Here is a 72,089-nt window from a genome sequence, read left to right on the forward strand (position 1 = left end):
TGAGAGCTCAGCTAGGGAGGAGTGAGTGCGTTGAGACTTACGTATTTCCGTCTAACTCCTCCCCTGCCTTTCTGACTGCTAGGGGTACCTACTTCATCTGTCAGGACAGAGCATATACATGGCTGCCTGCTGACTTTTCAGGTTCATGTTATATTGCTCGATTGTTACCCCCGACATACACTGCTTCTTCAGATTATCACAAGACCAGAGTAGCAAGAGGTGTCTTCAGCAAGGAAGATACCGCTGGTCAAGAAGCTGGAGACTTTTTCAAAGGTTTCCTTCCGTTTTGGGGGCCTATGGCCAATAGTAGAAATCTACGTCAACTAACACGGGTAGTTGAATCTACTATTACAGAAACTGCTGGTGCCCTTAGTAACTTAACAGCTGAGCTTCAGGCGGATCGTCTCATGACGTTGCAGAACCGTATGGTTCTAGACGTAATACTTGCAGATCGAGGTGGGGTATGCAGAATGATCCAATCGAGCTGCTGTGTCTTTATTCCAAATAATGCTCCAACAGTCTATGAAGCGATCTCTAAGCTACACAAGATTTCCGACTCTATACACGTAGATAAGGGAAACTGGTCCTTCATGGAGTGGTTTTGGACTCTGGTATCAGCGTGGGGATGGAAGGTTCTGATGGTCATTGGTGTCATCCTAGTATTTCTGTTCTCGTGCTGTCTTATTATCCAATGTGGTCCCGCTCTGTGTAGTCTCTGTGCTGCAACCTGTTTCAGAAAACCACCTGCATTAGGAGAAAAGGCACGAGACAGGATGATGATACAACAACATGTCACTGACCTAATGAGCATAGAATTAGACTCTGACTCTGATATAGACTGAGTAATTGCCTATGTAAGGGCAAAAGGAGGGTCTGAGGTTCCGTGACGATTTTACTCGTGTTTGTAAACATTGTCGTAAATACATAATTTCGGTATCAGTGAACCGCAAATGATCCATTTAGTATATCCTGGTGTTTTCGCTATGCTACGAGCAAGAGCACTCCAGTTACAAACACATTTCTGTTCTACCCATGGCATCCATCTTAGAACACGGAAGCCATTTTGTATTCCTTGCCCTCACATAGTCAATGGACACGCAATGACCTCTTTTTATTTAAGGACACGTAGGCCCTAACCGGCGATTCACCTTGCGAGTGACACGTGCACCTTAGGCCAGCAACGCTGTAGCAGCATGACTCGGCAAGAGCTGCCTCCCCAGCCTGAGGCCAGTCCTGCTATACTGGTTCTTGTGTTCGTTGGCCTGATCATGATTAGGCGGCCGAAGCTGGTAACCGTGCCCATTTACGACCCACAAACATTTCTTATCCTGTCTTTCTATCTTCTGCACCTGGCTCTGCTCCTTTCCTTCTGGGCCTTTATTAGGGGGAGGTAACGAAATTTACGATGAGGCGGTCCGGGTCTTGAATGAAGAATTGACATGGGATTATGATGGACTAGTGGGAACCCCTCATTCGTAATGTTTTGACATCAGATACTGTTGACGATTCCTGTACAAACGCCAAATATTTATTGTTTAAGACACGAATGTTTAGAACTGTGGTAACATGTAAAGAATTTGCCCCGAGCAGAATATTTGGTATATAAGAAACAACCCTCTTTGTACAAATTGAACAGGCTCCTAGATACTGCCCATGTGTAGTTTCTGTGACTTCTGTGTCCCTGCAGTAATAAACCTTTGGTCTTTGACGCCACCATCGAGAAGCCCGTGTTTCTGTTTGTTTGTGCACCGAGACAGGTTGAACTCCGGGGTCTTCGGGTGTTTTCCCTGACACCTCTGGACGGAACCAAAAAGTCCAGAACTCCAGGGGCACCATTCAAAGCAGATCAGTGTGCATAAACACGAAAATGTTTTCACTTACCACGTACTTGACATTCGACAGCTTATGATATTTGCTATTAAAAAACCATTGAAATTCACTGAAAAAACCATAGGTTATAGATCATATATAGTTAGGAATTAGCATTTACAAAACCTTGAAAATTCACTGATTGTATGGGTGAATGAGTGAATGTGTGTGTAGACGTAGGAATCAGTGAGTACATATATAGTAACTAGTATTGGTGTGTCAATGGTTTCAAAAATTATACTCTGTATTTAACACTGGGTGAAACAGAGGTTATATTAAAATATGAGGAGATGCATTGTATTGTCACATGAATGATATCATCAGTGATGTGGTCATTGATGTCAAATGAGATGTCATCAGTGATGTCATCAGTGATGTCATTTGAGATGTCATCAGTGATGTCATCAGTGATGTCACTGACCATGTCATGAATGATGTAATATGTGACATCATCAGCAGTGGATTGCGGGTGCGCGATATATAGTTAGTGCAACTAACTATATATGGAATTTCAATGGTTTTGTGTGAGTAAAATAAGGTTTTTTAAATGCTAATTCCTAACTATATATGGTCTATAACCTATGGTTTTTTCAGTGAATATATATATATATTATGATGGACTAGTGGGAACCCCTCATTCGTAATGTTTTGACATCAGATACTGTTGACGATTCCTGTACAAACGCCAAATATTTATTGTTTAAGACACGAATGTTTAGAACTGTGGTAACATGTAAAGAATTTGCCCCGAGCAGAATATTTGGTATATAAGAAACAACCCTCTTTGTACAAATTGAACAGGCTCCTAGATACTGCCCATGTGTAGTTTCTGTGACTTCTGTGTCCCTGCAGTAATAAACCTTTGGTCTTTGACGCCACCATCGAGAAGCCCGTGTTTCTGTTTGTTTGTGCACCGAGACAGGTTGAACTCCGGGGTCTTCGGGTGTTTTCCCTGACACCTCTGGGTGTATATATATATAGATAGATAGATAGATAGATAGATAGATAGATAGATAGATAGATAGATAGATAGATAGATAGATAGATAGATAGATAGATAGATAGATAGATAGATAGATAGATAGATAGATAGATAGATAGATAGATAGATAGATAGATAGATAGATAGATAGATAGATAGATAGATAGATAGATAGATAGATAGATAGATAGATAGATAGATAGATAGATAGATAGATAGATAGATATATCCAACATTTTCACAGGAACGGACCTCAACACAGGAAAAGTTATTTTAGTGCTTTTATTATCCCAAATCACAACATAAAGTGTTTGGACCAGGTCACCCTGGTCTTGATCACATGGCATGTTCGAGACCCCACGTGATTTAAATACCTTTGTTACAACACTTCCCTCCCCATTGAATAGCATGGAGGTAGAAGACAGACTTTTCAATGCGAGACATGTGATAAAAGAGGTATCCAGTCACAACAATATTATTTCATCTACATTCAAAAAAACTTTCCCAACAGGTAATCGTTTTAATATATATACATGCATAAATAAAAGCTGATATATGGGATTTCCTCAATTCAACTCTATATATAATATTGCAAAATAGTGCAAATCAGTAATACTGGGCAAGTGCCCAAATTCCAGTGGCTAAAATTTTAGTAAAGTGGAGAAATATATATATATATATAGGCCCATTTCGTAAACAGCTGAAGACATAGCTGTTCGCAAAAGCCGAGGATGGCACGAACTAAGGACCTTGTAAACCACACTTGCGCTCATCGAGATATGTCTCAGCGCGGGGAAATAAATGAAATAAATATATATATATATATATTACCTACTGGCGGTCGCCAGTAGGTATATATAGTTAGGATTTTTTCTCTATGGGTTTTTTGAAAATTCTATGTCTAATAACTTTGGCGTTTGTGGACGGAATTGGCTGAAATTTTCAGGAAAATGGCACATTTTGTTTCTGAGCAGCCCTTGAAAATTTGGGGGGGGTTCGTCCAGTGGGGGCCGAGAAAAAAGGGGGGTCCCAAAACGTGTTTTTAACATTGAGTTTTCCATAGGGCGGTTGGCCTCACTTTTAGCCCGAACGGCTGAATGGATTTGCACGAAACTTGGCAAAATTGTAGGGACTGGTAGCCCGATGTGCCTTTTGTAGGTCTCAATATATGTGCTCCAGTGGATTTTGAGAAATTAACGTTTAAAAAAAGATATATATCTGTAAGCGCGGACCAGGCAGCGCTCTGGTTCGCGGACTTTTCGCGCAACGGAGCTTTGTGAAGCGAAGCTGATTGGTTCTCCGGCGTCTGTCAACATTCCAAACAGTCCGTAGCGGCCGCCATCTTGTCTCTCGGTAGGATCGAGAGACAAGAGGAGGTCAAAACAAAGGGGGAAATAACTATAAGGGGGCATAGTAGATCCTCGCTCACCCCCTAGGTTTGATGTGGAGGTTTTAAAAGGGCCCCGCGGGGCAAAAAAAAATAATAATAATAATAATCGAACGGCTGAATGGATTTGCACGAAACTTGGCAAAATTGTAGGGACTGGTAGCCCGATGTGCCTTTGCTAGGTCTCAATATATGTGCTTCAGTGGATTTTGAGAAATTAACGTTCAAAAAAAGATATATATCTGTAACAGCGCACCGCTTCGCGTACTTTTCGCGTTACGGAGCTTTGCGAAGCGAAGCTGATTGGCTCTCCGGTGTCTGTAAACATTCCAAACAGTACGTAGCGGCCGCCATCTTGTCTCTCGGTAGGATCGAGAGACAAGAGGAGGCCAAAGCGAAGGGGCAAATGACCATAAGGGGGCATAGTAGATCCTCGCTGACCCCCTAGGTTTGATGTGGAGGTTTTAAAAGGGCCCAGCGGGGCAAAAAAAAAAATAATAATAATAATCGAACGGCTGATGACCATAAGGGGGCATAGTAGATCCTCGCTGACCCCCTAGGTTTGATGTGGAGGTTTTAAAAGGGCCCCGCGGGGCAAAAAAAAATAATAATAATAATAATCGAACGGCTGAATGGATTTGCACGAAACTTGGTAAAATATTAGGGACTGGTAGCCCGATGTGCCTTTGCTATGTCTCAATATATGTGCTTCAGTGCATTTTGAGAAATTAACGTTCAAAAACAAGATATATATCTGTAACAGCGCTCCGCTTCGCGGAGATAAAATTATATCTGTATTACCTAGCTGTTGCTAACACCAGTTAGCGACGGCTAGTAGGAGATAGCGACCATCTTGGGTCCCACTTTGCATGTGAGTGATATTTATCACTAATGACATGCAAAGTGGGCATGCCAAGATGTTAGCGACTGGAAACAGTCGCTAACATCGCTATCTCCTATTATCAACTTTTGGAAATATTCGAGATAAGCGCGAATATCTCCAAAAAGTAACAGCTGCCCTGAGCAGTTCTTAGCCATGTTATCCAATGGGAGGTGGATAACATGGCTAAGAGCATTAGCTCGGTAATGCATGAATATCGCGGAGTTTTCAGCGATATTAATGCATTGCGCTCGTTTTTTATCGTATTTGCGATAAACCTTGATAATAGCAAGGTTTATCTGCGATAATTTCTGACGGTAAAAAAATCTTTGCAATGCATCGTTAGGGATAAATATCGCTTAACTTTGGTAATATGCCCCAACGTCTGTTAACGTTCGATTCGAAGGAAATCAGGAATTGTTGAAAAACATTGTGTGCGCCATCTTGTCTTTTTTCAAATGCCACACTTTTGTCGTGCACGGCAGCCATTTTAGATGCCTTGACCAGATCCACTCTGTGCACGCTGTCGATCCTTAGCATGGCTCCCCACCCTCGCAAGCATCTCCCCCAGGCAGTGGTCACCCCCGCTCTCTGTTTTATGCATGGGTAATAAACCTCCCCCCATCTGCGCTGTTCTTCCCTGAGAATCACACCCTGTGCCCGCCCGACACCTCCCTTTCGCCCTATTCACTACCGCACCCTCTGACACTCCTTTTCCTCTGTGTCCGATTGTCCAGGCCGGTCCTAGGCTATCAGCTAGCCCTGCAGATGTAGTTTATGGCCACAGCTGTAAAGAATCACCCGTCTTCAAAGGAGTTATAGTAGATCAAGGCCCACACTCGATGAGATCCGTCACAGCAGAAGCGTTGCTATTATCTGAAAACCATCCTGTATTGTGATTGGGGAGGGGACCGAGCGTGAAGCGGAAGATTCCAGGGATGACTCTTTGTACATCAAAGTTTTTACAATTATGTGTCACATTAAAAATATATAGCACTCCGACAAAGTAGTAAGATTATAAAACTTTAATAATTTATAAATATATACAAGAAAACAAAAATAGTAATAACATATAAACATTTTTAGAGAAAAACAACGAAGTAGCGGTCGGCTGTGCGAATAGTCCCAACGCAGCACAACGTCCAGATTTCCGGCGTGGGGCGTCGCGGGGGGTGGGTCATCAGTAGCAAACTGTTGTGCGAATAGTTCCAAGGCAGCAGAACGCGCCGAAATCTAGATGACACGAAAGTGATGTCTAGTAAGTTGCCACCCAGCAAATAACGGCGTGGGGCGTCGCGGGGGGTGGGTCATCAGTAGCAAACTGTTGTGCGAATAGTTCCAAGGCAGCAGAACGATGGCACCAAGGTGATGTCCAGTAAGTTGCCGCACTGGTTTTGGTATCCTACAATGCTGCTCCGAATAACGGCGTGGAGCGCCCCGGGGGAGGCGGCGTGAACGGGCCTCTCCAGGTGGAGTCTCATCTGTTTTAGTGGGGCGCCCCTTTACCGTTTCAGTTGCCATTCCGTCCGCTTTTGGTCCACTGTGTCAAAATCCGCCATTCAGCTGAGTTGCGCCCACTCTTGCGGTGCAGCGATAGGCGGCTGTCACAGGACTCTCAAAATGGCGGCAGGCTGTTTCCTTTTTGGGCCTGGTCCACTGAAATGGCCCTGGGACACCTTGGAAATCGGACGCTTGTCTGCTAGGTCTTGGACCCCATTCTCGAAAGCGTCCCCTCCGCCTTGAGAATTCATCAAAAGTTTTGGGGGCCCCGAGTCCTGCAGGCTTCTGGTGGGGAGCGGCTGCCATGATTGCTCGCGGAATGACCACGACGGAGCTACGAGATGGTGGTGCTCTCATGGTGACGCCAGTTTAGTCTGAAACATCCAGAAACAAGGTGGGGCTTTCATCGTTTGGGGGAAAAAAAAAGTTTTCATCCAATGAAAAGTGTTGTTTTTAGGTCATATGATCAAGCCTTCCATCATTAGGAAACCAAAAGTAAAATGAACCAATGAAAAGTTTTATAAACAAGTCACATGACCTGTTATGCGGCATAGGGTATAAAATGCGGAGAAAATACGTTGGCACGTGAGGCGGCGTCAGTAGCGGACCGATGTGCGAATAGGCCGAAGGCAATATAACGCGCCAAGATCCGGATGGCACCGAGGTGGTGTCATAGTTGAGAGTTCTGAGCAGCGGTTGTAACACTGTCTGAAGCTTATTTGCAGCTGCTGCAGCTTCACTACGCGCCAAGATCCGGATGGCACCGAGGTGGTGTGTAGGAAGTTGCCGCACTGGTGTGGCCATCCTACAATGCTGAAAGTCGGCGTGGGGCGCCCCGTTGGCCTGTGAGTTTGCGTCAGTAGCGGACCGATGTGCGAATAGGCCGAAGGCAGCACAACGCGCCAAGATCCGGATGGCACCGAGGTGGTGTCTAGTAAGTTGTCGCACTTCTGTGGCCATCCTACAATGTTGAAAGTCGGCGTGGGGCGCCCCGTTGGCCTGTGAGATGGTGTCAGTAGCGGACTGATGTGTGAATGGGGCCAAAGGCAGCGCAACAATATTTTCTACTATATTTCCGGAGTAGAAGACACCACAAGGCGCTGAGATGCCAAGATCCGGATGGCACCGAGGTGGTGTGTAGCAAGTTGCCACACTGGTGTGGCCATCCTACAATGCTGAAAGTCGGCGTGGGGCGCCCCGTTGGCCTGTGAGATCGCGTCAGTAGCGGACCGATGTGCGAATAGGCCGAAGGCAGCACAACAATATTTTCTGACTGACACCACAAGGCGCTGAGATGCCAAGATCCGGATGGCACCGAGGTGATGTCTAAGTTGCGGACTGATGTGCGAATGGGGCCAAAGGCAGCGTAACAATATTTTTTGTATGGAAGATACCACTAGGCGTTGAGATGCCAAGATTCGGATGGCACTGAGGTGATGTCTAGCAAGTTGGTGTGGTCATCCTACAATGCTGAAACTCGGCGTGGGTCGCCCCATTAGCCTGTGAGATGGCGTCAGTAGCGGACCGATGTGCGAATAGGCCGAAGGCAGCACAACGCGCCAAGATCCGGATGTCACCGTGGTGGTTTCATAGTTGAGAGGCACTTCATCTGCAGTGGGGCGCCGAGATCCGGATGGCACCGAGGTGATGTCTAGCAAGTTGCTGTACTGGTGTGGTCATCCTACAATGCTGAAACTCGGCGTGGGTCACCCCATTAGCCTGTGAGATGGCGTCAGTAGCGGACCGATGTGCGAATAGGCCAAAGGCAGCACAACGCGCCAAGATCCGGATGTCACCGGGGTGGTTTCATAGTTGAGAGGCACTTCATCTGCAGTGGGGCGCCGAGATCCGGATGGCACCGAGGTGATGTCTAGCAAGTTGCTGTACTTGTGTGGTCATCCTACAATGCTGAAACTCGGCGTGAGTCGCCCCATTAGCCTGTGAGATAGCTGTTCTTTGGATTTGGGCCTGGTCCACCAAAATGGCCCTGGGACACCTTAGAACTCGGACGCTCGATTTTTTTTTCCTTTCCTGTACATGCAAAAAAAGGTAAATGCCCGGTACGTTACACGCTTCATCTGCCACGATGAACTCTCCAGAGGAACCGAAAAAAAATATAGTTGTGGTAACTATACCATGCATCGTCATATGGAGAGGTGGCACCAATTAATTATAGTGCTGCATAAAAGAGAGATTTGGAGGAGAACCCCTGACCTGCTAGTACATTCATCAAAGAAGTGGCACTGAGAGCTTCAGAGGCAAGGGAAACGGTCCCAAATATTTAGAAGAACTTTGGAAAGATTAAAATGACATGTTTAGATTGTGGCAAATTAATTTCATGTGGACAGATGAGTGTTACTCTAATAAATACAGCATATGAACATCATCATAGTCGATGGTTGGTAGAGACATTTTGACTATATCCTGGACCTGCCCGTCCTCGCCCAAAATGGCGCCAGAATAAATGGGACTCGTAACTCCTTGTTGTGTACTGGTTGCAGAACCTTGAAATCACGAGATACGTATGCAGTTTTGAAGCACATGGCGGGCGGGGACGAGAATTGATTGAATATTTCGACATCCCTATTGATATTAAGTTCTGATGTGTTATTGATTACTGTACTGTTGAAAGTTCGAATTAACGTCACCCATGGTACTTGCCCGCAAATGTATATCTAGATAATTTTATTGTAACTGGCCCTGTCGTATTTTAATTATAAAATGTACGTCCACCGATTCCGTAACTGTTAGACACCTTAGTTCTTGCAACCTAATGGCCCGCCCGTTACGTTCCTCTACAGTGTAAATGTCTATTCATCATATACGATTACAGTTTGCTCCGTGGCCGGCCCACGTGGTTATAGGCTCGTATTTGTATAATGAAATTTTCACAATAAAGGTTTTTAAAAGAAAACATGGTAGTAGTATATACATTGGTAAAGTTTTTAATAATAGTCACTGTTTTAGAATCATTAAAAGGCAAGTGAAATAAAGCAGACCAATTACATGAAGGGTAAAAGGTATAATACGAAGGAACGCAGTAAAGATAAATGGTCAAGGGCTGTTGTGTTTTCTATTCCTGCAACATAAAGTGATCGATAAGAATCTCATATTCAGGCGTATCGGCGACTAAGACAGCAGGTCGACCCTCTTTTGCTCAACGGCTCTGTCATGGGACGAAGAAACGCTCTTTTTCTCGAAAAAAGAATATATTTTACTTGCAGGACAGTTGTAAAATTTCCGGGAAAGTACATTAGCCTGGAACATTATAACATATATTTAAGAAAAAATAATGTTCGGAAGTAATGAAAAGCGTAATTTTTAGGTCATATGACCAAGCCTTTCATCATTACAATAAGAAAAGTAAAATGAACCAATGAAAAGTTTTATTAACAAGTCACATGACTTGTTATGCTTACGTTACGCGCTGCGCGCCCCGGATGACTTCCGGATGCGCTAACGCGGCGCGTCATATGACGCATTACGCGACAACGCAGGTACAGAATATAGTCAAAATGTCTCCACCAACCAGCGGTCGGAACACAACCCCTTTCAGCAGGCTAAATAGTTCTGTTAAATGACAACAGAAGGGACAGGCAACAAGAACCATCAGTCAAAGAGGGGAGGGCTAGTTCTTCTCTACCGGGTTACATTGGGGCGCTACCGGAACTGATCGAATTGGTAGTCTACAGTGTTTCTGGATGTTTCAGACTGAAGCTGGGGTTAGCATGAGAGCAGCACCATTTCGTAGCTCCGTCGTGGTCATTCCGCAACCAATCATGGCAGCCGTTCTTTATCGTTATTTTGGGCGGGGTGGGTGGCGGAGCCGAGCTGTTTTGCAGCCATCATTGTGTGGAGTTCAGTTCATCTCACTAGTTTTGTATTTGTCATGAGGGGTTGTTCCTAATGTTTCTATTTTAGCGAGGTCAAAAAGAGATCCCATTAGTGGCCTACTGATTTTGCTCGATTCCTTTTCTTTTTTTTTACACGATTTTTCGTTATCTGCAAAGACTAAACAGAGTATTGCGACTCTGTGTTTGTTTGTAAATAGAGAATGAACCAAAGAGAACTAATTCTAAAACAGTAAATACTTGGATAACAATGAATCAAATGGAGAGAGAAGCAGGCACGACGGATTACAATGGGGGCAAAGACCTGCGTTAACTACCTTTCACTATCTGCAAAGAGAGAGTACTCCTAATAGAAATGAGGGGGGGGGCACCATTCAAAGCAGATCAGTGTGCATAAACACGAAAATGTTTTCACTTACCACGTACTTGACATTCGACAGCTTATGATATTTGCTATTAAAAAACCATTGAAATTCACTGAAAAAACCATAGGTTATAGACCATATATAGTTAGGAATTAGCATTTACAAAACCTTGAAAATTCACTGAAAAAACCATAGGTTATAGACCATATATAGTTAGGAATTAGCATTTAAAAAACCTTATTTTACTCACACAAAACCATTGAAACTCCATATATAGTTAGTTGCACTAACTATATATCGCGCACCTGCAATCCACTGCTGATTATGTCACATATTACATCATTCATGACATGGTCAGTGACATCACTGATGACATCACTGATGACATCTCAAATGACATCACTGATGACATCACTAATGACATCTCATTTGACATCATTCTTGTGCTAATACGATAAACCTCTTCAGACTCTAATATAATCTTAGATACACTCAGTGTATACAGACACTCACACACTTCCACTCATCCATGGAGTTACTCACACACCCAGTCAGTCATGCAAAGAAACAATCTCATCTCCATTTCTTCAACTATACAGTTAAACACACCTTACTTATTGAAACATATACTAACACATATTTACTCTCTTATACAATCCCTGATACAAGTTCACAATGATCGATACAACCACTCACTCATTCGGTGGCTCTCATGCACAGTTATTTATATATGCCAACTCTCACATGTACTGTGTTTTACATATGTACTTACTATGACATGTAGCATTGAGATATCCATTTACTCATCAGTAAGCTGTTTCCACATGCACTCTTGAACTCATACACCTAGTGAATAAACTGTTCACACATCTATGCATAGAGTCACACACCTTTCAGCCACCCCCACACAAACTCAATCTCCCATACAAATACTTGGGCAACCAATCAATAACACATATAGCCTCTTGTATAGCTAATGATCAACACATGCAGCAGTTTACATCACAACAGACATACTGATGCACACATTCAGACAGTTTAGTCACTAACCCATGCATTTAGTACGACACATTTATTCACTCACTCATACAGTCAGTCACGCACCTACTAAATCCTTCATCCAGACACTTATACATCCACTCATTCTTCAATATATCAAACATATTAAAACTTTACAGAAACACACAGTCACTGTATGATGTCATCAGTGATGTCATCAGTGATGTCATTTGAGATGTCATCAGTGATGTCATCAGTGATGTCACTGACCATGTCATGAATGATGTAATATGTGACATCATCAGCAGTGGATTGCGGGTGCGCGATATATAGTTAGTGCAACTAACTATATATGGAATTTCAATGGTTTTGTGTGAGTAAAATAAGGTTTTTTAAATGCTAATTCCTAACTATATATGGTCTATAACCTATGGTTTTTTCAGTGAATTTTCAAGGTTTTGTAAATGCTAATTCCTAACTATATATGGTCTATAACCTATGGTTTTTTCAGTGAATTTCATTGGTTTTTTAAAAGCTAATATCTGTAGCTGTAAAATGTATTCTTCTTTAAATCCAAAAATATATTTTATATGTTTATTAATAAAAAAAAATATATATTTTTTTTTGTTCGCTCCCGGTTTGCGAACCGGGAAGCTTCCCGTTAGCTCAATTTGATGCCGCGACCCGGTCCGCGAACCGGTAAACGTTCTGTTTGCGCAACTGCCGCGTTAGAAATCAACATCGTGACGCGTCGCGGAAGCGCGACGTATCACGTTGTCGCGTAATGCGTCTTATGACGCGCCGCGTTAGCGCACCCGGAAGTGCTCCGGAGCGCGAACCGAGGCGCGAAGCGCAGCTCCCCGGAAGCGATCCGGGGCGCGTTCCGCACCGCGTAACATAAGCGTAACAGGTCATGTGACTTGTTAATAAAACTTTTCATTGGTTCATTTCACTTTTGGTTTCCTAATGATGTAAGGCTAGGTCATGTGATCTAAAAATAACACTTTTCAGTGGTTTAGACCTATTTTTTTTGCCAAAATGATGAAAACCCCTCCTTCTTTCCTCACTCTGACTTTCATCTTTGTGAGAGGAAGACCCTTTGTGATCACTGAGCAATGGCTTCATTGGTAGCTTCAGCTGGTGCACCACCACCACCACCACCACCACCACCTCCTCATGGGAAGAGAGGACCACCTCCACAGTTCATTAGCAACACAGAGGAGGAAGAGGATGAACAAGAGGAAGAAGAGATACAGGCACCACAGTTTTTACAAGAGGAGCCCCGGGTTTCTCATCGGAAAACTAGTTTCATTTGGCAGTTTTTTCAATCCCTGAAGGGCAGAAAAAAGTTAATGCTCGATATGTGACGTGCCTGATATGTAAAGAGGACTTATCTAGAGGACTTATCTAGAGGCACCTTAAAGAAGTATAGCTTCGGCAACTACACCATGCACCGTCAGATGCAGAGGTGGCATCCACTAAACTACAGCCGGGCAGAGATTCGTGACCTTCAGGACAATCCTCCAACTCCTGTGGCCAGGACATCAACACAGATATCTTTGTCAGGGCCAGAGGCACGGGAAACCGTGCCAAACATTCAGGACAACTTTGTCCATATGAAGTTTACCTGTTTATATTGCGGTGCATTACTCTCATGTGCCAATATGAGCATTAACTTAATCAACAGAGTATTTGAAAACCACAAGTGCTCTAAACGCCCCAGAAAGTAAATTTTTTTTTGGCTCCTGTTGAGCCCTTTCCAATGCCTGTTTTTTGTTGTTTCCCCTCCAAAAAAACCAAAAAAAACATAAAACTGTTCAAAAAATACAAAAAAAACAAAAAATGTTAAAAAAAAAAAAATATATATATAAAACAACAAAAACATTAAAAAAAAGTTCTTTTCAGAACTACCTCCCCTTTCAAAAAAAATTGCTAGAATGTTTAGCACTCTGGCAAGCTGTATTTCTTTTGGTTCGCTTCCTGGTTCGCTCGCCGGTACGCGAACCGGGAGCGAACCCAAAAAATTTTTTGCAAAAAAAAGAAGAGTAAGTATAAGGGAAGTAAACAGAGAGTAATGTTAAAACAAAGACAGCTATAGGGTCTAAACCAGAGATACTGTTTAATAGATTTATTTACCGAAGAAAAGAGGGAAGAGGATATAATTGTGAAAAACAAAATAGATAAGGAAGTGAAAGAAAAAAAGGAGAGTAGAAGAATAACAAAGAAGATTTTCTTGGAGAATGTGAGTGAATGTTCAAAATAAGATTAAAACATGTGGAATAACAGAGAGAAAAAACAGAAAACAGAAAAGAAGAAGTAACACAAAAATAATAATTGAAACAGCAAAGAAATGTAAATAACATAGGGCCATATCATCAACATAGGCAATAAAAGTTTTGCAGCTTTTATCGGCAGAAATGTGTCGCTAAAGCCGCTTTTGCGGCAGAAAACTGCCGCTAAAACCACTTTAGCAGCAGTTTTCTGCCAATAAAAACAGCAATAATTTTATTGGCTGTGTTCATAATATGCCCCTTAGTGTGCTTCAACTACACAGAGAAAGCATAATGAACAAGTAGTGAAAGAGTGATCAGTCAAAGACACTAAGAGTAATAGAGACGGAGTGAGTGAACAAGAGTGAGGAACTATGAGAAGAGAGGGACTGAGAAAAGGAGTGGAAGGAGTAGAGTAAGTAGGTAATAGAGAAAAGAATGAGGGAAGTAGCAAAGGCAGGAAACTGAGGGTTAAAGAAATGAAGCTGTGGAACTAATAGTAGGTGAATGTGATAGAAATGTAACGAAAATAGTACAAAACATTTACCTTATAATTGTCGTTAACTTACTCACTTTTTATTTTTATACTTTCAATCTGTGAAAGAGAGAACAAACATTTGAAAAATATTAAAAAATGTATTTAAAAATTAGAAACGACAACGGAAAAGATTGAAGGACAAACAGTTTTTCAACAACTTTGACACTTACAGAAGCTTCTGCTTCTCCAGGCCCCCTACACAGTCCTAAAGATATACAGTATCTTGATGCAGACGAAGTGAGGCCTATCTTAAAACATGGTGCATCTTTTGCACTGCTGTTGTCTCACAAAAGTGTCGCAAGACACTAACATTTTAAATGATTGTTTCAGGATGCCAATAAGATGTGTCCTATCCAGAGGTTTGTTTGAGGTGAGGCCTACTCAGGGTTCCAAATGAAATTTCGAGTTGTTGAAGAGAACAGAGGACATAATACATGTGAAGGTCTACCAATGAAGTAAGTCATGTCCACTTCACTCTTGAACAAACGCCAGACCTCTTCTGTGTCCGTGGACAGACCTAAACTTCATCTGCACAATGTCATTCGTAAACTTAGGAAACACAGGTGATGTAATTGAAAAATGTGGAGTTTCTTTTCCTCATTTCACAATCACATCACCTGTGTTTCCTTTGCTTAGGTACCTCATAGTGCAGATGGAGTCTAGCATATCAAAGAGTACACATAAGTTGAGCAGTGTATACAACAATTTTGACATTTACAGAAGACTCAGCTTCTTATCTTGTTGGAGATGAAGTGAGGCCTGTCTTGCAACATGGTGCATCTTTCGCATCACTGCTGCATCGGTTTCATGTGGCACGGGTTTTTTACAGCATGACACATCTGCCTAGATGCATCAATTTGTAATTTTGTCGCCTCATAGCAAATCTTTTCCACCGCCACTGCTTCACAAAAGTGACGCACAGTGGCGCAAAAGAGGCATACACCTATCATAAATCTGTCCCTAACATTTTAAATGATTAATTCAGGATGACGATAAGGTGTGGCCTCTCCAGAGGTTTGTTTAAGGTGAGGCCTACTCAGGGTTGCAGATCAAATTTACGCTTGTTGTAGAATACAGAGGAGATAATACATGTGAAAGCCTACCAATGAAGTAAGTCATGTCCACTTCACTCTTGAACAAAGGCCAGACCTCTTCTGTGTCCGTGGACAGACCTAAACTTCATCTGCACAATGTCATTCGTAAACTTAGGAAACACAGGTGATGTAATTGGAAAACGTGCAATTTCTTTTACTCATTTCACAATCACATCACTTGTGTTTCCTTTGCTTAGGTATCTCATTGTGCAGATGTAGTCCAGCATATGAAACAGTACCCAGAAGTGCAGCACTGCATGCAACAACTTTGACACTTACAAAAGCTTCAGCTTCTGCATGCCCCCTACACAGTGCTAATTATATACATTTTAAACTGATGGTATCTTGCTGGAGATGAACTGAAACCTATCTTGCAACATGGTGCATCTTTTACACAAAAGTGACCCACAGCGGCGCAAAAGAGGCGCACGGCCATCATAAATCTGACCCTAACATTTTAAATGATTGTTTCAAGATGCCGATAAGGTGTAACCTATCCACAGATTTGTTTCAGGGAAGTCCTACTCAGGGTTGCAGATGAAATTTAGGTTTGTTGAAGAATACAGAGGAGATAATACATGTGCAGGCCTACCAACGAAGTGAGTCATGTCCACTGCACTCTTGAACAAATGTCAGACCTCCTCTGTCTCCTGGAACAGGCCTAAACCTCATCTACACAATGTGATGTGTAATGTTAGGAAACACAGGTAATATAATTGAAAAACGTGCAATTTGTTTTGCTCATTCCACAATCATATCACCTGTGTTTCCTTTGCTTAGGTATCTCATTGTGGAAATGTAGTCTATCATATGAAAGACTACGTAGAATGTGAGCACTGTATGCAACAACTTTGACACTTACAGAAGCCTCTCCTTCTCCATGCCTCATACACAGTTCTAAATGTACATCATAAATGCAAACAGTACAGAATTAATTATACATGTTAAATGGTTTATTTTTGCTGTTCTCAGAATGTATCAAATTTCACTAAAAACAGTGACTTGAAGGTATTCATCATATAACAGCGGGAAAAAAAAAACACAATCAAAATGATTGTGTTTAAAAAACCCATACAACATAACAAATCACAATTCAGAACTCCTTAAAATTAACTTACTTTCCATGACGTCAAAGGATGTCCTATGAACAGCTTACACTCTGTTGTGCTGCTATTACTTTCAGCCCGCCACTTTCTGAAAGAAAACCTCCATCGTTTTGAAAAATATGTTACATACAATAAATGACTTCTCGCTCTCTACCACACGTTTCCACAAGGCCAAATCATGTAAGAGCCATTTATAACTCTTAGAATTCTTGTAAGCCAATCCCGTCATTTTGTATTTCCGCAACTTTCAGAATTAAAATGTTGAAGATCATTTTCACAATCCTGGACTAGTAATATCTTACCCTTCTTGCTCACTCATGTTCTACATTTCCTATGACACTGATACTGCTTACTATGAAGCAGACTTACACTACCTCTATGACTACTACAATTATTTAATTCTGTACATCACTTTTAATCACAAAGCAATATAAAACAGTAGACAGCATTGCAGACTTACATTCCCTCTACTCCATGTTTTGTTTGGCTGCTTCAATTAGCTTATAAAAAGAAACAGTTTTTCTGAACTCATTCAAAGTGCAGTTATTTTTCCTTGACGTCAAGTGTTATGGTAAGAAGTTATGTCTCTGTACTACACTTATCCTCAAGGCCAAATCATGTAGGAGCCATTAGAACCTCTTGAAATTCCTCAGAGCACATCCCGAGATTCTTTCCCTAAAATTTTGGTTTTAAAATCACCAGGTAAGAATTTTTAAGGTCATACGGCAATTTTTTTTTTAAAGTTAAAACAGAATCGTTGCAGAATGACCAGCCATTTCTAGACTTTAAATAAGCTGTGTAATGTCCTGATGTTATTGAAGGACCGTCATGATATATAATTGCTGCAGTTACAAAAGTCCTTCCTGATATTGACAACTGTGAAGCCACAACATTTTTAATTAAAGTTGTCAATTTTGTTCCATCAGGCCTACATCGTTGGAACATTAAAATTACATACTGGCCATATGTTCGTATAAATAATGTGGACAGCATTGCAGACTTACATTGGCTACACTCCATGTTGTGATCAGCTGCTTTTACTAGCTTATTAAAGGACACTGATTTACTGTCTGGCAAAGTTAAATATATAAATCTTTCTGAGTCTACACTAGTAGTACTTGATACCCTACAGTTCTCGCAGTCATGCTGCCATTGATAAGAAAGCCCAAACAGGTGATCTACATCTACACCTTCAGCATGCAATACATCAAGCATATACATTAAAAACTCCTGACAAACTTGCTGAATATTTTGAGAGAATTGTGTTTGACCTGAACATCTGTCTAACAGATTTCGAATTTCAGACACACTTTCTATTTTAGTTCTATCAGTGCTACATTTCTCTAACACAGAATTCAACAAACTGCAAAATCTTTGATCCGAATTGACCACAATCTCTTCTTTTACATTTTCTAGAGAAAACAAAACATTAACCACTACATTAGCATAGCAGTTGACACCAGAACTGTTTTCAAATTGAAAACCAACAACATCTTCAACAGAATCCTTTTTCTTTCTGCTTATAACTTCAGGTTCATCGACTTTTCGTCTTTTTGCTACAACCTCTCTACTATTGGTCACATTTCTTCGTTTCCGGCCTACCACACGTTTCTCAAACAAAGGATATTGAGGCAAATGTGGCGCATACTCTCTTCTTAACCTATTGTATTCCTTAACACAATCTACATCCGCACAAATGTTTGTGACATCACACTCAATCAAGTACAATCCCGATAAAGTTCTAACTCGTGACAATGCCACATATGCCATACCCTCCTTGAACACAGAACTGCCAATATTCACCAATGCACTGTCTACACTTAAACCTTGCGATTTATGGATTGTCACCGCATATGCCAAGCAAACAGGAAACTGCTTACGGCGAACATATAAGTCTTTTACAAGCAAAAATCTAGCAGAACAACGACCAATTAGCTGTACTTCCTCAATGCCATCAAATTTAATTTTAAAAAATTCAATTCCATCTCTATTTCTGTATTTCACAAAATCAACAACATTACCCATTGATCCATTTACCAGACCTCTTTCAACATGTAAATTCCTTCTTAAAATTATACGGCAGTTTAAGCACACATTCAGAGTCTTTTCAAAACCTGCAGTTTTAGATATAGTCTTCCCTAATGAATCCAATTTTGATTTCAAATTCTCAGACAAAATAATTGTTGATCCCATATGCTCTACTCTGTCAATAGCTTCCAGTTTCACAATCTCTTGGTTTTCTAAATGCAACATTTTGTTGTTGAAGATGGCACATTCTGCAAGAGTTGGCATCAAACATATTCCAGATTTCTTCTCAGTAATTTTCTGAAAAATATTCTCAGGCACAACATCTTGTTCTGGATATAAATTTGACAGTAATCGTGCATGTAAAGCTTCTTTCCCATGCTCGGTCACTTTTCCAATTCTAACATCTTGTAGAATATTCTTGTAAACTTCATCCTTCGCCTTACGCATATTTTCATGCAGTTCAGCATAATTGAAGTTTAACCATATATTGACGTTGCCAATGCTCCCTAGGCACTTCCTGGTATCTTCATGCATGAGCATTTTGAACACAGGTTGTCCTTTCACTGGTGTCAGCTGCAGAAGATCTCCGAAAACAATGATGTGTTTGCCACCAAATAACACATCATACTCTGTTTTGAGAACTTCTTGCATTCTCAAATGCACAAAGGCACAAAGGCAAGCATGACATTGATAAGAAGTTTAATTTTCCTCAAGACTCTTGAAACTTCACAACAAGCATCTCCAGATAGCTTGTGATATTGTAATTTGTTGTCATGCTCCACTGGCAGCATCAGTAAACGATGTAAAGTAATCCCTTTAATGTTATGTGCTGCCAGTCCAGTTGGAGCGGTGACAACACAAGACAGCGATGACTCAGTCCTTTCCTGCAAATAACATGAAATTGCTTTAATGAGGAAACTTTTTCCAGTTCCCGCTTCTCCACTCACGTACAGTCGGACAGGCTTCAACGACGTACATGAGCACTCTTTCTTCTCATGACTTAATCCATGATCAATTTGCTTGGTAACTTTGTCATATATTTTCCTCTGCTCAATGTTGAGTTGTCTTTCCAAGTCTTCTAAGTTAACCGCATCCTCCTGAGCATGTGCCATGGCTCTTTCCACTTCATTCATGGCAGTGGCAGGTTCGTTTTCGATAACAGGTCCTCCTAGTGGATCCTGACTCAATGAAACAGAACTCTGACTGTCCTGAGAACTGTCTCTGGCAATCTCGGCTGCAATCGTTGCTTCCTGCTCGATTTCCGCATTCAACATTTCTACATATTTGGGAAAAGCAGGACATTCTATGGTCTCCTTGGCGGCAGTGAAAGAGTCTTCGTAACAGAGGAAATCTCCAAGCAGTTCCTCTTCTGCACGCCAAGGCTTGAAAAGTTGCAAAAGTGCTAAATAGAAAAACTCCTTTTTTCAGGAGATTCGCCACTCAATTTTCGATGGTTTACCAAGTGGCATTTTCTTTGCTTGACCAGACATCCCTCACTTCCAATTACAGCATACACTCCTTTCTCAGTATCTTCTTTGATGTTCCTCTTGAATATGTAATTTTGTAGAACCTCATACAGACAAACATTCTCGAGGTGACTGCTTCGATTTGGATAATATGTATCCAACATGTTGGTCTTCAAAATGTCGGTACTGTTTGGCTCCTTTTCTGCCAAATACTCAATTTCCCGCACAGGTTTCAGAACTCGATTACGCGTTGCAGCAAGACCAAGACTCGCCCAAACGATACTCCTAGATTTGGCATAGAGACTTGCTTAAGACAACTGGTCAGAACATTCGTAAGCTCCGATTTCTCGATGCGACAACATCTTCAGACTGAAACTGTACAACTTCTTACTGAGGCTCTTTTAATGGGAAATGTCCTCCCACATATCCTTCAATTCTGTCTTTTCTTTTTTGGTGATGTAAGATGTCACATACCGAGCCACAGCCATACAGTTATCAGCCACAAACTGTATATCCATGTTAGCATTCCACATGGACAAAATCACTGGGTTGTAGTCGTTGATGTACTTGGACTCTACGTTCCTCTTCAAATTGTATGTGTTTTTAGGTGATTTCTTCATCACATTATGTCGCAGCGAAGACATCAAACTGTTTACTCTTCCTTTAGAAATCACCGGTCGTGGAAAGCCGAAACGATATTTGGTGTAGAACTTGTCCTTGTTTCGGAATTTATGACGACAGTACTTTCCACAACGATGGCTTTGGAAACGTAGAACTTTTTCTCTTAGGCTTTTCTTCTCCATTGCGTTTGGAACAGCACACGTAGAATACTGTTGTATGAAATTCATCACTGAGTCTTCTGGATCTGTTCCAAATTTAGGTGCATCCTTGATTCACAGCAGCATATGTATATGAGGAGCACCTCTTGCTTGGTACTCCTTTCTCCAGAAGAAATCCAACACCTCTCCAAGAGGTGGATTCTTCTTATTCATGATGAAAGACATCATAGCTTCAAATCTATGATTGAAGTACCTGCATACATTGACTGGATCCAAAGAGCACAGTTCTCCGGGTGTCTTGAATTCAATGTTTTCAATGTTTCCATTTGCCTCTCGTAGAAATTCAAGTAAGTCTTCCCAGCCATACTCGGCACAGCTCAGAGTGAGGAACCATGTGGGACTTCCTAAGTTCCTCAGCATACATTTTAAATCACCATGGCGACGGTACCAGTACTCATTAGTACCACGCTGACACGCCATGAGATTAATCAGGTGACAATCCAAAATACTGTCTTGGACATTGACTTTATCCATAAAGTCACTTGCCGAGATGTTTTGCATGTGTATACCACTTTTCAAGATGTGGTTCACTGCATATGACAGTCCAGACAGATCGCTTTCAAACAGGAGATGAAACAAATAGGGAATACATTGTCGAAACCTAGCATCTCCTGCATACAATCGCAAAGTCCGGTATTCAGAAGCAGGAATTTGATGAGGTCGCTCATCATATCTTCCTCCCTGACCTGTTGGAAAAAGCTGTGGGAAACACCGAGCTTCCAAACTTTCCTCCCAAACACTAATGGGACTCCCTTTGGCTTGTTTCATTTGAAACAACTCAATAGCATTCCCCATGACTTCCTTGGAATGCAAAGGATGAACACTATAATGTTCATATATTTCTTCACTAGTAGAGGGTTCTACTTTCTCAATTTGACCAGCACACAAATCGCTATCCTCTTCCTCACTTACTTCCTCTTCTGCAAACTATACATTCTTATAGTACTTATTATTTTTTTTCAAATACAATGTTGCCTTTTTGACTTTCCTAACATCCACTAAATCTTGCCATATTTTCTTATTCTTTGTCGGAACCCCATTAACTAAGATAACCAGAGGTTCCTCTTCCACTTTTTCTACTCCAATTGTGTTAATGTTTTTCTTCAAATCTAGAGGCAAATAAACAACTCTTCCCTTTAATCCTCTCTGTAAATCTGATGGAGGCAATTTCCCTGTCTTTGGCTCCATTCTTACAATAGCCTGAAAGGGATGGATACTTTGAATCAAAATAGATTCATAAGTATTTAAATCCTTTAATTCAGAAGGAATCTCAACCAATTCCAGATTATTATGAACTGCTCTAGCAGGCATCTGGTTTTGATTTAATTTGTTACAACAATAAGTACACACACGTTGATCCGATCCCAAATCAAAACAATTTTCTACCATCAAGTATGTTGTGAAATCGTTCCATTCACTATTATTTTCCCTTTCACTTTTTGCATATAAATCCACTAACTTAGTCTGATTCTTATAATAAGTGCGTCGACAACACACGCAAGTGAAATTAGGCCTCTCACTTGATTTCACCTGAAACGTCGCAATTTCCCTCTGAAAATTATCTGTACTGGAAACCTGTACACTATCTTCCACATTACCTTCTTCTTCTTGGTCAATTTCAACATTCTCCTCTTTACTTCCAAAGTAACAAAACTCAATTTCTGCACAAATATTCTTCACATCTACTTCTGAACCATGCAAAAGAGCAGCGCATAATTGTTTAAGCATAATTGCTGGACTCTTAGCATAATACAACATTCTAACTAATTTCCTCACTTTATTATGATGCACTGCTAGCATCCTGAAATGATGAAAAACACTCTGGCATACTCTCCTGGAAAGACAAGCCAGTGAATGACCATGCAAACCTGTCACTTCTCTCACTCTGCAAGGATCTAATTCTTGCAACAACTTCATTTTCTGCTTCAAACTTTTCTTATTAAATGTCCGTACAAAATCACAAAGCAAATTGATGGAATCCTGTCGCACACTGCAAATACTACTACACTTCCAGGTGTACACAGGACCCTTAGGACGTCTTCCTAAAACCTCATTACCTAACACCTCTTCTGTCTCTGTTGTCACAAGTTTTTCTTTTTCAACTGGACAACCATCTTTCACCTCATAAGCTCGACCGCTGGTGTCAACTGCATGCACCAAATCATTATCCTGGAAATAACTCTCCTCATTGAAAAATGCCTCACAACTTGAACTATGCATCCATTCTCCGGAAAAAACTTCACAAAAATTACTACGATTAACTATTCTTTTCCATCTACTATTTCTTTTGAAATCATAAATTGCCTTGTTTAGCTTCCTAATTCTATTGATTATCAAAATAAATAACTTACGTTTAATTTCAAATGCCTGATCAATAACTTTCTCAACTTTTTTTTTTCTCTTATAAAAAACCACTTTCTGTTGACCTTTCTTAATATTTTTTAACAAATTGCCAATTATCCTGTTGCAGAACATTCGTTTACGAATGTCCCTAAACTGTTGTTGCTCTAGCAGTAACATTTTTCATTGGCCTTTCCTTTCCGTTTAAATTGCTTCTCTTTTTCTGGACTGAAACATTTTCTGTAGTAATACTTTTTTTACTACAAATATTACTTATGAATGATTTCGTGGTCTTACCCGGTGCTTTCTTGGTGACTTGACAACTTTTTTTTGTAGAGGACTGCTGCAGTATTTGATACACCTGCTGTCTTTGACGTTTTGTAGCCTTTCTAATTCGAGCCTTAGTTGGCATTTTCAAATTTTGAAATGGTCTGCAGTTGAATCTGTGGTAAAATATAATAAAAAATGTTATTAACAACTATTACCAAACAGTAAATCAATAACAGTCGTCAAAAACTTAACACACTACTTGACATTTTTACATAGAATATTTTTTAGTGCGTTGGCAAATTTAGAATACACAAATAGCAGAAAAGAAATGGAATTCTTCTTCATTTACCTGTCCTGTTTTATATGTGAATCTGATCTAATTTTATGAGCATATTTTAATATTTTATTGAAGACACTACACATAACCTGTTTTTGAAGGTGTGTTTAATTTAAAATTAAACAGTTTACATTTTTACTTTTCATTTATTGTAAATTTTAAAAATAAATGTTTATAGTTCCATAGGCTCAAGCAGGTCAGCTTCCCACCCTATGTCATACAATTCTGACAAATCTGCATCCCCATCATGTTCTTCTTCATCCTCAGGATTTAAATCATCCAAGGGATCTACTTCCACTGATGTTTCAATTATGAGTTCAATGATGAGGTCGAGATCAACTGATTGCTGATTGTCGCTCATGTTGATGTTGTCGTTATCTTTATAGAAAGATAACAACAATGAGATGTTGCAGAGTAAAAGACAAATCTCAGAGATTATAATAGTAAAATTGTTTAACAAGAGTAACATTTTGCAGCTATTATTTATCCATGTCCAGCGATGCTGAGGAGGTGAGGCCTATGTCCAAGTTTTCAGTGAACAGGACTCATCTCTTCTTAACCTTGGATAAGCCTCACCGACTCTGTGTCCCCTGCTCATACTTAAATGTACAGGGGCAGATTTATGCTAAGTGGCGCATCCCCACGGATGCACCAGTTAATGTGCACCGCTGCTCTGCCAGCCATAGTGTGGCGAATTTACAATGTGGAGCACCATTGAGCAAAAACAGCACAGATGCGTCACACATCTGTGCCGCAAAAGCAGCACATTGCAGGAATCACGTCATAAGCGCGACATGTCTACTGCAATGCACAGGAGGAACCCTCACATTGCATGGTGTATCACTTCTTATGCCTGTTTCAAACAGGCGTAAGGATTTGATTCAGCAATGCTATAAAGCTGACTCAGTGAAATCTTATAAATTTCACTATGTTAGTTTTACAGGGCTTTCTTGCAAATTAATGCATACCTTGCAACAAAACACCTATATGAAAACTGACACAGGTTTCATGTGGCACAGGACTTTACAGCATGACACATCTGCCTAGATGCATCAATTTTTAAATATGTTGCCACATAGCAAATCTTTTGCACCACCGCTGCGTCACAAAAGTGACGCACAGCGGCGCAAAAGAGGCACACGCCTATCATAAATCTGTCCCTAACATGTTAAATGATTGATTCAGGATAACGATAAGGTGTGGCCTATCCAGAGGTTTGTTTAAGGTGAGGCCTACTCAGGGTTGCAGATTAAATTTACGCTTGTTGAAGACTATAGATGAGATAATACATGTAAAGGCCTACTAATGAAGTAAGTCATGTCCACTTCACTCTTGAACAAAGGCCAGACCTCTTTTGTGTCCGTGGACAGACCTAAACTTCATCTGCACAATGTCATTCGTAAACTTAGGAAACACAGGTGATGAAAGTGTTTTTTTAAAGCCTTTGCAGCGTTTTTGGGTCACTTTTAACATGGCTATGTAACTCAAAGAATCAAAATCTAAATTTGCCAAGCACAGGTGCGAGCATATTTACAAGGAATTTGCACCACGGGGAAAGGTCTTTTAATATAAAATGGGAAAAATAACATCAGAGACACTCAAATGCCTTATAAATATGCCCCAAACAACCTATGAAGCTCTAGCAGTACATATCCAGAAATGTAATTGATTTAAAAAAACGTGTTTAAACACAACATATAAATCAATTGTATACCTACATTCATGGGGACATGACTTAAAATGTCCTTAAGACACATGAAAGCGATTTTTTAAAGCCTTTGCAGCATTTTTGGATCACTTTTAACATGGCTATGTAACTCAAAGAATCAAAATCTAAATTTGCCAAGCACAGGTGGGAGCATATTTACAAGGAACTTTCCCCACAGATAAAGATCTTTTAATTTAAAATGGGAAAAATAACATCAGAGACACTCAAATGCCTTATAAAGAAGCACACACCATTATGTCCTTGTCATAAATTTTAAAAGCATTCCTTTTCCTCAAAAACGATTTTCAATTCATAATTTGAAAACATTGCACATGGGGAAATTACTTAAAATGTCCGTAAGACACATGAAAGTGTTTTTTGATTGCCTTTGCAGCAATGTTGGGTCATTTTTAACATGGCTATGTAACTCAAAGAATCAAAATCTAAATTTGCCAAGCACAGATGCGAGCATATTTACAAGGAATTTGCACCACGGGGAAAGGTCTTAAATAAAAATGGGAAAAATAACATCAGAGACACTCAAATGCCTTATAAAGAAGCAGACACCATTATGTCCTTGTCATAAATTTTGAAAGCATTCCTTTTCCTCAAAAACGATTTTCAAGTCATAATTTGAAAACACTGCACATGGGGAAATGACTTAAAATGTCCTTAAGACACATGAAAGCGTTTTTTGATTGCCTTTGCAGCATTTTTGGGTCACTTTTAACATGGCTATGTAACTCAAAGAATCAAAATCTAAATTTGCCAAGCACAGGTGGAAGCATATTTACAAGGAATTTGCACCACGGATAAAGGTCTTTTAATTTAAAATGGGAAAAATAACATCAGAGACACTCAAATGCCTTATAAAGAAGCAGACACCATTATTTCCTTGTCATAAATTTTAAAAGCATTCCTTTTCCACAAAAAAGATTTTCAAGTCATAATTTGAAAACACTGCACATGGGGAAATGACTTAAAATGTCCTTAAGACACATGAAAGCGTTTTTTGATTGCCTTTGCAGCATTTTTGGGTCACTTTTAACATGGCTATGTAACTCAAAGAATCAAAATCTAAATTTGCCAAGCACAGGTGGGAGCATATTTACAAGGAATTTGCACCACAGATAAAGGTCTTTTAATTTAAAATGGGAAAAATAACATCAGAGACACTCAAATGCCTTATAAAGAAGCAGACACCATTATTTCCTTGTCATAAATTTTAAAAGCATTCCTTTTCCTCAAAAACGATTTTCAAGTCATAATTTGAAAACACTGCACATGGGGAAATGACTTAAAATGTCCTTAAGACACATGAAAGCGTTTTTTGATTGCCTTTGCAGCATTTTTGGGTCACTTTTAACATGGCTATGTAACTCAAAGAATCAAAATCTAAATTTGCCAAGCACAGGTGGGAGCATATTTACAAGGAATTTGCACCACGGGGAAAGGTCTTAAATTAAAATGGGAAAAATAACATCAGAGACACTCAAATGCCTTATAAAGAAGCAGACACCATTATGTCCTTGTCATAAATTTTAAAAGCATTCCTTTTCCTCAAAAACGATTTTCAAGTCATAATTTGAAAACACTGCACATGGGGAAATTACTTAAAATGTCCGTAAGACACATGAAAGTGTTTTTTGATTGCCTTTGCAGCAATGTTGGGTCATTTTTAACATGGCTATGTAACTCAAAGAATCAAAATCTAAATTTGCCAAGCACAGATGCGAGCATATTTACAAGGAATTTGCACCACGGGGAAAGGTCTTAAATAAAAATGGGAAAAATAACATCAGAGACACTCAAATGCCTTATAAAGAAGCAGACACCATTATGTCCTTGTCATAAATTTTGAAAGCATTCCTTTTCCTCAAAAACGATTTTCAAGTCATAATTTGAAAACACTGCACATGGGGAAATGACTTAAAATGTCCTTAAGACACATGAAAGCGTTTTTTGATTGCCTTTGCAGCATTTTTGGGTCACTTTTAACATGGCTATGTAACTCAAAGAATCAAAATCTAAATTTGCCAAGCACAGGTGGAAGCATATTTACAAGGAATTTGCACCACGGATAAAGGTCTTTTAATTTAAAATGGGAAAAATAACATCAGAGACACTCAAATGCCTTATAAAGAAGCAGACACCATTATTTCCTTGTCATAAATTTTAAAAGCATTCCTTTTCCACAAAAAAGATTTTCAAGTCATAATTTGAAAACACTGCACATGGGGAAATGACTTAAAATGTCCTTAAGACACATGAAAGCGTTTTTTGATTGCCTTTGCAGCATTTTTGGGTCACTTTTAACATGGCTATGTAACTCAAAGAATCAAAATCTAAATTTGCCAAGCACAGGTGGGAGCATATTTACAAGGAATTTGCACCACAGATAAAGGTCTTTTAATTTAAAATGGGAAAAATAACATCAGAGACACTCAAATGCCTTATAAAGAAGCAGACACCATTATTTCCTTGTCATAAATTTTAAAAGCATTCCTTTTCCTCAAAAACGATTTTCAAGTCATAATTTGAAAACACTGCACATGGGGAAATGACTTAAAATGTCCTTAAGACACATGAAAGCGTTTTTTGATTGCCTTTGCAGCATTTTTGGGTCACTTTTAACATGGCTATGTAACTCAAAGAATCAAAATCTAAATTTGCCAAGCACAGGTGGGAGCATATTTACAAGGAATTTGCACCACGGGGAAAGGTCTTAAATTAAAATGGGAAAAATAACATCAGAGACACTCAAATGCCTTATAAAGAAGCAGACACCATTATGTCCTTGTCATAAATTTTAAAAGCATTCCTTTTCCTCAAAAACGATTTTCAAGTCATAATTTGAAAACACTGCACATGGGGAAATGACTTAAAATGTCCTTAAGACACATGAAAGCGTTTTTTGATTGCCTTTGCAATATTTTTGGGTCACTTTTAACATGGCTATGTAACTCAAAGAATCAAAATCTAAATTTGCCAAGCACAGGTGGGAGCATATTTACAAGGAACTTTCCCCACAGATAAAGGTCTTTCAATTTAAAATGGGAAAAATAACATCAGAGACACTCAAATGCCTTATAAAGAAGCAGACACCATTATTTCCTTGTCATAAATTTTAAAAGCATTCTTTTTCCACAAAAACGATTTTCAAGTCATAATTTGAAAACACTGCACAGCTCCTATGCACAAAAACACCCTGTCAGTACTAATACTTCACATTTTCTCCAATTACAATTTCTCAAAGAAACAAAATCTATTTGTAAAACACTTGAGACAAAGCAACATTTTAAAAACACAACTTTCTTCATAATTTTCTCCTTAAAGCACACTATTCTCTATCTAAATAAAATAAATCTTTTCTCACCTTAGCAAATACTTTATGAGTTTCAAAACAGTCTCAGAAATACACCAATTTGTCTTCAGCAGAACAAAAGGTATGCACTCCAGAGGCTGCAGCTATAGAAAGCACAGAAATGCTGTAATTCATCACACATATCTCTCATGTCACCCAATCAAAACTCTTCCCTCACTTTTTTCAAATCAAAACCCTTCCCCCCCCTGCCCTGTCTGCCTTTTTTGCATAGCAACCACCTCCTGAAAGACCTCTGGTGTTTGCAAGTTCACACAACAATGTTTCAATTGAACTCTGAACTCTCAGTGCACCTGCATATCCAGTGCAATCTTTCATTTAATGATTTTTTTTGACCATTCAAAATACATCTTTCAAAGAACTCATCCATGCACCCTAACTTTCTGTTTTCAGCAATCAAAATCCACCAATCACTGCTACTGATTAATTACCACAGAAACTCCACAGTTTTTTCCATTTTAAACTCTTATTTTTTCAACTGCCATTTCATTGCCACACTTCATCTGACTGCAGCAGAACCTTCTCTCACCATGTTTTCTGTCTGGATTGTTGGACATAGTTACATCTACTGGGCTCAGAGGTATGCTGATAACAGAAATTTACCTAACCTCAATTTACAAGATGTGGAAATTAAGTGGTTTGGCCACAGAGGATTAAAATGTCACCAATTGATACCATTGGTGAAAACCTTAATGCATTTGCCAAAACCTGACCTGTTAATTGTGCACTGTGGAGGAAATGATTTGGGCACTTTGACTGGGGTAGGTCTGGAAATGCTTTTAAAGGACACCTTTGAGCAATTGATGGCACTTTTTCCTCAAACTGCCTTGGTATATTCAAATATATGCCAAAGACAGAAATGGAGGTGGTCGAACCAATTTTGTCCACAAATTGAGAAGTCGAGGAAGCATGTAAACAAATCTGTTTCAGCTTACATGAGAGACCATAGAATGGGCTCCATGTACAACAATAACTTGCGTTACTACATGCAAGATATCTACAGAGGAGATGGAGTTCACTTCTCAGATGAGGGCAACAGAATTTTCATTTTGAATTTAAGACTGTGCATTGGTACATACTTATAAGTACCTAAATGTACCATAAACCCAAAAGCTCTTCTCAGAGCTACCCTACATCTAATCACTCACAATTATTTTTTTACTCTAACTTTTTTCACTAATTTTCAACAAAATACGCTCCCCGGAGCGCTACCCGGTACGCGAACCGGAAGCTAACTGCGTGAAATTTTTTAAAAAAAATGTTTTTTTCCCGCACATATGGGCCTCCTCAGCCACCCTCAGAAAACCTAGGGGGTCAAGATACGTCTACCGTACCCCCTTCTACCCATTCTGAACATTATTTTCCCTCCATCTTGTATCTTAATTCGACCGAAACACAAAATGGTGGACTCCCGTAACGCTTAAGGTTCGCGTACCGGGGCGCTCGCCAGTTCGCGTACCGGGGCGCTCCCCGGGAAGCGCTCCATTAAAAAAGGTGGGAAAGTAATTTACAGAAGAAACCCTTGAGACACTTTCACCAAATATAGATTTGCTCATACTACATACCAATCCCTACCATTTTCACAAATTTGGTTGGAATTCCATTTAGCCATTTAGCCTGTAGACCTCTCTAAATACCCTGCGGTAAATTACTTCACAAAACACATCTGAAGTGTTGGAATTGACAACCAATTAAAATGTTACTTTCATTTTCTATTTTTTTTTTACCTGACATTTGATTGGTTATGTACCTGAATATATATAAAGGAAGAGAAGGAAACACAGCCATTTTGACTACTACTTCCTGGTGTACATTTCAATAGGATTTTCACTAATCACTTCAACTTGTTTGTAAAGGTAAGTTGTTATTTTAAAAACTGAAGTATATTGTGCACTATAAGTTAATATGGTAAACTTTTTCTGATAGTTATATACTATCCCTCTGTAGTAGTTACAGATTTAGATAGACTTCTCTGTTATAGTTATGGATGCAGTTAGGTTTCTCTTGTATAATTATGAATTTACTTACGTTAAATCACATACACTTTTTTATATTCCTACTTCCACTCTGATACTATACACTGCCCAAAGATAAATTCACTGTTAAAAACTGCCTATCTAAAATTAATCCCAACAGTGCCCTATCTCTACTAATATATTTTTTATCCAAATTTCAGACAAAATGGAAGGCGAACACAAAGTTTCATTTGAAATTGTCCTGCAAGAGACCAACCAAGAAATAATTGATCCAAATTATATAGAATTTATGGATGAAACTTGGGACCAAGAACTACTGCAATGTGTGCAAGCAGTAGATGTCCTTCTTGAAAATGAGGACATTTTACACACTCAAACATTACAAGCTATGTTCAATGAAAATAACGACATTTCAGACAGTGAAATGTTAGACATTTTATTAAATTTTGAAACACAATAAATAATTGCTTATAAAATAAAGAAATAAAAAAATAATCAACAAAACCAACAATCAATTAACATACAGTATTTGAAAAGTCTATCATTCTTTTTTCCTTATAGTACGCTCCCCGGGCCACTTCCCGGTTCGCGAACCGGGTGCTATCCACGCGGGGCCCTTTTAAAGCCTCCACATCAAACCTAGGGGGTCAGGGAGGATCTACTATGCCCCCTTATGGTCATTTCCCCCTTTGTTTTGGCCTCCTCTTGTCTCTCGATCCTACCGAGAGACAAGATGGCGGCCGCTCCGGACTGTTTAGAATGTTGACAGACACCGAAGAGCCAATCAGCTTCGCTTCGCGAAGTTCCGTTATGCGTCAAGTACGCGAACAGGGGCGCTGCCCGGAGCGCGCTTACAGATATATATCTTTTTTTGAACGTTAATTTCTCAAAATCCACTGGAGCACATATATTGAGACCTAGCAAAGGCTCATCGGGCTAACAGTCCCTACAATTTTGCCAAGTTTCGTGCAAATCCATTCAGCCGTTCGGGCTAAAAGTGAGGCCAACCGCCCTATGGAAATTAACATGGGAAAAACGCGTTTTGGGACCCCCTTTTTTCTCGGCCCGCCTTGACAAACCCCCCCCAAATTTTCAGGGCCTGCCCAGAACCAAAATGTTCCATTTTCCTGAAAATTTCAGCCAATTCCGTCCACAAACGCCAAAGTTATTAGACATAGAATTTTCAAAAATCCCATAGAGAAAAAATCCTAACTATATATACCTACTGGCGACCGCCAGTAGGTAATATATATATATATATATATATATATATATATATATATATATATATATATATTACCTACTGGCGGTCGCCAGTAGGTATATATAGTTAGGATTTTTTCTCTATGGGTTTTTTGAAAATTCTATGTTCCATTTTCCTGAAAATTTCAGCCAATTCCGTCCACAAACGCCAAAGTTATTAGACATAGAATTTTCAAAAATCCCATAGAGAAAAAATCCTAACTATATATACCTACTGGCGACCGCCAGTAGGTAATATATATATATATATATATATATATTACCTACTGGCGGTCGCCAGTAGGTATATATAGTTAGGATTTTTTCTCTATGGGTTTTTTGAAAATTCTATGTCTAATAACTTTGGCGTTTGTGGACGGAATTGGCTGAAATTTTCAGGAAAATGGAACATTTTGTTTCTGAGCAGCCACTGGAAATTTGGGGGGAGTTGGTCCAGGGGGGGCCGAGAAAAAAGGGGGGTCCCAAAACGTGTTTTTAACATTGAGTTTTCCATAGGGCGGTTAGCCTCACTTTTAGCCCGAACGGCTGAATGGATTTGCACGAAACTTGGCAAAATTGTAGGGACTGGTAGCCCGATGTGCCTTTTGTAGGTCTCAATATATGTGCTGCAGTGGATTTTGAGAAATTAACGTTCAAAAAAAGATATATATCTGTAAGCGCGGACCAGGCAGCGCCCCGGTACGCGTACTTGACGCGTAACGGAACTTCGCGTAGCGAAGTTGATTGGCTCTCCGGTGTCTGTCAACATTCCAAACAGTCCGTAGCGGCCGCCATCTTGTCTCTCGGTAGGATCGAGAGACAAGAGGAGGCGAAAGCGAAGGGGCAAATGACCATAAGGGGGAATAGTAGATCCTCGCTGACCCCCTAGGTTTGATGTGGAGGCTTTAAAGGGGCCCCGCGAAGCAAAAACAAAAAATTTTTTTTGGTTTTTTTTCGTGGTTAGCGCCCGGTACGCGAACCGGGAAGCGTTCTGGGGAGCGTACCACAATGAAAAATGAATGATAGACTTTTCAAATGCTGTATGTTAATTGATTGTTGGTTTTGTTGATTATTTTTTTTTTTTTTTTTTTTTTTAAGCTTTTTTTATTGTGTTTCATAATTTATTAAACTTTCTAACATTTCATTGTCAGAAATTTCATAATAATCATGGAATATAGATTGTAGTCTCTGAGGTTGTAAAATGTCCTCATTTGCAAGGAGGTTATCTACTGCTTGTACACATTGCAGTAGTTCTTGGTCCCAAGTTTCATCCATAAATTCAATCTCATTTGGATCAATGATTTCTGTGTTGGACTCTGGAAGGACAATTTCAAATGAAATGTTTTGTTCACTTTCCATTTTTCCTGAAATTTGCATAAAAAAAATATATATTAGTAGAGGTAGGGCACTGTTGGGATTAATTTTAGATAGGCAGTTTTTAACAGAGAATTTATCTTTGGGCAGTGTATAGTATCAGAGTGGAAGTAGGAATATAAAAAAGTGTATCTAAATTTATAAGTACTACAGAGGGATAGTATATAACTAACAGAAAAAGTTTGCCATATTAACTTAAAGTGCACAATATACTTCAGTTTTAAAAATAACAACTTACCTTTAAAAAGAAGTTGAAGTTATTAATGAAAATCCTATTGAAATGTACACCAGGAAGTAGTAGTCAAAATGGCTGTGTTTCCTTCTCTTCCTTTATATATATTCGGGTACATAACCAATCAAATGTGAGGTAAAAAAAGTAGAAAATGAAAGTAACATTTTAATTGGTTGTCAATTCCAACATTTCAGATGTGTTTTGTGAAGTAATTTACCTCACGGTATTTAGAGAGGTCTACAGGCTAAATGGCTAAATGGAATTCCAATCAAATTTGTGAAAATGGTAGGGATTGGTATGTAGTATGAGCTAATCTATATTTGGTGAAATTGTCTCCAGTGGCTTTTCTGTGAACTACTTTCCCACCTTTTTTAATGGTGCGCTTCCCAGGGAGCGACCCGGTACGCGAACCGTTGAGCGCCCCGGTTCGCGTACCTTAAGCGTTCCGGGAGTCCACCATTTTGTGTTTCGGTCGAATTAAGATACAAGATGGAGGGCAAATAATGTTCAGAATGGGTAGAAGGGGGCACGGTAGACTTATCTTGACCCCCTAGGTTTTCTGAGGGTGGCTGAGGAGGTTTATATGTGCGAAAAAAAAACATTTTTTTAAAAATTTTCGCGAGGTTAGCTCCCGGTACGCGTACCGGGTAGCGCCCCAGGGAGTGTACTTTGTTGAAAATTAGTGAAAAAAGTTAGAGTAAAATAATAATTGTGAGTGATTAGATGTAGGGTAGCTCTGAGAAGAGCTTTTGGGTTTATGGTACATTTTGGTACTTATAAGTAGGTACCAATGCACATTTTTAAATTCAGAGTGAAAACTCTGTTGCCCTCATCTGAGAAGTGAACTCCATCTCCTCTGTAGATATCTTGCATGTAGTAACGCAAGTTATTGTTGTACAGGGAGCCCATTCCATGGTCTCTCATGTAAGCTGAAACAGATTTGTTTACATGCTTCCTCGACTTCTCAATTTGTGGACAAAATTGGTTTGACCACCTCCATTTCTGTCTTTGGCATATATTTGAATATACCAAGGCAGTCTGAGGAAAAAGTGCCATTAATTGCTCAAAGGTGTCCTTTAAAAGCATTTCCAGACCTACACCAGTCAAAGTGCCCAAGTCATTACCTCCACAGTGCACAATTAACAGGTCAGGTTTTGGCAAATGCATAAAGGTTTTCACCAATGGTATCAATTGGTGACATTTTAATCCTCTGTGGCCAAACCACTTAATTTCCACATCTTGTAAATTGAGGTTAGGTAAATTCCTGCTTTCAACGTACCTTTGAGCCCAGTGAATATAACTATGACCAACAATCCAGACAGAAAACATGGTGAGAGAAGGTTCTCCTGCAGTCAGATGAAGTGTGGCAATGAAATGGCAGTTGAAAAAATGAGAGTTTGAAATGAAAAAAACTGTGGAGTTTCTGTGTTCATGAAGTAGTAACAGTGATTGGTGGATTTTGATTGATGAAAACAGAAAGTTAGGGTGTACAGATGTGTTGTTTGAAAGATGTATTTTGAGTGGTCAATAAAAAATCATTAAATGAAAGAAAGCACTGGATATGCAGGTGCACTGAGAGTTCAGAGTTCAATTGCAATATTGTTGTGTGAATTTGCAAACACCAGAGTTTCTCTAAGAGGTGGTTGCTATGGAAAATAGGCAGAAAGGGCAGAGGGGGAAGGGTTTTCATTTGAAAAAAAGTGAGGGAAGAGTTTTGATTGGGTGACATGAGAAATATGTGTGAAGAATTACACCATTTCTGTGCTTTTGATAGCTGCAGACTCTGGAGTGCATACCTTTTGCTCTGCTGAAGACAAATTGGTGTGTTTCTTAGACTGTTTTCAAACTCAAAGTATTTGCTAAGGTGAGAAAATATTTCTTTACTTTAGATAGAGAATAGTGTGCTTTAAGGAGAAAATTATGATTTATGTGGCGCAAATTGCTTGTAAATATGCTCTCACATGTGCATGGAAAATTTTGATTTTGAATGTTTGTGTTACATAGCCATGTTAAAAGTGACGCAACCATGCTGGAAAGCCAATCAAAAAATGATTTCATGTGTTTTAATGACATTTTAAGTCATTTTCTGATGTGCAGTGTTTAGAAATTATGATTTGAAAATCGTTTTTGTGGAAAAGGAATTGTTTTTAAATTCATGACTAGGATATAATGGTGTATGGTTCTTTATAAGGCAATTGACTGTCCTTGATGTTATTTTTCTCATTTTAGTGTAAGACCTTTCTCTGTGGCGCAAATTGCTTGTAAATATGCTCTCACATGTGCATGGAAAATTTAGATTTTGAATGTTTGTGTTAAATAGCCATGTTAAAAGTGACCAAACCATGCTGGGAAGGCAATCAAAAAACGCTTTCATGTGTTTTAATGACATTTTAAGTCATTTTCCCATGTGCAGTGTTTAGAAATTATGATTTTAAAATCGTTTTTGGGGAAAAGGAATTGTTTATAAAATCATGACAAGGACATAATGGTGTATGGTTCTTTATAAGGCAATTGACTGTTCCTGGTGTTATTTTTCTCATTTTAGTGTAAGACCTTTCTCTGTGGCGCAAATTGCTTGTAAATATGCTCTTACATGTGCATGAAAATTTTAATTATCAATGTTTGTGTTACATAGCCATGATAAAAGTGAACCAACCATGCAGGAAAGCCAATCAAAAAACGCTTTCATGTGTTTCAATGACATTTTAAGTCATTTTCTCATGTGCAGTGTTTTGAAATTATGATTTGAAAATCGTTTTTGGGAAAAAGGAATTGTTTTTAAATTCATGAGAAGGACATAATGGTGTATGGTTCTTTATAAGGCAATTGACTGTCCCTGATGTTATTTTTCCCATTTTAATGTCAGACCTTTCTTTGTGGCGCAAATTGCTTGTAAATATGCTCCCACCTGTACATGGAAAATTTTGATTTTGAATGTTTATGTTACATAGCCATGTTAAAAGTGACCCTACCATGCAGGAAAGCCAATCAAAAAACGCTTTTATGTGTCTTAAGGACAATTTAAGTAATTTTCCCATGTGTAGTGTTTTGAAGTTATGATTTGAAAATCGTTTTTGAGGTAAAGGAATGTTGTTAAAATTTATGTTCGCCATATGCCCCCAAATTTCTTTTTCAGGGTTGCAGCAGGGTGTTCTTGAGACACCCCTGCACCTTTGGAATAAATTCCTAATTTGTGATGAGCAAATTGTTAATCGCAAATTGCACCTTCATTTATATGAGCCTCCTAGCCCATGGAAATGAATGGGTAATTTGCAATTAGCAATTTTCTCAAACAAATTTGGAATGGTAAAGAATCGCTATTTATTCCTTAAAATTCGCTTTTTTGGAAATGCAAAATAGTTATATGATACATATGGCGGTTGATGTCTAACAAGATAAGAAGCTTATGGATACATTTATGATGACTGGTGCAATGAAGTAGAAATCACTTACTTCATTGGTAGGCCTTTACAATAAATTATCTCCTCTGTATTCTTCATCAAGCGTAACTTTAATCTGCAATCCTGAGTAGGCCTCACCTTAAACAAACCTCTGGATAGGCCACATCTTATTGTCATCCTGATTTAATCATGTATAATGCTAGGGACAGATTTATGATAGGTGTATACCTCTTTTGTGCCACTTAGAAAACATTGTCCATGGGGAAATGACTTAAAATGTCATTAAGACACATGAATGTGTTTTTTTAAAACGTTTGCAATTTTTTTGGGTCACTTTCAACATGGCTATGTGTCTGAAACAGTCAAAATCTAAATTTGCAATGCACAGGTGGGAGCATATTTACAAGGAATGTGCTTCATGGGGAAAGGTCTTATAATGTAATATGGGAAAAATGACATTAGAGATACTGAAATGCCTTATAGAGAAGCATACACCATTATGTCCTTGTCATAAATTTGCAAACCATTACTTTTCCCCAAAAACGATTTTCAAATTATATTTTGAAAACACTGCACATGTGGAAATTACTTAAAATGTCAATAATTCAAAATTTGTGATTCCTTAAATGCAATGTATCAAAAAAAAATATGTAAAAAATGATATTAAGGATTTGGAAACTACCACCAACTTCTAGTTTGTGGTAATTTGCGAATTCTTTTCAAAAAGCATTTAAAAAAAAAAAAAAAAAAAAGTCCCATATGACGCCCATACATGCCATTAGGGCATGTAGGTGTGCCATGTGCTCCCAAATTTCTTTTTCAGGGGTGCAGCAGGGTGTTCTTGAGATACCCCTGCACGCTTGAAAAAAATCCTATTTTGTGATGAGCTAATTGCTAATCACAAATTGCAACATTAATTCCTATGAGCCTCCTAGCCTATGGAAATGAATGGGTAATTTGCAATTAGCAATTTGCTCATTGCAAATTAGGAATAGTAAAGAATCGCTATTTATTCCTTAAAATTCGCTATTTATAATATGTAAAATATTTTGATGATACATATGGCAGTTCATCTGTAACAAGATAAGAAGCTTAGGGATAGATTTATGATGAGTGGCGCATCACCAGGGATGTGACAGTCATCCTGCGCCACTGTTCCGCCACCCATGTTGTGCTGCATTTACAATGCGGCGCAGCATGGGGCAAAAACGGCACAGATGCGTGACGCATCTGTGCCGTAAAGGTGGCGCATTGCTGGAGTTGTATCGTAAGTGCGATGCAGCTCCAGCAAGGCTCAGGGGTGCCCCATCTCTACAATGCTGCGTCAAGACCTATGCCAGCTTCAAGCAGGCGCAGGGTTTTGAAGCAGCTTTCTCCTATCTGATTGTAAATGCGGCACACCATGGGTGGTAAAGCAGTGGTGCACATTAACTGGTGCATGCCTGGGGATGTGCCATTTAATATAAATCTGCACTTTAACATTTGAGTATGTGCAGGGGACACAGAGTCGTTGAGGCTTATCCAAGGTTAAGAACAGATGAGTCCTGTTCAGTGAAAAATTAGACATAGGCTTCACCTGCTCAGCATCGCTGGACATGGCTAAATAATAGCTGCAAAATGTTACTCTTGTTAAATAATTTTACTATTATAATCTGTGAGATTTGTCTCTTACTCTGCAACATCTCATTGTTGTTATCTTTCTTTAAAGATAAAGACAACCTCAACATGAGCGACAATCTGCAATCAGTTGATTTTGACCTCATCATTGAACTTGTAATTGAAACATCAGTGGATGTTGATCCATTGGATGATTTAAATCCTGAGGATGAAGAAGAGCGTGATGAGGATGCAGATTTGTCCGAATTATATGATATAGGATGGGAAGCTGACCTGCTTGAGCCTTTGGAATTATAAACATTTATTTTTAAAATTTATAATCAATAAAAAGTAAAAAGGTAAACCGTTTAATTTAAAAATAAAGACACCTTCAAAAACAGGTTATGTGTAGTGTCTTCAATAAAATATTAAAATATGCTCATAAAATTAGATCAGATTCACATATAAAATAGCATAGGTAACATAAATATAAATGTCATTTCTTTTCTGGTATTTCTGTATTGTAAAAATGGCAATGACTAAAAAATCTTCAAATTAAAATGTCAAGTAGTGTGTTATGTTTTTGATCACTATTACTGATTTACTGTTTGATAATAATGTTTAATAACATTTTTTATTATATTTTTCCTCAGATTCAACTGCAGATCATTTCAAGATTTCAATATGCCTACAAAAATAAGAGAGATAAAGGCTGCAAAACGTCAAAGACAGCAGGAGAAAAAAAAACGCAGCAGTCCTCTAACAAAAAGATTTCTCAAGCCATGAAGAAAGCACCGGGTAAGAGCTCTAAATATTTCATAAGAAATATTTCTAATAAAAAAATATTAGTACAGAAAATGTTTCAATCCATAACATGAGAAGTAAATCAAATGGAAAGAAAAGGACAAATGAAAATGTTACTGCTAGAGCAAGAGATAAATCTGTGCATGATAGTAGAAGGAAACAACAGTTTAGGGAGATTCGTAAACGAATGTTCCGTAACAGGATAATTGGCAATTTGTTAAAAAATATTAAGAAAGGTCAACAGAAATTAGTTTTTTATAGGAGAAAAAAAAAAGTTGAGAAAGTTATTGATCAGGCTTTTGAAATTAAACGTAAGTTATTTATTTTGATAATCAATAGAATTAGGAAGCTAAACAAGGCAATTTTTGATTTCAAAAGAAATAGTAGATGGAAGAGAATAGTTAATCGTAGTAATTTTTGTGAAGTTTTTTCTGGAGAATGGATACATAGTTCAAGCTGTGAGGCATTTTTTAATGAAGAGAGTTATTTCCAGGATAATGATTTGGTGCATGCAGTTGACATCAGTGGTCGTGCTTATGAAGTGAAAGATGGTTGTCCAGTTGAAAAAGAAAAACTTGTGACAACAGAGGCAGAAGAGTTGTTAGGTAATGAGGTTTTAGGAAGACGTGCTAAGGGTCCTGTGTACACCTGGAAGTGTAGTAGTATTTGCAGTGTGCGACAGGATTCCATCAATTTGCTTTGTGATTTTGTACGGACATTTAACAAGAAAAGTTTGAAACAGAAAATAAGGTTGTTGCAAGAATTAGATCCTTGCAGAGTGAGAGAAGTGACAGGTTTGCATGGTCATTCACTGGCTTGTCTTTCCAGGAGAGTATGCCAGAGTGTTTTTCATCATTTCAGGATGCTAGCAGTGCATCATAACAAAGTGAGGAAGTTAGTTAGACTGTTGTATTATGCTAAGAGTCCAGCAATTATGCTGAAACAATTATGCGCTGCTCTTTTGCATGGTTCTGAAATAGATGTGAAGAATATATGTGAAGAAATTGAGTTTTGTTACTTTGGAAGTAAAGAGGAGAATGTTGAAATTGAGCAAGAAGTAGAGGGTCATTTGGAAGATAGTGTACATGTTTCCAGTACAGATAATTTCCAGAGGGAAATTGCGACGTTTGACATGAAATCAAGTGAGAGGCCTAATTTCACTTGTGTGTGTTGTAGACGCACTTATTATAAGAATCAGACTAAGTTAGTGGATTTATATGCAAAAAGTGAAAGGGAAAATAATAGTGAATGGAAGGATTTTGCAACATACTTGATGGTAGAAAATTGTTTTGATTTGGGATTGGATCAACGTGTGTGTACTTATTGTTGTAACAAATTAAAACAAAACCAGATGCCTGCTAGAGCAGTTCATAATAATCTGGAATTGGTTGAGATTCCTTCTGAATTGAAGGACTTAAATACTTATGAATCTATTTTGATTCAAAGTATCCATCCCTTTCAGGCTATTGTAAGAATGGAGCCAAAGACAGGGAAATTGCCTCCATCAGATTTACAGAGAGGATTAAAGGGAAGAGTTGTTTATTTGCCTCTAGATTTCAAGAAAAACATTAACACAATTGGAGTAGAAAAAGTGGAAGAGGAACCTCTGGTTATCTTAGTTAATGGGGTTCCGACAAAGAATAAGAAAATATGGCAAGATTTAGTAGATGTTAGGAAAGTTAAAAAGGCAACATTGTATTTGAAAAAAAATAATAAATACTATAAGAATGTATATGTTGCAGAAGAGGAAGTAAGTGAGGAAGAGGATAGCGATTTGTGTGCTGGTCAAATTGAGAAAGTAGAACCCTCTACTAGTGAGGAAATATATGAACATTATAGTGTTCATCCTTTGCATTCAAAGGAAGTCATGGGGAATGCTATTGAGTTGTTTCAAATGAAACAAGCCAAAGGGAGTCCCATTAGTGTTTGGGAGGAAAGTTTGGAAGCTCGGTGTTTCCCACAGCTTTTTCCAACAGGTCAGGGAGGAAGATATGATGAGCGACCTCATCAAATTCCTGCTTCTGAATACCGGACTTTGCGATTGTATGCAGGAGATGCTAGGTTTCGACAATGCATTCCTTATTTGTTTCATCTCCTGTTTGAAAGCGATCTGTCTGGACTGTCATATGCAGTGAACCACATCTTGAAAAGTGGTATACACATGCAAAACATCTCGGCAAGTGATTTTATGGATAAAGTGAATGTCCAAGATAGTATTTTGGATTCTCACCTGATTAATCTCATGGCGTGTCAGCGTGGTACTAATGAGTACTGGTACCGTCGTCATGGTGATTTAAAATGTATGCTGAGGAACTTAGGTACTCCCACATGGTTCCTCACTCTGAGTTGTGCCGAGTATGGCTGGGAAGACTTACTTCAATTTCTACGAGAGGCAAATGCTAACGTAGAAAACATCGAATTCAAGACACCCGGAGAACTGTGCTCTTTGGATCCAGTCAATGTATGTAGGTACTTCAATCATAGATTTGAAGCTATGATGTCTTTCATCATGAATAAGAAGAATCCACCTCTTGGAGAGGTGTTGGATTTCTTCTGGAGAAAGGAGTACCAAGCAAGAGGTGCTCCTCATATACATATGTTGCTGTGGATCAAGGATGCACCTAAATTTGGAACGGATCCAGAAGACTCAGTGATGAGTTTCATCCAACAGTATTCTACGTGTGCTGTTCCAAACGCAAAGGAGAAGAAAAGCCTAAGAGAAAAAGTTCTGCGTTTCCAAAGCCATCGATGTGGAAAATACTGCCGTCGTAAATTCCGAAACAAAGACAAGTTCTACACCAAATGTCGTTTCGGCTTTCCACGACCGGTGATTTCTAAAGGAAGAGTAAACAGTTTGATGTCTTCGCTGCGACATAATGTGATGAAGAAATCACCTAAAAACACTTACAATTTGAAGAGGAACGAAGAGTCCAAGTACATCAACGACTACAACCCGGTGATTTTGTCCATGTGGAATGCTAACATGGATATACAGTTTGTGGCTGATAACTGTATGGCTGTGGCTCGGTATGTGACGTCTTACATCACCAAAAAAGAGAAGACAGAATTGAAGGATATGTGGGAGGACATTTCCCATGAAAAGAGCCTCAGCAAGAAGTTGTACAGTTTCAGTCTGAAGATGTTGTCGCATCGAGAAATCGGAGCGTACGAATGTTCTGACCGGTTGTCTTCAGCAAGTCTCTATGCCAAGTCCAGGAGTATCGTTTGGGCGAGTCTTGGTCTTGCTGCAACGCGTAATCGAGTTCTCAAACCTGTGCGGGAAATTGAGTATTTGGCGGAAAAGGAGCCAAACAGTACCGACATTTTGAAGACAAACATGTTGGATACATATTATCCAAATCGAAGCAGTCACCTAGAGAATGTTTGTCTGTATGAGGTTCTGCAAAATTACATGTTCAAGAGGAACATCAAAGAAGATACTGAGAAAGGAGTGTATGCTGTAATAGGAAGTGAGGGATGTCTGGTCAAGCAAAGAAAATGCCACTTGATAAACCATCGAAAATTGAGTGGCGAATCTCCTGAAAAAAAGGAGTTTTTCTATTTAGCACTTTTGCAACTTTTCAAGCCTTGGCGTGCAGAAGAGGAACTGCTTGGAGATTTCCTCTGTTACGAAGACTCTTTCAATGCCGCCAAGGAGACCATAGAATGTCCTGCTTTTCCCAAATATGTAGAAATGTTGAATGCGGAAATTGAGCAGGAAGCAACGATTGCAGCCGAGATTGCCAGAGACAGTTCTCAGGACAGTCAGAGTTCTGCTTCATTGAGTCAGGATCCACTAGGAGGACCTCTTATTGAAAATGAAGCTGCCACTGCTATGAATGAGGTGGAAAGAGCCATGGCACATGCTCAAGAGGATGCGGTTAACTTAGAAGAGTTGGAAAGGCAACTCAACGTTGAGCAGAGGAAAATATATGACGAAGTTACCATGCAAATTGATCATGGATTAAGTCATGATAAGAAAGAGTGCTCATGTACGTCGTTGAAGCCTGTCCGACTGTACGTGAGTGGAGAAGCGGGAACTGGAAAAAGTTTCCTCATTAAAGCAATTTCATGCTATTTGCAGGAAAGGACAGAGTCATCGCTGTCTTGTGTTGTCACTGCTCCAACTGGACTGGCAGCACATAATATTAAAGGGATTACTTTACATCGTTTACTGATGCTGCCAGTGGAGCATGACAACAAATTAGAATATCACAAGCTATCTGGAGATGCTTGTTTTGAAGTTTCAAGAATCTTGAGGAAAATGAAACTTCTTATCATTGACGAAGTAAGCATGGTTTCCAATGTCATGCTTGCCTTTGTGCATTTGAGGATGCAAGAAGTTCTCAAAACAGAGTATGATGTGTTATTTGGTGGCAAACATATCATTGTTTTCGGAGATCTTCTGCAGCTGACACCAGTGAAAGGGCAACCTGTGTTCAAAATGCTCACGCATGAAGATACCAGGAAGTGCCTAGGCAGCATTGGCAACGTCAATATATGGTTAAACTTCAATTATGCTGAACTGCATGAAAATATGCGTCAGGCAAAGGATGAAGTTTACAAGACTATTCTACAAGATGTTAGAATTGGAAAAGTGACCGAGCATGGGAAAGAAGCTTTACATGCACGATTACTGTCAAATTTATATCCAGAACAAGATGTTGTGCCTGAGAATATTTTTCAGAAAATTACTGATAAGAAATCTGGAATATGTTTGATGCCAACTCTTGCAGAATGTGCCAAATTTAACAACAAAATGTTGCATTTAGAAAAGCAAGAGATTGTGAAAGTGGAAGCTATTGATAGAGTAGAGCATATGGGATCAACAATTATTTTGTCTGAGAATCTGAAAACAAAATTGGATTCATTAGAGAAGAGTATATCTAAAACTGCAGGTTTTGAAAAGACTCTGAATGTGTGCTTGAACTGCCGTATAATTTTAAGAAGGAATTTAATTTGATGGCATTGAGGAAGTACAGCTAATTGCTCGTTGTTCTGCTAGATTTTTGCTTGTAAAAGACTTATATGTTCGCCGTAAGCAGTTCCCTGTTTGCTTGGCATATGCGGTGACAATTCATAAATCGCAAGGTTTAAGTGTAGACACTGCATTGGTGAATATTGGCAGTTCTGTGTTCAAGGAGGGTATGGCATATGTGGCATTGTCACGAGTTAGAACTTTATCGGGATTGTACTTGATTGAGTGTGATGTCAGAAACATTTGTGCAGATCTAGATTGTGTTAAGGAATACAATAGGTTAAGAAGAGAGTATGCGCCACATTTGCCTCAGTTTCCTTTGTTTGAGAAACGTCTGGTAGGCCGGAAACGAAGAAATGAGAACAATACTGGGGAGGTTGTAGCAAAAAGACAAAAAGTGAATGAACCTAAAATTACAAGCAGAAACAAAGAGGATTCTGTTGAAGATGTTGTTGGTTTTCAGTTTGAAAACAGTTCTGGTGTCAACTGCTATGCTAATGTAGTAATTAATGTTTTGTTTTCTCTAAAAAATGTAAAAGAAGAGATTGTGGTCAATTCTGATCAAAGATTTTGCAGTTTGTTAAATTCTGTGTTAGAGAAATGTACCACTGATAGAAGAAACATAGAAAGTGTGTCTGAAATTAGAAATCTGTTAGATAGATGTTCAGGCCAAACACAATTCTCTCAAAATATTCAGCAAGATTGTCAGGAGTTTTTAATGTATATGCTTGATGTATTACATGCTGAAGGTGTAGATGTAGATCAGCTGTTTGGGCTTTCTTATCAATGGCAGCATGACTGCGAGAACTGTATGGTATCAAGTACTACTAGTGTAGACTCAGAAAGATTTATATATTTAACTTTGCCAGACAGTAAATCAGTCTCCTTTAATAAGCTAGTAAAAGCTGCTAATCACAACATGGAGTGTAGCCAATGTAAATCTGAAATGATGTCCACATTATTTATACGAACATATGGCCAGTACGTCATTTTAATGTTCCAACGATGTAGGCCTGATGGAACAAAATTGACAACTTTAATAAAAAAATTTGTAGCTTCGCAGTTGTCAATATCAGGAAGGACTTTTGTAACTACAGCAATTATATATCATGACGGACCTTCAATATCATCAGGACATTACACAGCTTATTTAAAGTCTAGAAATGGCTGGTCATTCTGCAATGATTCTGTTTTAATTTTCAAAAAAAAATTGCCGTATGACCTTAAAAACTCTTACCTGGTGTTTCTAAAACCAAAATTTTAGGAAAATACTCTCGGGATATGATCTGTGGAATTTCAAGAAGTTCTAATGGCTCCTACACAATTTGGCCTTGAGTATAAGTGTAGTTCAGAGACATAACTTCTAATCATAGGATTGGACATCATGGAGATGTATGTGCACTATGAATGAGTTCAGAAAAACTGTTTCTTTTCATAAGCTAATTGAAGCAGCCAATCAAAACATGGAGTAGAGGGAATGTAAGTCTGCAATGCTGTCTACTGTTTTACATTGCTTTGTGATTAAAAGTGATGTAGAGAATTAAATAATTGTAGTACTCATAGAGGTAGTGTAAGTCTGCTTCATATTAAGCAGTATCAGTGTCATAGGAAATGTAGAACATGACTGAGCAAGAAGGGGAAGATATTACTATTCCAGGATTGTGAAAATGATCTTCAACATTTTAATTCTGAAAGTTGCGGAAATGCCAAATGATGGGATTGGCTTACAAGAAATCCAATAGTTATAAATATCTCTGACTAGATTTGGCCTTGTGGAAAATAGTGGTAGAGAGCAAGAAGTCATTTATTGCATGTAACGTGTTTTTAAAAACGATGTAGGTTTTCTTTCAGAAAGTGGCGGGCTGAAAGTAATAACAGCACAAAAGAGTGTAAGCTGTTCATAGGACATCCTTGGACGTCATGGAAAGTAAGTTAACTTTAAGGAGTTCTGAATTTTAATTTCTGATGTTGTATGGTTTTTTTAAACACAATCATTTTGATTGTGTTTTTTTTTCCCCGCTGTTACATGATGAATACCTTCAAGTCACTGTTTTTAGTGAATTTTGATACATTCTGAGAACAGCAAAAATAAACCATTTAACATGTATAATTAATTCTGTACTGTTTGCATTTATGATGTATATGTAGAACTGTGTAGGAGGCATGGAGAAGGTGAGTTTTCTGTAAGTGTTAAATTTATTGTATGCAGTGCTGCACTTCTACGTATTCTTTCATATGCTGGACTACATCTGCACAATGAGATACCTAAGCAAAGGAAACACAAGTGATGTGATTGTGAAATGAGCAAAATAAATTGCACATATTTCAATTACATCACCTGTGTTTCCTATCATTACGAATCACATTGTGCAGATCAAGTTTAGGTCTGTCCAGGGAAACATAGGAGGTTTCTACTTTGTTGAAGAGTGCAGTGGACATGACTCACTTCATTAGTAGACTTTCACAGATATTATCTCCTCTGTACACTTCAACAAGTGTAAATCTCATCTTGAACTCTGAGTAGGCCTCACCTCAAACAAATCTCTGGATAGGAGACATGTTATTGGCATACTGAAGCGACACTTTTCTGAAACAAGAGCAATGCAAAAGATGCACCATGTTTTAAGATAGGCCTCACTTCATCTGCATCAAGATACTGTTAGTTTAAAATGTATATCTTTAGGATTGTGTAGAGGACCTGTAGAAGCAGAAGCTTCTGTCAGTGTCAAAGTTGTTGAAAAACTATTTGTCCTTCAATATTTTCCCTTGTCTTTTGTAATTTTTAAATACATATTTTAAATTTTTTCAAATGTTGGTTCTCTCTTTCACAGATTGAAAGTATAGAAATAAAATGTGATTAATTTAACGGCAATTACAAGGTAAATAGTTGTACTCTTTTCGTTACATTTCTATCACATTCACCTACTATTAGATCCACTGCTTCACTTCTTTAATCCTCAGTTTCCTGCCTTTGCTACTTTCCTCATTCCTTTCTCTATTACCTATTTACTCAACTCCTTCCACTCTTTTTCTCAGTCCCTCTGTTCTCATAGTTCCTCAGTCTTGTTCACTCACTCCATCTCTATTACTCTTAGTGTCTGTGAATTACTTTCCCAACTTTTTTTTTTTTGGACCGCTTCCCGGGAAGTTGCCCGGTTCGCAAACCAGCAGCGTTATGGCAGTCCACCATTTTGTGTTTCGGTCGAATCAAGATACAAGATGGAGGGCAAATAATGTTCAGAATGGGTAGAAGGGGGCACGGTAGATGTATCTTGACCCCCTTGGTTTTCTGAGGGTGGCTGAGGAGGACCATAGTTCTTCACTCTTGTTCACTCTCTCTGTTTCTATTAATGTCACTGTTTATGACTGCTCAAAAAAATGTTTTTTAAAAAAGAACAGTAACTATAAGGGAAGGAAATAGACAGTTATGTTAAAAGAAAGACAGCTATAGGGAGTAAACTAAGGATACTGTTTCCTACAATCCTCTGCTGTTGATGTTACTGACCATGTCATGAATGATGTAATATGTGACATCATCAGCAGTGGATTGTAGGTAACAGTATCCTTAGTTTACTCCCTAGAGCTGTCTTTCTTTTAACATAACTGTCTGTTTGCTTACCTTATACTTACTGTTCTTTTTTTTAAAAAATATTTTTTTTGGTTAGCTTCCGGTACGCGTACCGGGTAGCGCTCCGGGAGCGAACTAAGAGAAATAGAGGTTGGCAGAGTTCCAAATATTCTACCAATTTTTTTATAATGGGGAGTTAGTTCTGAAAAGAACTTTTTTTTATGTTTTTGTTGTTTTATATTTTTTTTAGTATTTTTTGAACATTTTTTTACTTTTTTTGTATTTTCTGAACGTTTTTAAATTTTTTTGGTTTTTTTGGGGGGGGGGGAACAAAAACGATCCATTATAAAGGGCTCAACAGGAGCAAAAAAAAAAAAAAAGAATTTATTTTTTGGTGCGTTTCGTACAAACATTAATATGATTTTGAATTGCTCGCAAAATCAAAGTGATGCTACTTTCTCTGTAGCAGATGAAAGTGCCACATTCCACGCACACTTGCTTTACGTGCCCAAACAACATTTGGATGTTTGCGATCATCTCCCTCGCCTCTGGTCCCGACACCTCTGGAACCACCGATCTTCTTGCCATTGGGAGGGGATTTTGTTGTTCGTCACGTAGCTGGGCAGCACTATAATTATTTGGGTGCCACCTACTCATATGCCGATGCATAGTATGATTGCCATAACTATATTTTTTATCAGTGCCCCTTGACAATCTATCACCGCATATACGGCAAAACACGTAGCGTGCATTCACTTTCTTTTGCCCCTCAGGAATTCTGTAGAATTGCCAGATGTAATTCTCCTTTCGATTGTACCTCCTGGGCTCCTCTGGCAAAAACTCATGCTCTTCCTCCTCTTCCTCCTCTTCCTGTTCTTCCTCTTCTTGCAAAATTACTTCTGCAGGTGGTCCTCTCTTTCTTGGATTTGGTGGAGGTGGTGGGCTAGCACCAGCTGAAGCTACTAATGAAGCCATCTCAAAGTCTCAATAAAGGGTCTTTCTCTCACCAAGATGAAAGTCAGAGTGATGAAAGAAGGAGGGGTTTTCATCATTTGGGAAAAACAAAAGTTCTAAACCAATGAAAAGTGTTCATTTTAGATCACATGACCTTGTATTACATCATTAGGAAACCAAAAGTGAAATGAACCAATGAAAAGTGTTATTACCGAGTCACATGACCTGCTATGTTTACGTTACGCGGTCGGCGCCGCGCCGCGGATCGCTTCCGGTTCGCGTACCGCTGCGCTTCCGGGTACGCGAACGTAGCACGTAATATGACGTATTACGCGAGAACGCGAAACGTCATGCTGACGCGAAGCGTCACGATGTTGTTTTGTAACGCGAGAGGTGCGCAAAAGGAACGTTTACGGGTTCGCGTACCGGGTCGCGGCTCCGGATTGAGCTAACGGGAAGCTAACCGGTACGCGTACTGGGAGCGAAACAAAAAAAAATAAAAAATAAATTGTATAAAAAACATGTAAAAAATATTTTTCTTTTTAAAGAATAATACATTGTAAAGGTTTTGATATTAGCTATTAAAAAACCAATGAAATTCACTGAAAAAACCATAGGTTATAGACCATATATAGTTAGGAATTAGCATTTACAAAACCTTAAAAATTCACTGACAAAAACCATAGGTTATACACCATATATAGTTAGGAATTAGCATTTAAAAAACCTTATTTTACTCACACAAAACCAATGAAATTCCATATATAGTTAGTTGTACTAACTATATATCACGCACCCGCAATCCACTGCTGATGATGTCACATATTACATCATTCATGACATGGTCAGTGACATCACTGATGACATCACTGATGACATCTCAAATGACATCACTGATGACATCACTGATGACATCTCAAATGACATCACTGATGACATCTCAAATGACATTACTGATGACATCACTGATAAAATCATTCATGTGATAATACGATGAACCTCTTCAGACTCTAATATAACCTTAGATACACTCAGTGTAAACACAGACTCACAGATTGTCACTCATCCATGAAGTTACACACACACCTAGACAGTCATGCAAACAATCAATCACACCTCCATTTCCTTAACTATACAGTTAAACACACCTTACTTATTCAAACATATACTAAAACATATTTACTCACTTATACAATCCTGGATACAAGTTCACAATGATCCATACAGCCACTCACACATTCACTGGCTCTTATGCACAGTTATTTATATATGTCAACTCTCACATGTACTGTATTTTACATATGTACTTAATTTGACATGTAGCACTGAGATATCTATTCACTCACCAATACAGTCATGCACACAGTCAACCGCCCATACAGCTGTTTCCAACATGCACTTTTGAATCCATACATCTATGCACAGAGTCATACACTTCCCAGCCACCCACACACACACTCAGTCTCCCATACAAATGCTTGGGCAACCAATCAATAACCTATATAGTTACTCATATAGCTACTGATCAACACATGCAGCAGTTTACAGAACAACAGACATAATGATGCACACATTAAGACAGTTTAGTCACTAACCCATGCACTCAGTGAGACACATTTAATCACTCACTCATACAGTCAGTCATGCACCTACTAAATCCTTCATCCAGACACTTATACATCCACTCATTCTTCAATATGTAAGACATATTTTAACTTTACAGAAACATACAGTCACTGGATGTTGTCATCAGTGATGTCATCAGTGATGTCATTTGAGATGTCATCAGTGATGTCATCAGTGATGTCACTGACCATGTCATGAATGATGTAATATGTGACATCATCAGCAGTGGATTGCGGGTGCGTGATATATAGTTAGTACAACTAACTATATATGGAATTTCATTGGTTTTGTGTGAGTAAAATAAGGTTTTTTAAATGCTAATTCCTAACTATATATGGTGTATAACCTATGGTTTTTGTCAGTGAATATATGTATATATATATATATATATATATTCACTGAAAAATATATATATATATATATATATATATATATATTCACTGAAAAAACCATAGGTTATAGACCATATATAGTTAGGAATTAGCATTTACAAAACCTTGAAAATTCACTGAAAAAACCATAGGTTATAGACCATATATAGTTAGGAATTAGCATTTAAAAAACCTTATTTTACTCACACAAAACCATTGAAATTCCATATATAGTTAGTTGCACTAACTATATATCGCGCACCCGCAATCCACTGCTGATCATGTCACATATTACATCATTCATGACATGGTCAGTGACATCACTGATGACATCACTGATGACATCTCAAATGACATCACTGATGACATCACTGATGACAACATCCAGTGACTGTATTTTTCTGTAAAGTTAAAATATGTCTTGAGTGGATGTATAAGTGTCTGGATGAAGGATTTAGTAGGTGCATGACTGACTGTATGAGTGAGTGATTAAATGTGTCTCACTGAATGCATGGGTTAGTGACTAAACTGTCTTAATTTGTGCATCATTATGTCTGTTGTTCTGTAAACTGCTGCATGTGTTGATCATTAGCTATACGAGAGGCTATATGTGTTATTAATTGGTTGCCCAAGTATTTCTATGGGAGATTGAGTTTGTGTGGGGGTGGCTGGAAGGTGTGAGACTCTATGCATAGATGTGTGAGCAGTTTATTCACTAGGTGTATGAGTTCAAGAGTGCATGTGGAAACAGCTACATGGGCAGTTGACTGTGTGCATGAGTGTATTGATGAGTGAATGGATATCTCAATGCTACATGTCATAGTAAGTACATATGTAAAACACAGTACATGTGAGAGTTGGCATATATAAATAACTGTGCATGAGAGCCACTGAATGAGTGAGTGGTTGTATCGATCATTGTGAACTTGTATCAGGGATTGTATAAGAGAGTAAATATGTGTTAGTATATGTTTCAATAAGTAAGGTGTGTTTAACTGTATAGTTGAAGAAATGGAGGTGAGATTGTTTCTTTGCATGACTGACTGGGTGTGTGAGTAACTCCATGGATGAGTGGCAGTGTGTGAGTGTCTGTATACACTGAGTGTATCTAAGGTTATATTAGAGTCTGAAGAGGTTTATCGTATTAGCACAAGAATGATGTCAAATGAGATGTCATCAGTGATGTCATCAGTGATGTCATTTGAGATGTCATCAGTGATGTCATCAGTGATGTCACTGACCATGTCATGAATGATGTAATATGTGACATGATCAGCAGTGGATTGCGGGTGCGCGATATATAGTTAGTGCAACTAACTATATATGGAATTTCAATGGTTTTGTGTGAGTAAAATAAGATTTTTTAAATGCTAATTCCTAACTATATATGGTCTATAACCTATGGTTTTTTCAGTGAATTTTCAAGGTTTTGTAAATGCTAATTCCTAACTATATATGGTCTATAACCTATGGTTTTTTCAGTGAATTTCAATGTTTTTTTAATAGCAAATATCATAAGCTGTCGAATGTCAAGTACGTGGTAAGTAAAAACATTTTCGTGTTTATGCACACTGATCTGCTTTGAATGCTGCCCCCCACCCCTCATTTCTATTAGGAGTACTCTCTCTTTGCAGATAGTGAAGGGTAGTTAACGCAGCCCTTTGCCCCGTTTGTAATCCGTCGTGCCTGCTTCTCTCTCCATTTGATTGATTGTTCTCTTTGGTTCATTCTCTATTTACAAACAAGCACAGAGTCGCAATACTCTGTTTAGTCTTTGCAGATAGCGAAAAATCGTGTAAAAAAACAAAAGGAATCGAGCAAAATCAGTAGGCCACTAATGGGATCTCTTTTTGACCTCGCTAAAATAGAAACATTAGGAACAACCTGTTGAAAATAGCAATGCGTATGTACATAAGCGGCGTTCATTTGTGTTCACAGTACCCCTTGTTGATTGTTTCAATCGAGCATTGAATTGTTCGAAGTTAATTCTCTTAAGGATCTTCTCTACCTGCAAACGAGGAAGAATAGGAATATTCTCTCTCCCTTTGCAGATAGTGAAGGGTAGGTAACGCAAGCCTTTAACACGTCGTACCTATTTCATTCCTCATTGATTGATTGATTGTCCGAACATTGACTGTTTGGGAATTAGTTCTTTTTGGAGGTATTCCCTGTTTGCAAATAAACGTAGGAAAATCTTTGCAAGTAGTGAAAGGGTACGTAATGCGGACCTTTCTCCCCCGTTGTAATCTGTCATGCCTATCTACTCCCCACTGTTTGATGCACCTTTTTCACCCGGACCATTTACTAGAGATACGTCATCTGGCCCGACCAGAGAGCACCCCTAGTGAAAAGGACATATGCAATAATAACGAAGTGATCACTGTATCCTGTTAACAGAAACTTTACCATGAAACAACCTGGAAAGAAAAAAATAGGAAAACGAAAATCAGTAGGCCACTGATGAACATGAACTTTTATTAAACAACGAACAAAGAAACGATAACATAACGTAATGATAAAACCTATTAATGTCCTAGAAACAAGAAAACGTTAAAATATGCCAGTGGTGAGAGACCAGAAAAACAGTAAGAGAAACCAAATCACCTCTCGCTGTCCCACCGCCTGCCACGCCAAAAAAATCGATAGACTAGGGAAAATGCAAGTCAGTAGAACATCCGCCCCCACTCTGGAAACTTCCAAGGTGGGGCAGGGTTCCGGCTACGCCCAGCCGGGAGCAGCCCATATAAGGCAGGTCCTGCTGCCACGCCTCGGCCAGGAGATCCTAACGTAGGGTGTAGCCGGAGGAGATGCCGAGGCCAGCGGGACCCGGCCAGGGGATTGCCTTTACAACGCTGAACAGTTGCAGGGGGGGGGAATGTCTCCTCGACCCTCCCCTCTCTCTCCCAGTCCGGCTGCGGTGGCCCTTGAGAGTTGCAGGTAGTCCCGCCACATGCTCTTCCGGTCCGGCCACCAACGGTCGGGGGGCCGAGGCCGACGGGATCCGGCTGCAGCCGATAAACCAAGAAACCCGTTCATGGGGCCAGAGCCAGGGGCGTCCGGCCGACATCCACCGGAAGCCCGGCCCGAAGACGGACGGGACACTTCTTTCTTTTATAATGGCTGCGACAACACTGGGGGGGGATGTCTTGCACATGCCTCCGACCCCCCCCCTCGTCCTCATCGCCTGGTCCGGCCATAACAAATCTCAAGCGAGACGCCGTGGGGTGCACTGGGAGGGAGAGACGGTGCAAACAGGCCTCTCCTGCCTCCCCAGGTGGAGGCTTCCCAGCTGCACCCTCAGCGCTCCAGGCGCCCGGAAAAGGGTTCTTCCACTGTGGCCATGCTGCAACGTCTCGCCCGGCAGGGTGGAGCCCGTCCGCTCATGTGACCCCGCGATCGCCGGTAGCTGCCGAACTCTCAAAATGGCGGTCGACCTGGCAAGAGCGGGCCCAGCATAAAGAAATGGCCCGGTCACTGGTTGACTCCACCACCGTAGTCCTCCACGACCTTGAAAATTCTAGAGGAGCCGCGGGAGTCTCCGACCCCCGATGGGGAATGACTGCCATGATCGCCCGTGGAGTGACGAAACTGTATCCGCGGGACGTCGGCGCTCCCATGCTGGCGCCAGCCTCACTTTGAATTACTAGAATCCTGCAGACCTCACTTCCGGTGAAAGCACAGTGTGACCCGGTAGGAAAAATTATTGCACCCCCTCCCCTTTTTGACTGATAGTTCAAACCACCGATCCTTTCCTTTGCCCTTTTAACGGAACTTTGGACTGCCTCCCCCTCTTTTACATTTTCTAGAGAAAACAAAACATTAACCACTACATTAGCATAGCAGTTGACACCAGAACTGTTTTCAAATTGAAAACCAACAACATCTTCAACAGAATCCTTTTTGTTTCTGCTGTGACCCTGCTACAGCACAGGCATTGTCCCCAGCAGTAATTCTGCAATGCCGGTAAGAATAGCTGTGGTGCCTACTGGACTCACTCACCCCCGCGGCGCCCCACGCCGTTTTTTGCTGGGCGGCAACTTACTAGACATCACTTTCGTGCCATCTAGATTTCAGCGCGTTCTGCTGCCTTGGAACTATTCGCACAACAGACCGCTACTGACAAGAATATTTCATTATTGGTGCTGTCAATTTCAATAAATCTATTGGATAATTCAAAAGAAATTGCCACGGTCTCTTCGTTGTTTAAATGTTTTTACTGTTTTTGTTTTCTTGTATATATTTATATGTTATTAAAGTTTTATATTCCTACTACTTTGTTGGAGTGCTATATATTTTTAATGTGACACATAATTGTAAAAACTTTGATGTACAAAGAGTCATTCCTGGAATCTTCCGCTTCAGGCTCGGTCCCCTCCCCAATCACAATACAGGATGGTTTTCAGATAGTAGGAACACCTGTGGTGTGACGGATCTCATCGGGTGTGGGCCTTGATCTACTATAACTCCTTTGAAGAGGGGTGATTCTTTACAGCTGGGGCCATAAACTACATCTGCAGGGCTAGCTGATAGCCTGGACAATCGGACACAGAGAAAGAGGAGTGTCAGAGGGTGCGGTAGTGAATAGGGCGAAAGGGAGGTGTCGGGCGGGCACAGAGTGTGATTCTCAGGGAAGAGCAGCGCAGATGGGGGGAGGTTTATTGCCCATGCATAAGACAGAGAGCGGTGGTGACCAGTGCCTAGGGAAGATGCTTGCGTGGGTGAGGAGCCATGCTACGAATCGACAGCGTGCAGAGAGTGGGTCTGGTCAAGACATCTAAAATGGCTGCCGTGCACGACAAAAGTGTGGCATTTCAAAAAAGGCAAGATGGCGCAGACAATGTTTTTCAACACTTCCTCATTTCCTTCGAATCGAACGTTAACAGACGTTGGGGCATATTACCAAAGTTAAGCGATATTTATCGCTAACGATGCTTACCAACCAATTTTTTACCACTAAGCATCGTCAGAAATTATCGAAGATAAACCTTGCTATTATCAAGGTTTATCGCAAATGCGATAATAAACGGCCGCAATGCATGAATATCGCTAAAAACTCAGCGATATTCATGCATTACCGAGCTAATGCTCTTAGCCATGTTATCCACCTCCCATTGGATAACATGGCTAAGAACTGCTCAGGGCAGGTGTTACTTTTTGGAGATATTCGCGCTTAGCGCGAATATCTCCAAAAGTTGGTAATAGGAGATAGATATCTTGCATGTTGTAATGCAAGTTATTGTGGTATATGGAACTCATACCATAATCTCTCAGGAAAGCAGAAACTGATCCTTTTGGGACCGCCTAAAAAGGCCTAGGGGGTGAGGAGTACTCTACTTTGCCCCCTTTTCACGTTCCGAACTATTTTATTTTACTCTCTTCTGTAATTACACAAAATAACAGCGATAAGATGCATCGGAGACACACAGTGAGAGAAAGGAGGCCGGAGATGAAGAAGAGATGTCAAATACACATTGGAGATAATATAGTGGCAGAAGGCAAGTAAATATGAGTAAACTTACCATGTAACATAAAAATTTTGCACTCTATACTATAAGTCTCATTTTATACTACAATCACTTCGCTACAACCTCATAAATTAAAAATAAAAATGAATAATGTCTCAAACAATTTTTGATTTCTAAATATAAATTTATTCTTCAGAATTTTCTAAATTTGAAAGAACTAGTAACATGTCCTCATCAGCAATGTCCTCATTAAAAGTCTCCAATGATGATTCTTGTAACTCTATGGTCTCCAAACACTCGATAAATTCGCCATCAAGAGATTGATCAAAAAAATCATTCAAGTCATCTCCTCCTTGTGACAATATTTCATTATTGGTGCTGTCAATTTCAATCAATGTAGTGGAATCATTCAAGTCATCTTCTCGTGACAATATTTCATTATTGGTGCTCTCAATTTCAATCAATGTAGTGGAATCATTCAAGTCATCTCCTCCTTGTGACAATATTTCATTATTGGTGCTGTACATTTCAATCAATCTAATGGAATCATACAAGTCATCTCCTCCTTGTGACAATATTTCATTATTGGTGCTCTCAATTTCAATCAATGTAGTGGAATCATTCAAGTCATCTCCTTGTGACAATATTTCATTCTTGGTGCTGTCCATTTCAATCAATCTAATGGAATCATACAAGTCATGTCCTCCTTGTGACAATATTTCATTATTGGTGCTCTCAATTTCAATCAATGTAGTGGACAATTCAAAAGAAATTGCCACGGTCTCTTCATTGTGAGCCATTTTATTTTGAAATTGCTTGCTGTAAATTGCAGAAAAAAATAATCACTTTCATTTATCGTTTTTAGTAATACATAATATAAAACTAACTTCATCAAGTATTTAGTATAACAGAAGGACTGCAAATAAATAACAGAAAACATTTTTCAAATTATCTTCAAGTGTACAACATAGTTCCCCTTACAAATTAACAACTCACCTTTTTAAAAGTAGCAGAAGTGTTAGTACTGTGTAAATCAAACACCAGAAATTCACCACCAAAAATTCCTCACAAATGTTCCTCAGACAGTAGTATCACAAAATGGCTGTGGTTTCCTCTCATTTGACATATATACATAACCAATTAACTTTCATCACACACAAATACAAAACCAAAGTAACATTTTAATTGGTTCTAAATTTCAACACTTTCAAATGTGTTTTCCCCATGCAATTTTCCATAGGACATTTACATACGTCTACAGCCTGAATGGCTGAACGGAATTACACCAAACTTGACAAAATGGTACATCAAACCTAAGAGGTCAGGAAGGATCTACTATGCCCCCTTATGGTCATTTCCCCCTTCGCTTTGGCCTCCTCTTGTCTCTCAATCCTACCGAGAGACAAGATGGCGGCCGCTACGGACTGTTGACAGACGCCGGAGAACCAATCAGCTTCGCAAAGCTCCGTAACGCGAAAAGTACGCGAAGCGGAGCGCTGTTACAGATATATATCTTTTTTTGAACGTTAATTTCTCAAAATCCACTGGAGCACATATATTGAGACCTAGCAAAGGCACATCGGGCTACCAGTCCCTAATATTTTGCCAAGTTTCGTGCAAATCCATTCAGCCGTTCGATTATTATTATTATTTTTTTTTTTTTCCCCGCGGAGCCCTTTTAAAACCTCCACATCAAACGTAGGGGGTCAGCGAGGATCTACTATTCCCCCTTATGGTCATTTGCCCCTTCGCTTTGGCCTCCTCTTGTCTCTCGATCCTACCGAGAGACAAGATGGCGGCCGCTACGGACTGTTTGGAATGTTGACAGACGCCGGAGAACCAATCAGCTTCGCTTCACAAAGCTCCGTTGCGCGAAAAGTCCGCGAACCAGAGCGCTGCCCGGTCCGCTGTTACAGATATATACCTTTTTTTAAACGTTAATTTCTCAAAATCCACTGTAGCACATATATTGAGACCTACAAAGGGCACATCGGGCTACCAGTCCCTACAATTTTGCCAAGTTTCATGCAAATCCATTCAGCCGTTCGGGCTAAAAGTGAGGCCAACCGCCCTATGGAAAACTCAATGTTAAAAACACGTTTTGGGACCCCCCTTTTTTCTCAGCCCCCCCTTGACAAACACCCCCCAAATTTTCAAGGGCTGCTCAGAAATAAAATGTTCCATTTTCCTGAAAATTTCAGCCAATTCCGTCCACAAACGCCAAAGTTATTAGACATAGAATTTTCAAAAATCCCATAGAGAAAAAATCCTAACTATATATACCTACTGGCGACCGCCAGTAGGTAATATATATATATATATATATATATATATATATATATATATATATATATATGTATATATATATTCACAGAAAAAACCATAGGTTATAGACCATATATAGTTAGGAATTAGCATTTACAAAACCTTGAAAATTCACTGAAAAAACCATAGGTTATAGACCATATATAGTTAGGAATTAGCATTTAGAAAACCTTATTTTACTCACACAAAACCATTGAAATTCCATATATAGTTAGTTGCACTAACTATATATCGCGCACCCGCAATCCACTGCTGATGATGTCACATATTACATCATTCATGACATGGTCAGTGACATCACTGATGACATCACTGATGACATCTCAAATGACATCACTGATGACATCACTGATGACATCTCATTTGACATCATTCTTGTGCTAATACGATAAACCTCTTCAGACTCTAATATAACCTTAGATACACTCAGTGTATACAGACACTCACACACTGTCACTCATCCATGGAGTTACTCACACACCTAGTCAGTCATGCAAAGAAACAATCTCACCTCCATTTCCTCAACTATACAGTTATACACACCTTACTTATTCAAACATATACTAACACATATTTACTCTCTTATACAATCCCTGATACAAGTTCACAATGATCCATACAGCCACTCACACATTCAGTGGCTCTCATGCACAGTTATTTATATATGCCAACTCTCACATGTACTGTGTTTTACATATGTACTTACTATGACATGTAGCATTGAGATATCCATTCACTCATCAATACACTCATGCACACAGTCAACCGCCCATGTAGCTTTTTCCACATGCACTCTTGAACTCATACACCTAGTGAATCAACTGCTCACACATCTATGCACAGAGTCACACACCTCCCAGCCACCCCCACACAAACTCAATCTCCCATAGAAATACTTGGGCAACCAATTAATAACACATATAGCCTCTCGTATAGCTAATGATCAACACATGCAGCAGTTTACATCACAACAGACATAATGATGCACAAATTAAGACAGTTTAGTCACTAACCCATGCATTCAGTGAGACACATTTAATCACTCACTCATACAGTCAGTCACGCACCTACTAAATCCTTCATCCAGACACTTATACATCCACTCATTCTTCAATATCTAAGACATATTTTAACTTTACAGAAACATACAGTCACTGGATGTTGTCATCAGTGATGTCATTTGAGATGTCATCAGTGATGTCATCAGTGATGTCACTGACCATGTCATGAATGATGTAATATGTGACATCATCAGCAGTGGATTGCGGGTGCGCGATATATAGTTAGTGCAACTAACTATATATGGAATTTCAATGGTTTTGTGTGAGTAAAATAAGGTTTTCTAAATGCTAATTCCTAACTATATATGGTCTATAACCTATGGTTTTTTCAGTGAATTTTCAAGGTTTTGTAAATGCTAATTCCTAACTATATATGGTCTATAACCTATGGTTTTTTCTGTGAATTTCATTGGTTTTTTAACAGCTAATATCTGTAGCTGTAAAATGTATTCTTCTTTAAATCCAAAAATATATTTTATATGTTTATGAATAATTTTTTTTTTAAATATTTTTTTTTCTTCGTTCCCGCTCCGCGAATCGGGAAGCTTCCCGTTAGCTGACCTTGATGCCGCGAAATAGACCGCGAGCCGGTAAACGTTTCTTTACCGCAAGTGCCGCGTTAGAAAACAACATCGTGACGCCTCCCGTCCGCATGACGTTTCACGTTGTCGCGTGATACGTCATATGACGTGCTACGTTAGCGAACTGGTACGCGAAGCGAGTGCCAAAGCGCAGGTTTCTGGAAGCAAACCGGGAGGCCCTGCAAAGCGCTTAACGTAAACACAGCAAGTCATGTGACTTGGTAATAACACTTTTCATTGGTTCATTTCACTTTTGGTTTCCTAATGATGTAAGACTAGGTCATATAATCTAAAATGAACACTTTTGATTGGTTGAGAACTCTTGTTTTTCCCAAATGATGAAAATCCCTCCTTCTTTCCTCACTCTGACTTTCATCATTGTGAGAGAAAGACCCTTTGTGATCACTGAGCAATGGCTTCTTTAGTAGCTTCAGCTGGTGCTTCCCCACCACCTCCACCACATCCAAGGAAGAGTGGACCACCTGCTCAAGTTGTAATTCAACAAGAAGAAGAAGAAGAGGAACAGGAGGACGAGCACGAAGAGAGGCAGTTTTTGCCTGAGCAGCCCAAGACGTCTCACCGGAAAGAAAACTTCATTTGGCAATTTTTTAAATTTCCCAAAGGTCAGAAAAAAGTAAATGCAAGATACGTAACTTGCCTTATATGTCAAGATAGACTGTCCAGAGGGACCGACAAAAAATACAGTTTCGGAAACTACACAATGCATCGCCATATGACTAGGTGGCATCCTAACAACTACAGTGCTGCACAGTTTCGGAACGACCTAGATAATCTCCCTATTATGGCCAGAAGATCTGTTGTACCGGAAGTAACGGGACCAGAGGGCAGGGAGATGGTGCCAAATATACAAATGAGATTTGGTGAAGTAAAACACACCTGCGTATTTTGCGATGGATTCATTTCCTACGGAGAAAGAAGCATCACTCTGATCAACAGAGCTATTGACTATCATATGCAAGTTTGTCCGAAACGCCCAAAATAATAAATACTTCTTTTTTTTGTTTTGTTGCTCCTGTTGAGCCCTTTACAATGAATCGTTTTCATTGCCCCCTCCAAGAAAAACCCAAAAAAATATAAAACTGTTCCGAAAAATTCAAAAACAGTAAAAAAAAATTCAGAAAAATAAAAAAAAAAGTTCTTTTCAGAACTACCTCCCCGTTATTAAAAAATTGGTACAATATTTGGAACTGTGCCAACCTCTATTTCTCTTAGTTCGCTTCCTAGTTCGCTCGCTGGTACGCGAACTGGAAGCGAACCAAAAACAGTAAGTATAAGGGAAGGAAACACACACTTATGTTAAAAGAAAGACAGCTATAGGGGAGTAAACTAGAGATACTATTACCCATAATCCACTGCTGATGATGTCACATATTACATCATTCATGACATGCTCAGTGACATCATCAGCAGAGGATTGCGGGTTTTTTGGCAACATGCCTTATCCACGGTTTAATAACGCTGCCTTTTGCTTTATATAAGTTTTCAAATTGTATGAAATATATACCAATAGGTCTTTATGAACCTTTAGGTAGTGCTTTTGTTCATGAGGTCTGGTCGCTTCCATACACATACAGATGTTTCAAAGATGATCAAGAAGTTTATCTGAATGGAGAGGAATGCACTGAGACGCCAGATCATTCACTAATGTGTAGGCACATACAGTTACACGATTCATGCAACAAACACCGACCAAATATGGCTTGCGTGTTGCAAGGCACGCCAGTTCCTGCTATCATCCCCACGTTCAAGTTGTTGGAAAATGGTAGTTATTTGATGCTCAATAATGAAGATTGTTCTGAGTTAATTAAAAGTATTCCTTTTATCGTAACAGTAAGTGAACGGGTTATTTGCTGCAGAAATGTTCTATTTCCTCCCACACATGAACATAGGGAGTTTTCAATCTGGCCACAAATACCAACCTTGGGACACGTTTCAACGGCATGGCAAGAATAAGAGCTCTTTTGTCTCAGAGAGAGGTGGCCTTGAGTTCGGCCCGTGAAACTTTCGTACTTCACATAGCGAACACCCGTACACAGGTTTGCCTTTCAATTTCAGCAACATGTTTCCGACTATCTTTAACGCATCCTCCACAAAATCCCTGGCACACTTTTTTAAAGTTGTTACCAGTGGTCTCGTGACTTCATTTGAGAAAATCTTTGGAGTCATCCCTGCTCCCTTTCATTGTATTTTCTGCACTCTGGTTCGTGGATTGGCATTTTTACTTGCATTACCAGCGGACGCTCTTGTGCTTTTTTACATTTTTAAATATGGATGTCCCTCCTATGCAACCTCCGACCCTGCAGCTGCTGACACTGTTCCGCAATCGCATGCTAGAATATTATGGCACAATGCCGTTGGCGATATTAAGCACGGCATATGGATTATCTTTTCGGTTCTCCTACTTCACCTGTGTCCAGCCTGTATTTCACTGCCTGACCTGTGATTTCGATTGGGCCATTGATTTGTGTCTCTGCGGACCGGTTTCTCCTGACGTCGACTTTAATCAGCTGATGACTCCTATCATTACTCACGAGTTGATTTGTCCTGGCGAAAGGATTATGGCTGTGGCATTGATGCATGGACTACTTGGTCCCTGGAATTTACTGGCGGCAGCACAGTCTTTCTTGGAACACAGCTTTCTTGAAAACCCACCGAGCTGTCCTCTGATGGTGATAGAGGATCCGGTGCTGGGAGAGCACGTATGTTCTTTTCCGCTTTTAAATTGGATGGCTGAACTGTTTTCGGATGAAGACGGTGACTTCCTATTGGAGGCTGTTGCAGCTTATTTTGCATACACAGTTATGTCATAGACCTTTTTCATGTTTGATATGCTGAGTACTAGCATTTCATTGACAATTCATTGACTTATTTGTCAAGTTTTTATTATTTACCTTGCCTATTGGCTTAAGACTCGATAAAGTACTTGGCTGTTTTATTTTTCTTTAGCATTGAATTTTCCTAGTTTTTAATGCTTTACCTTGCGGACCGTCCACATATAAACTTGCAATCTGCTCTCATGAGATGGCACTTCTATTATCTTATTCAGTTCGTTTCCGGATCATGAGGAGGTGTCATCTAGGTCCTGGATATCTTTACACCGTGTTAAGTTAGCATGGGCTCATTACCGGTTTAAACGCCATTTTTCCTTTTTTGCAACTTCTGCACACGACACTTAGTTGTTGCTTTAGCTTTCCACCTAGTAGTTCATCGTGGTTTACATGAGAATAATATGTTATTGGTCTACTATCTGCTTTACTTGTTAAACTATATCTGTACAGCGAGTGCTAAAGTTTCAAGAACAACACGATACAGAATTGTTATGAGGTCTGATCTCCACGACTTCATACTCATAACATAAGTGCAACTTCTGCCAATTCTGGGCATGAGGCGGGTTTTATATTGCTTTGCCGAACACACATACACAACAGTTGATGCGGTTCACATGAAGAGAGAGCTGGTGTATGCTGATGTGATTCCTTCAAATCTAAGACACTAAAGTATGGGCACGCCCTAAACCAACACAAAGAGACCTTCTTAGCAAATAATATAATATGTGTATTAGGGAGGGTGAGATATAAGCAGCCGCGGGCCGTGGAGGGAGTTACGATGGGGCAGGGAGGCGGGGAGGGGGAGAAGCAGGGTGGAGCCCTCTCTACCTTGCCCCTCCCCCTCCCCGCCTCCCTGCCCCACCGTAACTCCCTCCACGGCCCGCGGCTGCTTATAAGTGTTGCTAACTCTTATTCATTTACAGCATGTTAACATACTGTCACCATTCGCTTTTTATGTACTAGTAACTATGCTGGTAATTTTGCTACTGATAATATGTGTACTTGTATTCTCCACCCTGCTTCTCCCCCTCCCCGCCTCCCTGCCTCACCGTAACTCCCTCCACGGCCCGCGGCTGCTTATAAGTGTTGCTAACTCTTATTCATTTACAGCATGTTAACATACTATCACCATTCACTTTTTATGTACTAGTAACTATGCTGGTAATTTTGCTACTGATAATATGTGTACTTTTATTATCTAAGGTACTACGCCTGAGAAGACGGCATTAGTAAATAAACATTTCAAATACACATCTGTTCTTCTTAACTCCATGTTCTGGTTTCTAAGAAATCTATAACGACCGACTGTTCATGAGTTCCACGTATCCTGAGGTACTATAAGTTCATATTCTGGATTGTCTAAACATTGAGAGTTTGTTATATCCAATGTGACACTGTACCTAGCTTGCTAAATAGTTTTTGATTACTAACGTGAGTTTTGGGACACCCTAATTCGCCGAGGTTCCAATCCTCTGTCCACAGTTCTGTGTGAGAACAGAAACCCTGCGACAGGGGCACCCCCGACCCTTGCTGGAGCTTCATCACACTTGCGATACAACTCCAGCAATGCGCCACCTTTACGGCACAGATACATCACGCATCTGTGCTGTTTTTGCCCCATGATGCGCCGCATTGTAAATGCAGCACACCATAGGTGACGGAACAGCGGCACAGAATGACTAACACATCCCTGGTGATGCGCCAGTCATCATAAATCTATCCCTATGCTTCTTATCTTGTTAGAGATGAACCGCCATATGTATCATCAAAGTTATTTGCATTTCCTAAATAGCGAACTTTAAGGAATAAATAGCGATTCTTTACCATTCCTAGTTTGCGATGAGCTATTTGCTAATTAGCCGAATGTAGCCCAATGAAGCCCAATGTAGCCCAATGTAGCCCAAAGATGGCCGCCAGACACACAAAAAAACAAATGTAGCCCAAATATCAGCCAGATGTAGCCCAACTATAGCCCAGTGACAGAATGACCAATCAGCTTCGCAAACCTCCGTTACGCGAAGCGGAGCGCTGTTACAGATATATATCATTTTTTGAACGTTAATTTCTCAAAATCCACTGGAGCACATATATTGAGACCTAGCAAAGGCACATCGGGCTACCAGTCCCTAATATTTTGCCAAGTTTCGTGCAAATCCATTCAGCCGTTCAATTATTATTTTTATTATTTTTTTTTGCCCCGCGGGGCCCTTTTAAAACCTCCACATCAAACCTAGGGGGTCAGCGAGGATCTACTATGCCCCCTTATAGTTATTTCCCCCTTTGTTTTGACCTCCTCTTGTCTCTCGATCCTACCGAGAGACAAGATGGCGGCCGCTACGGACTGTTTGGAATGTTGACAGACGCCGGAGAACCAATCAGCTTCGCTTCACAAAGCTCCGTTGCGCGAAAAGTCCGCGAACCAGAGCGCTGCCTGGTCCGCGCTTACAGATATATATCTTTTTTTAAACGTTAATTTCTCAAAATCCACTGGAGCACATATATTGAGACCTACAAAAGGCACATCGGGCTACCAGTCCCTACAATTTTGCCAAGTTTCGTGCAAATCCATTCAGCCGTTCGGGCTAAAAGTGAGGCCAACCGCCCTATGGAAAACTCAATGTTAAAAACACGTTTTGGGACCCCCCTTTTTTCTCGGCCCCCCCTGGACGAACCCCCCCCAAATTTTCAAGGGCTGCTCAGAAACAAAATGTGCCATTTTCCTGAAAATTTCAGCCAATTCCGTCCACAAACGCCAAAGTTATTAGACATAGAATTTTCAAAAAACCCATAGAGAAAAAATCCTAACTATATATACCTACTGGCGACCGCCAGTAGGTAATATATATATATATTCACTGAAAAAACCATAGGTTATAGACCATATATAGTTAGGAATTAGCATTTACAAAACCTTGAAAATTCACTGAAAAAACCATAGGTTATAGACCATATATAGTTAGGAATTAGCATTTACAAAACCTTGAAAATTCACTGAAAAAACCATAGGTTATAGACCAGATATAGTTAGGAATTAGCATTTAGAAAACCTTATTTTACTCACACAAAACCATTGAAATTCCATATATAGTTAGTTGCACTAACTATATATCGCGCACCCGCAATCCACTGCTGATGATGTCACATATTACATCATTCATGACATGGTCAGTGACATCACTGATGACATCACTGATGACATCTCAAATGACATCACTGATGACATCACTGATGACATCATCCAGTGACTGTGTGTTTCTGTAAAGTTTAAATATGTTTTACATATTGAAGAATGAGTAGATGTAGAAGTGTCTGGATGAAGGATTTAGTAGGTGCGTGACTGACTGTATGAGTGAGTGATTAAATGTGTCTCACTGAGTGCATGGGTTAGTGACTAAACTGTCTTAATTTGTGCATCATTATGTCTGTTGTTCTGTAAACTGCTGCATGTGTTGATCAGTAGCTATATGAGTAACTATATGGGTTATTGATTGATTGCCCAAGTATTTGTATGGGAGACTGAGTGTGTGTGTGGCTGGCTGGGAGGTGTGTGACTCTGTGCAGATCAATGTGTACTTGTATCAATGATTGTATAAGAGAGTAATTATGTGTTAGTATATGTTTCAAAATGTAAGGTGCTCTATGTTTAACTGTATAGATTAGAAAATGGAAGTGTGATTGATTCTTTACAGGACTGACTAGGTGTGTGAGTAACTCCATGGATGAGTGACAGAGTGTGAGAGTCTGTATAGGTGTATGAGTGCATATGATAGTGTTGTAAAGATGAGTGATTGTATGTATGAATGATTGTATGGGTAAATGAGTGAATGTGTGTGTAAACATAGGAATCACTGAGTGCGTATGTAGTAACTAGTATTGGTGTGTCAATGGTTTCAAAAATTATACTCTGTATTTAACACTGGGTGTAACAGAGGTTATATTAAAGTGTGAGGAGATGCATTGTATTGTCACATGAATGATATCATCAGTGATGTGGTCATTGATGTCAAATGAGATGTCATCAGTGATGTCATCAGTGATGTCATTTGAGATGTCATCAGTGATGTCATCAGTGATGTCACTGACCATGTCATGAATGATGTAATATGTGACATCATCAGCAGTGGATTGCGGGTGCGCGATATATAGTTAGTGCAACTAACTATATATGGAATTTCAATGGTTTTGTGTGAGTAAAATAAGGTTTTCTAAATGCTAATTCCTAACTATATATGGTCTATAACCTATGGTTTTTTCAGTGAATTTTCAAGGTTTTGTAAATGCTAATTCCTAACTATATATGGTCTATAACCTATGGTTTTTTCAGTGAATTTTCAAGGTTTTGTAAATGCTAATTCCTAACTATATATGGTCTATAACCTATGGTTTTTTCAGTGAATTTCAATGGTTTTTTAATAGCAAATATCATAAGCTGTCGAATGTCAAGTACGTGGTAAGTAAAAACATTTTCGTGTTTATGCACACTGATCTGCTTTGATTGCTGCCCCCCACCCCTCATTTCTATTAGGAGTACTCTCTCTTTGCAGATAGTGAAGGGTAGTTAACGCAGCCCTTTGCCCCCTTTGTAATCCGTCGTGCCTGCTTCTCTCTCCATTTGATTGATTGTTCTCTTTGGTTCATTCTCTATTTACAAACAAGCACAGAGTCGCAATACTCTGTTTAGTCTTTGCAGATAGCGAAAAATCGTGTAAAAAAACAAAAGGAATCGAGCAAAATCAGTAGGCCACTAATGGGATCTCTTTTGACCTCGCTAAAATAGAAACATTAGGAACAACCTGTTGAAAATAGCAATGCGTATGTATATAAGCGGCGTTCATTTGTGTTCACAGTACCCCTTGTTGATTGTTTCAATCGAGCATTGAATTGTTCGAAGTTAATTCTCTTAAGGATCTTCTCTACCTGCAAACGAGGAAGAATAGGAATATTCTATCTCCCTTTGCAGATAGTGAAGGGTAGGTAACGCAAGCCTTTAACACGTCGTACCTATTTCATTCCTCATTGATTGATTGATTGTCCGAACATTGACTGTTTGGGAATTAGTTCTTTTTGGAGGTATTCCCTGTTTGCAAATAAACGTAGGAAAATCTTTGCAAGTAGTGAAAGGGTACGTAATGCGGACCGTTCTCCCCCGTTGTAATCTGTCATGCCTATCTACTCCCCACTGATTGATGCACCTTTTTCACCCGGACCATTTACTAGAGATACGTCATCTGGCCCGACCAGAGAGCACCCCTAGTGAAAAGGACATATGCAATAATAACGAAGTGTTCACTGTATCCTGTTAACAGAAACTTTACCATGAAACAACCTGGAAAGAAAAAAATAGGAAAACGAAAATCAGTAGGCCACTGATGAACATGAACTTTTATTAAACAACGAACAAAGAAACGATAACATAACGTAATGATAAAACCTATTAATGTCCTAGAAACAAGAAAACGTTAAAATATGCCAGTGGTGAGAGACCAGAAAAACAGTAAGAGAAACCAAATCACCCCTCGCTGTCCCACCGCCTGCCACGCCAAAAAAATCGATAGACTAGGGAAAATGCAAGTCAGTAGAACATCCACCCCCACTCTGGAAACTTCCAAGGTGGGGCAGGGTTCCGGCTACGCCCAGCCGGGAGCAGCCCATATAAGGCAGGTCCTGCTGCCACGCCTCGGCCAGGAGATCCTAACGTAGGGTGTAGCCGAAGGAGAGGCCGAGGCCAGCGGGACCCGGCCAGGGGATTGCCTTTACAACGCTGAACAGTTGCAGGGGGGGGGAATGTCTCCTCGACCCTCCCCTCTCTCTCCCAGTCCGGCCGCGGTGGCCCTTGAGAGTTGCAGGTAGTCCCGCCACATGCTCTTCCGGTCCGACCACCAACGGTCGGGGGGCCGAGGCCGACGGGATCCGGCTGCAGCCGATAAACCAAGAAACCCGTTCATGGGGCCAGAGCCAGGGGCGTCTGGCCGACATCCACCGGAAGCCCGGCCCGAAGACGGACGGGACACTTCTTTCTTTTATAATGGCTGCGACAACACTGGGGGGGGATGTCTTGCACATGCCTCCGACCCCCCCCCTCGTCCTCATCGCCTGGTCCGGCCATAACAAATCTCAAGCGAGACGCCGTGGGGTGCACTGGGAGGGAGAGACGGTGCGAACAGGCCTCTCCCGCCTCCCCAGGTGGAGACTTCCCAGCTGCACCCTCAGCGCTCCAGGCGCCCGGAAAACGGTTCTTCCACTGTGGCCATGCTGCAACGTCTCGCCCGGCAGGGTGGAGCCTGTCCGCTCATGTGACCCCGCGATCGCCGGTAGCTGCCGAACTCTCAAAATGGCGGTCGACCTGGCAAGAGCGGGCCCAGCATAAAGAAATGGCCCGGTCACTGGTTGACTCCACCACCGTAGTCCTCCACGACCTTGAAGATTCTAGAGGAGCCGCGGGAGTCTCCGACCCCCGATGGGGAATGACTGCCATGATCGCCCGTGGAGTGACGAAACTGTATCCGCGGGACGTCGGCGCTCCCATGCTGGCGCCAGCCTCACTTTGAATTACTAGCATCCTGCAGACCTCACTTCCGGTGAAAGCACAGTGTGACCCGGTAGGAAAAATTATTGCACCCCCTCCCCTTTTTGACTGATAGTTCAAACCACCGATCCTTTCCTTTGCCCTTTTAACGGAACTTTGGACTGCCTCCCCCTCTTTTACATTTTCTAGAGAAAACAAAACATTAACCACTACATTAGCATAGCAGTTGACACCAGAACTGTTTTCAAATTGAAAACCAACAACATCTTCAACAGAATCCTTTTTGTTTCTGCTGTGACCCTGCTACAGCACAGGCATTGTCCCCAGCAGTAATTCTGCAATGCCGGTAAGAATAGCTGTGGTGCCTACTGGACTCACTCACCCCCGCGGCGCCCCACGCCGTTTTTTGCTGGGCGGCAACTTACTAGACATCACTTTCGTGCCATCTAGATTTCAGCGCGTTCTGCTGCCTTGGAACTATTCGCACAACAGACCGCTACTGACAAGAATATTTCATTATTGGTGCTGTCAATTTCAATAAATCTATTGGATAATTAAAAAGAAATTGCCACGGTCTCTTCGTTGTTTAAATGTTTTTACTGTTTTTGTTTTGTTGTATATATTTATATGTTATTAAAGTTTTATATTCCTACTACTTTGTTGGAGTGCTATATATTTTTAATGTGACACATAATTGTAAAAACTTTGATGTACAAAGAGTCATTCCTGGAATCTTCCGCTTCAGGCTCGGTCCCCTCCCCAATCACAATACAGGATGGTTTTCAGATAGTAGGAACACCTGTGGTGTGACGGATCTCATCGGGTGTGGGCCTTGATCTACTATAACTCCTTTGAAGAGGGGTGATTCTTTACAGCTGGGGCCATAAACTACATCTGCAGGGCTAGCTGATAGCCTGGACAATCGGACACAGAGAAAGAGGAGTGTCAGAGGGTGCGGTAGTGAATAGGGCGAAAGGGAGGTGTCGGGCGGGCACAGAGTGTGATTCTCAGGGAAGAGCAGCGCAGATGGGGGGAGGTTTATTGCCCATGCATAAGACAGAGAGCGGTGGTGACCAGTGCCTAGGGAAGATGCTTGTGTGGGTGAGGAGCCATGCTACGAATCGACAGCGTGCAGAGAGTGGGTCTGGTCAAGACATCTAAAATGGCTGCCGTGCACGACAAAAGTGTGGCATTTCAAAAAAGGCAAGATGGCGCAGACAATGTTTTTCAACACTTCCTCATTTCCTTCGAATCGAACGTTAACAGACGTTGGGGCATATTACCAAAGTTAAGCGATATTTATCGCTAACGATGCTTACCAACCAATTTTTTACCACTAAGCATCCACTAAGCATCGTCAGAAATTATCGAAGATAAACCTTACTATTATCAAGGTTTATCGCAAATGCGATAATAAACGGCCGCAATGCATGAATATCGCTAAAAACTCAGCGATATTCATGCATTACCGAGCTAATGCTCTTAGCCATGTTATCCACCTCCCATTGCTCAGGGCAGGTGTTACTTTTTGGAGATATTCGCGCTTAGCGCGAATATCTCCAAAAGTTGGTAATAGGAGATAGATATCTTGCATGTTGTAATGCAAGTTATTGTGGTATATGGAACTCATACCATAATCTCTCAGGAAAGCAGAAACTGATCCTTTTGGGACCGCCTAAAAAGGCCTAGGGGGTGAGGAGTACTCTACTTTGCCCCCTTTTCACGTTCCGAACTATTTTATTTTACTCTCTTCTGTAATTACACAAAATAGCAGCGATAAGATGCATCGGAGACACACAGTGAGAGAAAGGAGGCCGGAGATGAAGAAGACATGTCAAATACACATTGGAGATAATATAGTGGCAGAAGGGAAGTAAATATGAGTAAACTTACCATGTAACATAAAAATGTTGCACTCTATACTATAAGTCTCATTTTATACTACAATC

This window comes from Lissotriton helveticus, chromosome 4_1 (assembly GCF_964261635.1).
Source record: "Lissotriton helveticus chromosome 4_1, aLisHel1.1, whole genome shotgun sequence".
Classification (NCBI taxonomy): domain Eukaryota; kingdom Metazoa; phylum Chordata; class Amphibia; order Caudata; family Salamandridae; genus Lissotriton; species Lissotriton helveticus.